Source organism: Magnolia sinica, chromosome 15 (genome assembly GCF_029962835.1).
Source record: "Magnolia sinica isolate HGM2019 chromosome 15, MsV1, whole genome shotgun sequence".
NCBI classification, from domain to species: Eukaryota; Viridiplantae; Streptophyta; class Magnoliopsida; order Magnoliales; family Magnoliaceae; genus Magnolia; species Magnolia sinica.
The window spans coordinates 29,443,493-29,515,581 of NC_080587.1; the positions used below are offsets into that span (position 1 = coordinate 29,443,493).

General features: G+C 41.8%; 1 long non-coding RNA gene and 1 pseudogene across 5 annotated transcripts in view; both read right to left on the reverse strand.

Annotated features, from left to right (window-relative positions):
- The window catches only part of LOC131227335 (uncharacterized), a 4,356-nt gene extending 2,171 nt beyond the window's left edge, over positions 1 to 2,185 (reverse strand). For 2 of the 5 annotated variants that reach the window (XR_009162210.1, XR_009162209.1), the window contains exon 1: positions 1,471 to 2,185. This is a non-coding gene — a long non-coding RNA (uncharacterized LOC131227335). Of the gene's footprint in view, positions 1 to 32 lie in introns of all 5 variants that reach the window. The other 3 variants (XR_009162208.1, XR_009162211.1, XR_009162207.1) reach the window with 3 other exon arrangements.
- A 4,066-nt stretch (positions 2,186 to 6,251) lies between these two features.
- LOC131227493 (pentatricopeptide repeat-containing protein At1g22960, mitochondrial-like) lies at positions 6,252 to 19,110 on the reverse strand (annotated as a pseudogene).
- Between the last annotated feature and the right edge of the window lie 52,979 nt (positions 19,111 to 72,089).

Sequence of the window (72,089 nt, forward strand, 5' to 3'; positions counted from 1 at the left end):
GTATGACCAAGATTTGGTTCCTTTTAGCTTACCGGTTGCCCACTGGTGAGAAGTGGAATCAGGTGTTGAGAACCGTGTCTTTAGGAAGATGACAGATCAATGTCTTCTCTCTGCCCTTGCATTTGCCACTGAAGCACCACCTTTCCATTGCCATGTGTATAATTGAACTCATTCACACCAAAGGCCTGTTCAGAACCTGAAACCCCAGTAAAAAATACCCACAATCCAACGTTATCCAAAGCAATTACATCCAGCACATAGAATCACTGAAAAGACTACTAGTATCCAGCGGAAAAAAAAAAATGCTAGGGTCTACCTTGACACATAAAATGAATAAGGTACAACTATGAAACACTCCAATCTATAACTATGAAACACCCAATAAGGTACAACCAAAAATACATTCTCAGCAGCTGCAAGCAGAATCTGGTGGAAGACTGAGAAACTATGAATTTCTAAGAACAGGACATCAAGATACCAGCTCTAACAACAAGGAAATGCAAGAATAACTGGTGTCCATAAAATACACAGGAACTGCAACCAGATCTGAGAAGAAGAATTCCGTTTAAGTCTGAATGCACACAAACAGCACCATCAAAACCATCCATTGTATCACACAGACACTCCTATAAAAACACATTAAAGAAATGAAAAACCACAAGTTGAACCAAACAAACCACTGCCCCAGATAGAAAAAATTCTCAAAACCATCTCCAACTCAACACATTTATACTCAAAGAGCACAAGCAGATCTAAGAAAATTAAGTCCCGAAAACCACAAATTTCACCAAACAGAAGCCCTGTAACCGAGATCTGATTCATCCATATTACAAACAAAGAGAACCCAGGAGAAAATTCCACTAAAGCCATTAAGCATGCATGCAGCCCATGCCACAACATTTCTCTGAGTCTTTAAGAGAACCTTTACAAACCTCTCCGCTTAAAGCCTTATCCTTTGCCTTACTTCTCAACATATCCAGTTATAATTTCCCCAAAAAAAAAAGGATTTGTAATTTCTGGTGTGCAAAGATCCAATGGAGCAAAAAATGCACAAAGCATACGCCGAATGAGACTGTGACAAGGCAAAAAAAGAAAGAAAGCAGGAACCAAATGAAATGATATTTAACATAGTAACAAAACCAAAAATAAGAACCATACGTATTAAATTCAAAAAGGGATGGGGCACTCTTACCATATTACATCTCCCCAGTTCATAAAGTACCATTATCTAAGAAATCAACCAACAGGACGTAAATCCCTTTATATAGATAGGAGTCACAAGTGACTTTTTTGAACTAGCCGATGCAGAACTAAACCCACACATGAATAGCATAACAGCAACTAACATCAACACAAAATTAAAACTTAAGAACATGTAGGGTCTCTATTCTTAACAGATATCTCATTAGAAAATCTGTAAACCTTACGAGCTTGCAATATTAAAAACAGTAATAGAGATGCGACACTCACAGCTTTATGAATCTGCATGTCCAATTCCTGAGCATCACTCCCTGTCGAATACCATCCGAGTATAGGTACAGTAGTTATCTCATAGTGCTCAACCAAAAAAAACATGCCGGGACATCTTTCTGCATCTGGGCCATTCGCCACATGGGCCAATCCCCAAAAACCTCCTCCATCAGATAGACCTAAACCATCTAATTGGTATTGCACAAATTGGCAATCGGCCAATGGCCTATTGTCTGATTGGGGAGAGTTTTGGAGGCATGAGACAGTTCCACAACTCGAATGCCCCGGATCACAGAAACAGCCTGAAATCTTGACCATCTACTAAAGTGGGTTCCACCTGATACATTGCTCAGGCGTCCTACATGTTCTATCCATAGTTCAAAAACCAGAAACTTGACGAATGCCGAGAATCACAGAAGAAGGTCGACCTGGCCCAATCGTGCATTCTTTGGCTGGGGGAAATTTTGGAGAAGAGCAGAAGCTAAAACCCTGGAAGAGGCAGAAATTAGATAAAAACAAAGAGATAGGAGAGAGTATAAGGATGTGTGCTTACAGCTTGCTTCTTCTCGAGGAAGGAGCAATTGAGGGAGTCGGTGGAGAGGTCGTATAGCAGCTCAAAGCTGTTAAAGATCTCGACCACCCGGCCCCTCTGGAAGCCGATGATGCAACTGAAAACCCTAGGGGGGAGAGGAGGAGGGTGTGCCATTGGTGCTAACTTGAGCCGCGAGTGAAGAGGGGTGGTGATGCAGGACAATTAGCCACTTGCTCTAAAAGCTTGAATTGACAGAGCATGACGAATTAATCCCTTTATCTGATAGCCCAGGCGCCACGCCCCATGGGTTAGCACCTCGGCCGAACCCCCTCGTGGGCCCCACATCACATGGGTACCGCCTCACACGAGCCACCCGCCTCAAACGGGTGGGGCCTGCCTCGCATAGGCCGCCCACCACGAGTGTGCCCCTACATCCCACAAGCAACCCCATTCGAGTCTAGTGTAAAAATGCCCTTGCATTAATCCCTCCCCCCCGGCGAAGAGTCTTGAATACGAGACCTCTCGCTCTGTTACCACTTTGATGCAAGACAATTAGCCACTTGCTCTAAAAGCTCGAACTGATAGAGCATGGCGAATTAATCCCTTTATCTTATAGCCGAGGCCCCACATCCCATGGGTTAGGACCTCGGCCGAGCCACCCCCCCCCTCGTGGGCCCCACATCACATGGGTACCGCCTCCCACGAGCCACCTACCTCACATAGGCCGACCACCACGAGTGTGCCCCTGCATCCCACAGGCAACCCCACTCGAGCCCGATGTGAAAATGCCCTTGCGTTAGGTGGAGGGACTGGGATTTGGCACGTGTGTAGTGGTCAGAGATATTGACGATCACTAGCAGGTGGAGCTTGAACGTTAGCCTATTGCTGCCACTGCTCATCACCGTCGACATCTCTCTGTTAGGCAGAGAGAGAGAGAGAGAGAGAGAGAGAGAGAGAGAGAGAGAGCATCGGTTTTGGGAGAGGAGGAAAAGGTTTGGTTTTATTAGGATCTTAATCACCAGCAGTTATTGCCTACCACAGGTAAAGACTTTTAGCGGTGGCCATTTCCTACATTAGGGGTAGCCACACGAAAGAGCCAGTAATTAACATTTAAACCAGTAGCCTATGCTGGCTGCCGGTAATTAACATTTAAACCAGCAGTCTATGTTGGCTGCCGGTAAAAATGTGCTGGTAATTTCCTTATTTCTTGGCCTCACAACATCACATGTTCACCTAGCTAGGTGAGCCACACAATATCACAAATTCACATGGTTTGGTGGCCCATGCAAATACTACAAATTCACATAGCTAATGGATCTCACAAATACCACAAGTTCACCTAGTTTAGTGGCCGCACAAATACCCCACCCTCAATTAGCTAATTGGCCTCATAAGTATCACAAGTTCACATGGCTAAATGGCCTCACCAATATCACAAGGTCACATGTTCTCATATGACTCACTAATCAAATAAAATAAGATCCAAGCTCAATAATTAAAGAGAATTAAAATCCAGGTACAACCCATTCGGAATTCATGGCTTCTGCATAAGCATTCACAATCTTAATCTAATGGTGTCAAATTCACATGGCTCAATGGCCTCACCAATATCACGAGGTCACAAGTTCTCATATGACTCATTAATCAAATAAAATAAGATCCGGGCACAAAAATTAAAGAGAATCAAAATCCAAGTACAACATATTCGAAATTCATGGCTTCTACATAAGCATTCACAATCTTAATCTAATAGCATCAAATTCACATTATCCACATCTAAAATTTACAACTAATCACATTCATATATATATATATATATATTTGATCACCCACAAAGTGCTACTATGCCACGCTAGACCACTTTAACAAAAGCGTCTATTGCTGATTTTCAACGGATCTTCACTAGAGTACTTAAGCAATTTCTCCAAGGCAGTGTCGCTGCACCAGCTCTCCACTCACCCCCTGGGGAGAAAGAAGACAGAGAGATGGAGAAAATTCATCCTCTGACGACGAGAGCTCCTCAGCTCCCCTCCTGTGAAAAGGAAGAATCAATATGATATCTATAAGGCGACCCATCTACCCCTTTCGACGAAACGGCCCCGGGCTACTTGTACACCATGCCAATGTGCATTGCATAAGTCAAATATGCTACCCAAGTACACCCAAACAACAGTCCATATGCGCACACTAATTGTGCACATTTCATATGCTTAATGTATCCTTAGGAGCGCGCTTGAACGTGGGATATGTCACACACCATCTAGTGCGTGCTGCATAAGTCAAATAGGTTTATTTCCCATGTGTGCAAGCATGCTCTCTAAGCGTCATCGACTAAGTTCAGGTAGGCCCATTTAGCCTTAGTTAGCTCGCTCTCGAATAAACTAGTAGGCTTAACGGTTAAAGGTTAAGCCACTACTCTACATGTCATTCTTGTGATTTAAACGTCAAATCCTAATAACTACTCTACACCATGTTCCGGGCTTGCGGGCCTCACGCAGTGAGCGCAAGGCCAAACAGAAAGACATCGTAGATACGACATATACCTCAAATAGGCTCCAGTGACTGAGCATCGTGCATAAACATATATGACAAGTGGGTCTCATTGCAGGACAATGTATATAGCACATACACTAAGGTACAGCCCTAGGTTGAACATTTGTGGGTACAATCACGAGTTTATGTAATTAAGTGACCACCAAACATCAAAATTTCACAAGGTTAAGTTGTCACACGTACATCATATAACCACACACTTAAAGGCCACACATGCATCACAAGTTCATAGCATTAAGTGGCCACACAAGGATCACAAGTCCACATGATTAAATAGCTATACAGCATAATTTCACTTAGTTGGGTATCCACTCACACATCAAAGATCACAAAGTTAAATGGCCGCACATACAACCTAATTTCATATAATTAAGCAGCCATAGATACATCACATATTCATAGGGTTAAGTGGCCGCATATTTGTCACTATTTCATATGGTTTTGGTGGCCAATTATTCGCCACACAATCACATGATTAGATGACCATGAAATCACCAATTCTCATATGTAGGGTCATACACAAGGTCACAGGTTCACATGGATACATGGCCATCAATACATCATATAGTTACAGGGTTAGATGGTTACACATCCATCATAATCTGACATGGATAAGTGGCATACATACATCACATGGTCGCATGGTCACATAGGCATGTGGGCCGCACCGCACCACAGTTTCCCACAGTTAGGCGGACCCACAATATCACAAATTCAAATGGTTTGGTAGGGCCTACTGTCCAAAGGACGGCATGGGTATACAATTACATACATCACGGTGGACTCGCTGCCCATGGGCAATACATATACCAAGGTGGGCCCGCCGTTCCGAGGACAGCATGTATATACAATGCATCGAGGTGGGCCAACGTGGATAATCAACACATTCATCAAGGTGAACCACACTGTCTCTGGGACAGCGTGGATATAGAAAACACACATCAAGGTGGACCACAGTGTCTTTGGGACAGCATGTCCGCACGTACAGTGGACCCCACGTCTAAGGGGCCATGGAAGCTTGGATCAAGCTAATATTTGTATTTACAGCTCACCCAATGGGAATGACCTTAAGAATGGTGCAGATGGCATATTCAGGTCACAGTACTGGGGTCCCCAGAGGGCCCCACGGAAGTTTGGGCAGTGAATAAACATTACAGTGGGTCCCGCATGTTGGTGTGCCCCAAAACAGTTTTAAACGGTAAATAGCCAGTGCACTGGACACTACAAAGGTTTTCACGGTTGGTGTCATAATCTCATGTTTCCACTGTAATGTTTCTTTGCCATCCAACCTTTTGATTAGGTCATACAAACCTATATGAAGGGAAAACACAAATATCAGGTTCATCTAAAACTTTTGCAGGCCCCAAAGTTTTTAATGGTTAATCACCATTATTTCCTATGGTGTGGTCCACCTAAGATTTGGATCTGCTTCATTTTTGGGGTCATGCAATAAAATAGGCTGGTGAAATGAATGGACAGCGTGGAATGGATATGATATAAATACATCATGGTGGGCCCCATAGTCAGGGATCCATTGACCTTGGTGGATCCAGTGATCCACCAAAGCTGCGTCCAACAAAATCCACAGCCACAAGGTATGCCTTAATTGCATATGTGGAATATGGAGATTGAAATGTAAAAAAACATATCTTTTAAGAAAGGTAAAAAAAAATATATAAATAAATATAATCAACTCTACCACAAACTCATGAATTTATTCATCGTACATCATCAAAATAGTTATGTGAACTGGAACTGACTATGATGGCAGTAATGATGATAATCTGATCTTATTACTTGGAAATCCAAGTTCTCAAATGGTACAAGCTTGATCTTATCTATCTGACATTGACCTTACCGGATAAGATGAACCAATCAACATCTTCTTTTTTTGGTTGAATGTTGTCATTGATTTCTGGAGGTGTGTCAAGGCTTCCATGTGGTCTTGTAAAACCCGCATATGCAGTTCATTCAGATGAGCAAATGATCCACAGAACATTGTATATTTCCTTGAGTACATAAATAATAAGAACCAGAAATATGCAGTGCACCTAGTCAGTACATTATCCAGAAAAGCAAAGCAGAAAAGTTGACTTTGAAGCTAAAGAGAATTCTTTTCTGTAACTGCAATTAGAGCTGAATCAGGCCCCGCCGAAGTGTAGGTGACACATCCATGGTGTCCCAGACTAGTGAACTCTGATTTCTAACTGCCATAGTCCACTGGCAATGAGCTCAAGACTAGTTCATATCGTTTAAATGGGAATGGTTGAGGGTAATCTGAACCTGATGTTGTCCTATCCAATCCAATATCAGAGGCAAATGGCAACAGTTTTGAGAAGGAACAGGAGAGTCAATCATCAGTCGTCGCCTTCTCCCAGCTATCATTTGTTGTCATCTTTAAATTTAGCCAAAAATTTCTATTAATACTCTTATCTTCTGCAGGCGAAACAGCCTGCATATCACTTCCTGTGACCTCCATCCGATAGAAGGAAATGAGAGCGGAACATCTGTAAAAAATATATATCAATAATTTTAGATGGGAACTGATATCCACACCAACCATTTAGTATACCCCTTTTCCTACAAGAACAAATTGTACTCTTCTTAGTTTTTACCAAAAGTAGAAAAAAGGGGCGTCTCTCCTCACTGTGCAAAGTGAACTGCTAGCTTAAAAATACATGAAAATTAAAAGGGTGTATCTTGATGTCTTAAAAAACCAAACCGGACATCAAACTGGTCAAGCTATCAGTTCAGTTCAAAGTGGACCAACCATTGGTCAAACCCATCTGAACCAGTTTTCAACAGTCAAATATCTGTTCATATTCAACCTTTTTAAATCTCGCTTGTGAGTTTGTCTTTAGCTCTCTGATAGTTTGGATTGAATTGAATTGGAGAAAGCTAAAGTCACACTTGAACCCAATCAGACTGGATAGCCTGGACCGGTTACAAAAACACTGGTGTATCCCTCATCATCCTTTAAGTATCACTAAAACTAATGAAAATGTATGAAAAGAACCTAAACTAGTACAAGGTATGTTAAACAATGTTGTCAAAGTAATTCCAAGGCTAGGTGTTTCTAGCCAGTTCCACCTCGCTTGGCCCAAGGCAATGTGGTGACACTAGTGGCGTATCCAGCGCATGGGTGCACCTATGCATTCCTGCATCATACTTGGGTTTTTTTTTTTTTTTTTTTTTTTTTTTTCAGTTGTGATACCCTTATGGGTACCTAAAAGAGTGTGTGCGTGTGTGTGTGGAATTTATTTTTTTAACCCACACTATAAGGGTGGAAATACATACGAAGAGCCTTCTAAGTCCTCTTTCAACAACAATCCTCCATTCTTTTCGGATCAAAGCTTGAATTCTTCTTCATACAAATTTCTTACATTTTTCATAAACTTGGGACATCTTTTTCTTCTGATTTTCTTTTTTCTAATAGTGTTAAGCTCAACACACTGGGATTCTTGAAAGCAATTGAGCTTCAATTGGTGCCATACAAGAGATTGAAGATGAAGTTGCTGGATTTGAGCTTTCATGGTGGGTCCAATTTGAATACAAGTGAACTAAATTCAGGCTAAGCTTTTCATCATCATTGGTCCATTTCTTCAGATCTAATTGATGATTTCAACATCCACAAGCATTCAACCAAAGGATCCCAAGGGGGAAAAAAAATCTCATCTAAAAGATCCTAATGATAAGAATGGGAAGACATAAATTTTGTGGTAAGGGAAGGATTTATCGACAAAAACAACATCTTATTGGGTTAGACAAAACATGACCACATGCCCAAAAGTCTCAGATGTGATAAAATATGAAATTAAGGCATACATGATGGGTTTAAAAAGAAGAAAGATTAAAAGAAAAATATGTTAAATAATAGAACATCTGTTTCGCAGGATGATGATGCAGAAGAAGTTCAATTTATTGGAAGTTGGCACTATCAGTGGAGTGTCACTATCTAGCAGTAAACAACCTCGTCAAAAGGGTCCCATTTGTTAAATGGACAGTTGTGATCACTAGGGTGGACTTGCTTGGTCTCATGTGTGGTCTCTTGTAATTATTGGGCTAAAATATGTTTGGAGATAGAGGTTAGGCCCATGGGCTTAATTTATTAATATCTAAGTAAAGAGGGACAGTTTTGTAATTTTCTTTTTAATAATGAGAACTCTAATACAGATAGGAGAGGGGCATGGGAGTATGAGCATATTGAGCATCCCTTCCTCCTCTTCTCCCTCCTTTCTCTTCTTTCTCTACTCATTTCTTCGCTTCTCTTCATGTTTAAGGTTTGATACGGTATCAAAGCACATAAGATCTTCTCCCAAAATCACAACCTATCAATCAAATTTTGGTCGAATTCTCAAAAACCCTAGAGTGTTGATCGAACCCTAGAAGAGAGGATCCTTCTTCACTTTCTGCAATCGTTTTTAAGGTGAGTGCAATCTCTTGCAAGGGAAGTGCAAAAGTCAGGCTTGGAAAATGAAAGTTTGCTGATTTTTCATATCAAGGTGATGTTGCAATCGTTATCCCTCGATTACTTTGCAGTAAAAGGCAGCTATTGAGTAGATTCTTGTTATCTGTGACCTAATCAGAATGAAGTTGAGTGTGGATCTGATTATAGACCAATATTTTTCAATACTAGTTTAATCAAATCGTTAAAAGTTAGTATCGAGCCTAAAGGTGTCGTAATTGGTTCTTCATTATTACTTTTCAAAATAAAAAATAAAAAATTGGTTCTTCATTATTGGGTGAGAATCTCAATTCCTCATTTAATGCACCAATTGTGTCTGTAAAACTTAATGGGTATAACTACTTACTCTGAGCTAAATTGGTTGAAGTGTTTCGCTTAACTCGAGAGAAGGATCACTTCCTAACAGAGAACAAACTTGAGGAATCCAATCCTAAATATAAACAGTAGATGTCCGATAATGCTCAGATTAGGTCGTAGTTGTGGAATAGTATTGATTGAAGTCAAATTAAAGTTGGTGTTTATGAATACTGCTAAAGATGCGTAGGATACAGTTAGAAGGATGTACTCATAACAGAATGTTTCTCGGGAGTATCAGTGGTATGAAGAGATTCTCTCTTTAAGAGGGATACAAAGCTCTTGGTGAGTATTGTGCTAACATTATTGGTATGTGGGAAGAACTTACAATCTAATCATCCCATTACTTCGGATGTGACACTGAAAAAACAGATGGAAGGCGTGAAAGTGGTGAAGCGCTTGTCTGGTTTGCCAGTGGAGTATCAATCCACAAAGGATCAGATTTTGGGTGGTGTTCCAATTCCCTCAAATGCGGAAGACGAAAGTTTATACTAGACTTAAGAGAGTCTCCATTGGAAATTATTCTGGTGTACTCAGGCTAATAGTACAAATAAATCGGCCTTGGTTGCCTCATCTGATTATACCGGTATGCATGGAGACCGTGGTGGATGGACTCACCCGGATTTGAATCGTAAACCATAGGATTCAAATCATAGAATCATAGGATTCATCTAACAAGGGATTCAAATCGTTTTGCCTAAGATTCGACTTAAATTGTAAATCGAAGGATTTTGACAACTATGCATGTATCCAATTTGACACTCGGGTACATAAGTCAGGGTGAAAGCTATGTCCAGAAAGAGCATTTCTCAAGAGGACCAAGCAAGTCAATTATTTATCTCAAGAGTTCATTGAACTAAAAGAATTTCAAGATCAACATGGTGAAACAATGAACAAATAGGACACGGTGTCAGACCAGTTGTTAAAGGTTGCTGAAAGAACTGAAAAGAGGCTTGGAATCAGAGATCAAAGAGGAATCTCAGAAGTTGTGGATCAAAGTCGACCAAGGTAGGAGAAGAAGCAACAAGGTCTTGAGCCTCGAACTCAACAAGGACGTGCTCCAAACCTAGCATGCAGAGGAATACAGAGACACGGAAATTTTACAGCTACCAAGAAGTAGAAATTAAAGTGGAGATCTGAAACTTCAATGATAAGCTTCAACCCGAAACTTTCCTCGATTGGATAACATGTGGGACAATATTTTTAGCTACAAACCTATGTCCAATGAGAAGAATGTCACTCTTATTTCATCAAAGTTTTGTAGTTTTGCTATGAGATGGTGGGTGGAACTACACAAAGAAAGAGAGCAATTTTAGAGCCAATTAACTCATTGGAGAGAATGTGAGAAGCAATGGTGATCAGGTTCTTCCAACAAGTTTGAAAGCAGAGGAGTTCTACATTCTTTCATCTCATTGTGAATTAAATGAGATTGATGAAGTTGTTTTCCAAAGGCATCTTCATGGATTACGACAAATAATCTGCTTCGAACTAACCTTTCAAGACTTGGAGACAGTAGCTGACACATGCCAACATGCTTTCAAAGTGGAGGAGAAGGTGACTTATCAGACAAGGTGGCTTGGATCCTTCAAAGCATCAACAGAAATGGCAGGACAGTAAGCTTCACCTTGTCAAACTCAGCTAAATCAATCTCCTACACCCCCAAAAGCAACTCAAACAAACTTACAAAAGACCAGATTCTAATGTAGGAAGAGGGATACTAAGTAGATGTGCTTTTCCTGGTAGAGGAGAAACAAAAAATCACAGAGTCTTGTGGATGCCATTGGCCAGGGCATATTGCTTCCCAATACCAATGAAAGCTCCCAGGAAACCAGTTGGGCTTACAGAAAAAGACCTGCTGGATGTTATAAAAGAGGATATGGAAGATTCTGCAACTGTTGCAGCCATATTGGATCCATGATTCAAGGATGAGGAAGATGAAGAACTTGAGGTGATCAGGGTAAGTTCATGGTTATCCAACAAGCGATGTTGACAACTTCAAACCAAGGAGATGATAGGTGGCTGTCATAACATTTCCACACTGCTTGTACATCCAATGGAAAGATTTGCACCGTCTTAATTGATAGGGGCAGCAGTGAGAATATTGTGTCAAAGGACACCATAGATAATTTGCAGTTAAAGACATCATCCATGACCATACCATAGTCTAAAAGAGGCGGAGTTCCTGTAAGCAATGTTGTCAAGATCGTGTAGTTTGAGATATGAATCGTAAGACTCGTATTGTATCACACACCACACGATAAAAATCATAGGTTCAAATTGCAAATCCCTTTTTTTTTTTCAAATCCAATTATTGTAACCCAATCGTATGTTTTTTGAGGTAAATTTCTTGAAAGACAAGATAAAAGAAAGACTGAATCCTTTAACATCATCACGATATGTATGCCGTCCGCAAGTTCTCAAATTGTGACATGTATTACTTCTCTTGGTGCATGTTGATGGGAAATGGATGATGATTATTTTTAAATTTTTTAGTCATTCATGATTTTCAAATTTTTTGATATTTTAAGAAAATCGCAAGAAATCTTACAAATTGAGATTTAATAGGATTCAATCCCTATTGCGATATGATAACGATTGACAACATCGCCTATAAGAACTACATGCTTTGTATCCTTTTCAGTATGTGAATGATGTAATGAAGTGTGTTTTTTTTTTTTTTTTTCCTGAAGGGTAATATATTTTATTGAAGAAGGAACAAATAAGACAAAAGATACAACAAACAAACACAGCTGCTACCAGAATAATCCGGCCCAATACATAACCAAACAAAAAGCCATTACATCTCTCTATAATCCCACACCTTCAGCCCTTGCTTGGAAGCACCTGCTTTTGCTAGGGAATTGGCAGTCTCATTAGCTTCCCTCCCAATTTGTCTAAATTGAATCAGCTGCCCCAACAGAGATCAAGAACTTTCTGCAATCAATTCCGCTGTTTTCCAAGGCCCAAGGCCAGCTATCTGATAACATTTCTGGAGTCACCTTCGTCGATGGCAAGAATCAAATTGTTTGACACAATCAGCTTGGCCACTTAAAGAATGGTTGCTACCTCAGCATAATTGGATTCCTGAACCCAAATGAGGCCCACGATCTCCATAAAGGTTTTTCCACCATGGTCTCGAAGGACGACTCCCACTCTAGCAAACACAGGATTTCCAAAGGAGAAGCCATAAAGATTGCTTTGAAATGTCCTTCAGGCAGCGGGGACCATTACTCAGTATACTCATCCGGAACTGGTCTCCATTGTAGAGCTTTTGTCTAGTTAATCGCGAATTCTGTGCAGGGAATTCCCTCAATGCCAGGACAGCCCTGCTCCACTCCACAATTAGTCTGCAGATCTTGGTAACTATCCCCTCCACTTGTCTGTTATCCCCAATATGTTTTATTGTTTCTTTCCAGCCAAATTCCCCAAAGAGTAGCATAAGCAGGCATCTTCCAAAGTTTCTTCCCAAGTACATACAAGCACATTCATCCAAAGCTGATGCCACATACCCAACGTCACCCACATTATCCCAAAATTGGCCACCGCCTGTGAACAGATATTCCAAGCAGTTGGGCAAGTGGTGATTGGCGGATTCTTCATTCCGATCAGACATGACTCATTTATTTGCCATTGTCATCCACTTTCTTTTTAAAATTATCAATGGTGAGGATTTTCCCAAACAAAAGTGCTTGCCTTCATAGAAATGCAAGCTTTCTGTAAAATCTACAGTACATTGACACAGGACAAGGATACAAGCCAAAGATTTCACCGAGAAATTTCCATCCACCTTCTTTATCCAGATTATTTTATATATGCCTTCTATCAAGATAATGCAGGGGCATTTTCACACCGCGCTCAAGTGAGGTGGTCTATGGGGTGCAGGGGTACACTAGGGGTGGGCGGCCCATGTGAGGTGGGTGGCTCGTGTAAGGTGGGCCCCACCTGCGTGAGGCAGGTGGCTCATGTGAAGCAGAACCCATATGAAGTGGGGCCCATGAGGGGGGTTCAGCCAAGGTCCTAACCCAAGTGATGTGGGCCCTCATGGGCTATGAGAAAAATGGATTAATTCGCTATGCTCTATCAATTCGAGCTTTTAGAGCAAGTGGTTAGTTGTCCCGCATTAAATTGGTATCAGAGCGAGAGGTTTCGTGTTCGAGACTCCTCACCAGGGGTGATTAATGCAAAGGCATTTTTACACTGGGTTTAAGTAGGGTGGCTGCATCACAAGATGTATACCTTTTCCACATTAGCATGTTGGACAAGGATGGGATCCTGCACCTTTAGATTGTGGTGGAAGGTAGGGCCCCAAAAGATTTTAACATTATGCCTTTGGTAATAATCAGAAAATTTTGCCTCCTTATCAACAGCAATAAGGAAAAGATCTTCAAAACTCTCACAAAATTTTGCCTCCTTATCAACAGCAACAGTGAAAAGATCATTAAACCTCTCACAAAGCAAGGAGTCTCCATGCATCTCACCCCCAACATTATCCTTCCTAGCTGGGCTAGATGGGTGAGGGGATGAGAATCCTACAGGTTTTTCTTTAGGCAATTTCATCTCTTCTTCTTCCTGCATAGTTTTTTGAATTGCATCTCTTCTTCTTCATTCATAGTTTTCTGAGAGATCTCCACATTATCCACCCCCAACTCTACAATTTTAGGCAAATACATCGAGCTTCTTCTTCCTGACCTACAGTCTGGCAGAACGCAGAACTATGCAATTTTCTGTAGCTGGATAAGTGGCAAGAATCTCACCACAATGAGACCCTATGGCTATGAACACGTTGACAACCCACAGCTCAAGAGGTAGATTCAAAACCTGGATCCAGATATCTTCAAAGCTGAGAACAATCCAGTCCCTCCATTTATATAGATGGATAAGATTGGACCATCCTCGAAGAGATCACTTGCTAAAATGATTCTGTCCAAGTCTGTGTTGGGGCAGAGGGAGATCCAAATAGCTTCTTCACTGAGGTATTTCAGGATACAATCCTCTTCCTGAACTCCAATTTGAGATATCCAATCCTTTACGTCACCGATCTGAACACCGGCTTGAACAGAGGCAACAAGGCTCCATTCCAATACTTTCCATGAGTTGGTCACCACATCAGGGTTAACTTGAACCTTCTTTCCGTGCTCCACTTCCGCCCATGCCCAACCTGATTTCTCTTGGCTTTTCTCCCATTATCTGTTTAGAGTGCCCTCCTCAGGCTGGGCCCATTTCCTCATCGGGCAGAGTATCTCAAAAGGATTTGTACTCCGTATTTTGCAGACTCTCATCTCCCTTCTTTGCCTCTTTCATCCCATAACTCCTAGCCTTGGACCTCTACTTTGCTCCGATATTCTGCTGCTCACCTCTCATATTTCTCATATGATTTGTCACCTCTGGCCCATATTTTGCTTTTTGGACCAGAAGTTTTTAATCCAAGGAGAATTTTGAGTTAAGTTGTAAGGCTGTAGCAGCAATTTCACCCTGCTTTCCCTTCCTAAAAAAAGGCAAAACCCCTACCCTCAGCAGAACTTCCTCAAGTAATGGAAACTTACAGCACCTTACCATATCTGCTGAACACTGGAGAGATGCTTCAGACCATTCTTCCTGGACGTTTTCGACAAAAAGTGTCAGCAGCTCCCTGAATCCTTCATTTCCTTTCTGTAAGGAAGCCCTCTGCTTCCTTCTCTAGTTCCTCACCATAATCCATTCTCCCACCATCACTGATCGGAAGCTACTGTATCTTTCTTAGTTGAACGTGCAAGAAGGCATGGAAGGTGTGGTATAGGGCCAATGGATGCATCCCATATACCGTTGGGGTGTCCAGTGGGAATCACTTTGAAAGGAGCAGCAGATAGCCAAATGATTGAAGATACGGTCCAACTAGGTAATCCAACTGAAAAAGCTTCCATCAGCTTCCAAATCCCAAATTTTTTTGTCCACAGCCAACTGTGGGTATAAACATTTTGTAATTGGTCAAGTATGTTGATCAACAATAGCGTCTCCTCGCCCAGAAGATTCCAAAGGAAAAACCGATCTCCAAATAACTTTCCCTTTTTGAATTGATATGAATACAAAGCTTCACAATTCCTGTACAGTGGCATATCCCCACACCACCAATCTTCCTATACCGAATCATGTCTCCAACTCCCACTCCAAACCGGACATGCTTATTATAACTTCTCTGAACTGAAGAATTTAATGCCTTGCTATGATTAGCGCTATTGATAACCCAACCATTGTTTTATATGCCATAACCATCATCCATCAATTATGATAATTGGTGAGGCTTAAAATTATTAACCTGAGTTGTGAGAATATTGGTTTAAAAATGTTTAAATTGGTGAAAAATGTCATTTCGGTGGGTGTTCTCTGGGTAAACCAGGTCCGGCTGGGATAGGTGGCCTGATAAGAGGTCGCAGGGGTGAGAGTGTCCTGTCATTCTCAGACCCAGTGCGGTTGCAAAGATCCAATTATACCAAAGCGGCGGAGGTAACATGTGGGCTGAAGCTGGCAGCATCCATGCCATTAATCACATCATCATCAAGGGTGAATCAAGTGAGTGTATGATAAGGTGGCTGGAAAGTGGGAGATTTCCTTTGGAAGTTGCTAATTTGATGGAAGAGGCTATTGATTTATGTGCAGCCATGCAGTTTTCCTTGGGGAACCTTCATCATTTGGGCAACTCACAAACACACATTCAAAGGTGTGTCCAGGACTGAGCTTTTCATCGTAGGAAGGGGTGAGCGGGCTGTGTCTAGCTGTTGGAGCTATGAATTTTTATCGGTTTGTTCTCTTGTAGTTTGTAGTTCTTTTGGATTTTCCTAAAATAGATACGATTCCATTTTTATTTTTATTTTTATTTTTACTTCAAAAATAATTTTTTTAAAAAATTTCTTGGTATCAGTTTCTCAACTTGCCTGTTTCAAATGAGTCCAACAGGTTCGACAATATGGCTCAGTCGCAGTCCCGCAGAAATCAAGAACAAAACTATAACTGTAAAAACAGTGAACCAATGCGGCAACAAATTCGGGTGCGGGAGAGGGAAGCGTCTATTTCAAAACATTATCAAGTATAAACAACTATGAGGAGGCAAGACGCGAGCACAAGTCCGAAGTGTGATTCAACGTGGGAGTGGCACCTAGTTAGAAGGATCCTGCACGAAAGGACGAAACAAATATTTGAAAACATGGTATAAACGTCATTTTAAACATCTACATGTAAAACAAAATCCAAAATTCAAAAAAAAATCTTTTCAATGATTCAAAAAATAACAGATAATGAAATGATATATGTACGATAATGATTAAAACTAAAAGTTACAAAGATGCAGCTAGAGAAAATTACAATCAACATAATGTTATTTTAGAAGAGTAATACCCAATGGTTGCCCTGAGAATATCTACAATATGCTCTGGTATTCAGTTTGTACAAGGGGAGATGATGGTTCCGTGATCCAAATTGTTGATATTAGAGGCCTCACCATGGATGCCACATGCACCAAAAAACTACCAGATAGGAAAATCTTAACCACCCATTAATTGGGCCATCCACTGTGGGATCCATCCTACCAACAGTTTGGGTCAATGAACCGTGATACCCGTACAGACTCTAAATCCAAGCATATTTGTAGATACTCTTGGCTCAAGGCTCAAGCATTTTATAGCATTTTTTTTCTTCCATCGTACAGCACATTCTCATTTAAAAAAAAAAAAAGCATTTTATAGCACCTAAATAAATATAAGATGAAAAATCTCAGCATGCAACAAGGGAACAATGCAGAATAGACAAATAAGTAGATGGAAAATATGAGCAAGGTAGGAAGCATCTTATCTTACCTCCAGAGAGAGAATTCATGGGTTGGTGGAAGATGAAACCATCCAACTGGATTCAAATGATGACTTCAGGCTTTTGCCAAAGCTACGCTGATGCAAATATTCTCAGATGCCAATCTGCCCAGATAAGTGCCTGTTCCAGCCACCCCAGGCCACCCCAGTCGGCCACTGTGGGCATTAATGAAATGCCCATTCTTCATGGCATTCCCCATAATCAAATCAACAACCTAAAACCTTGTTCTCAAGGTAGGAAAATGCATGGACTTTGTAATCCTCAGCAAGCTGCTTAAAAAACGCAGCATGATTACATGCATCTGGCAGGATATCTTTCTTGAGCATTTGACTATACAATCTCAAAGCCTCATTCCAATTTCCTATATTACAGTTTTCGTTTATCAGTAATAGAGTGTAGGTATATTTATTGGGGCATAACCCTTTCTCCCCCATCTCATAAAAGAGCTGATAAGCCTGTTCCAGCCTGCCGACTGTGCATAAACCATTTATCAAAGCATTGTAAGTGATCTCGTTCGGAGATATCCCTTTATCTATCATTTCTGAGAAAAAGATAAATGCTAGTTCCAATCTCCCTTTGCCCGCATAAGCATGAATCAGAATCGTGTATGTCACTATCGAGGGTGATAAGCCTCTCATAAGCATTTCATAAAAGACCTCCCGAGCTTCTCTAAGATGACCCTTTACTGCATGAGCATGGATTATGCACGTGTATGTCACACGATCCGGAACAAAGCCATCCTGAACCATCTGCTGCAACAAACCATAGGCTTCTTCCAAATCTACCAATTTGCAAAGTCCGTCGATTAAAACATTATAAGTAATTAAGTTCATATGCACCCCCTTGGCTACCATCTCTTCTCAGAGACGGAATGCCTCCGACAAGGTGCCTAGCTTCAACTCGCCAACAATTCGAGTCGTGTACACAAAGCAATCCCGGTGTAATCCCATCCTAAGCATCTCATCAAAAAAAAAAAAAACTCCTTTTCCAATGCCAAATCACCCATCCTACAAGACCCATTTACAAGAGTCGTATAAGTAAGCACGTCAGGAAGAAGCCCCTGACCAAACATCTCATCTTTGAGCTTCCAGGCAGCCTCCAAGGCCCCAATTCTACAAAGACCATAGATTAGCGTATTATAGGTCACGGCATTAGGCGCTAGCTGGTTCCTACCCAAATCATCAAACAAGTGAAACGCCTCCTTTATGTCTCCTAGTCTACAATACCCATCAATTAAACTATTGTACGAGACTACATCCGGTGCCAAATTCTCCTTCGACAACTGCGAAAACTGCTCTCGAGCTTCAGCCATCTCTCCCCTCTCGCAAAGCCCATTAATAAATGTATTATACGCCGAAACTGTCGCTGTAGCGCCTCTCCTTTCCATCTCATCCCCAAATCCCAATGCTCCAACAAAATCACCCTTCTTGCGATATTCATAAATCAAGGGATTGTACGTGCAAGCCGAAACTGTCAGCCCTGAGTTCAACATCTCCTCAATCAGCTCCTTGGCCCTATCCAATTCCCCTTTCTTCGACAACCCGTTGATCAAGACGTTATACGTCACATCATTCGGAACACACCCTTTCTCCTGCATTTCCAATAAGAGATTAAGAGCTTCCTGCACATTCCCTTCCTTGCAGAAAGAATCGAGCATCGTATTGAAAGTGACAACGGTGGGACGCACCCCAAACTTGCCAATTGCATCATAAACCTCCCTCGCCTTTATTAAAAGATTGCCATCTCGAAGAATCCGAAGGATCCTGTCACAGTTCTTGACATCTGGCAGAAACCCATTTCTTGCCATCTTATAGAAAGTCGATGTAGCAAGCTCCACCATCGATTTTTTTGGTGTAAATCCACATCAAGAGATCAAGAATCTTGGGAGTATCAACGGGGCCCACGTGCCCGCTGATTAAAAAATCAACAATCCCATCCAAAATTATTTGGATGCCTCCATTGTGACTAGCTCATGGGCGCCTTTTTTAGGCCCAATACATGTAGATGCGGCGGAAGTGTGAGACCCGATATGATGTATACGTGGCCCATATGATGAGGCCTAATGTAATGTACATGATACCCATGTGTGATGACCATTGTGATGCATATGAGGCTCTTGTTTGAGGCCCAATGTGATGTATATGAGGCCCAATGTGACGTATGTGAGCCCATGTGATGAGGCTCAATATGGTGCATATGAAGCCCATTGTGGTGCATATGAAGCCTATGAGATAAGGCCCAACTGTGATGTGTGATTCCACCATGATACATATGATAATGTTTATTATGCCCAACTATTTTCCTAGCTAGTATAAGACCATGAACCCCATTATAAGATAGGTTCTAAATGGGCCATGTCTTGGGAGCAATAATGGTTAAATGTCCACATTGTAAGCCTCCCGAAGGCCCGTTGCTAAGCCCATTACCCTGGGAGCAATGATAGTTAAAGGTCCACATTGTAACCTCCTTAGGCCCATCCTTAGGCCCATTCTCATCTTCCCCCAGTGGGCTAACCCAAACCTCTGGGCCCCCATTGATATTAGCATAATCCATCTCATCTTTTGGGCTAAACCCAAACTATTGGGCCTCCGTTGATGCTAGTATAAGTACCCAAACCTAGAAGCTCACTCTTTGATCTTAGGCCCATTCTCGATATGAGTAGGCCATCTAGGCTCATCCTTGATATAAGGAGGATGCATCATCACCTCTTGCCATAGATGGAAGTATCTCTAGTATCAGATTTGGTATATCCACTGTTGAGGACCGATCTTCATGTTATAGATCAGATCCGCTGTCCTTCTATGTATCTCACCTTATATACAAGCCGATTATCAATTTCGATTTTGACTATGAGTATGTGTTAGCATAACATCATGATACATGCTCATACGCATCATCTGCATGCTTGTTACGAGGAGTGATTAATCATAGCATATGCCATTGGGCAGATTGTTTATGGGACTCCCTGATAGGCGAAGTGGCCCTGCATGAGCGCATAGTATCAACAGGATTGATGCATGACTAGATGATGTGACTCATGCATCTTGCATTGTGTGTTATGATTACTATACGCCCTAGCGACATCAGGGTCGTAGCCTCTACATGCATATCGTGGATGATAGAATTGGACACCGAAAGTGTTTTGTTTCTATATGGGGCTCAATAGATGTCCCTGGGTGAAATTTTTTAAACCCTTATGGTACTAGGAGGTTGCTCTAACATCTGAACCAAGTGGATGCATGAGCGCTAAGTGCTGAATACCAGGAGATCGCGTTTTCCACTTTGTCGTGCTCCGTTGGAAGAAGGTGTGGCCTTACCTGCCTGAGAGGAGGGGATAAAGTTAGGCTGAGTTTGACCAGCTCAAGGAATAGGTCCGCTATCGACGTGCTAGGTAGATATTAGCAGACTACTGGCGATGTGGATAACGAGGTCTCTTCCACTTACCTTATTGCGCGCGATGGGGCGGCAATTTTGTTTGGAGTGTACTAGACCCCGGTGATATTCTAGAGATGAGAACTATACTGATATGTGGATTCCAACTGAGGACTAGTGTGTTCCCGTTGCATTTGACATTTGGCTACATAGGCCTTGCATCGCATGGCATTGGTATGCCCGATAGCGTTCATACCTTGCATCGCATGGCCTTGGTATGACCAATAGCATTAATGCCTTGTATCGCATAGCCTTGGTACGGCTAATAGTATTCATGGACTTATCAACATGTTTCTGCATTACTCTGATTTTGTATTCTTAGCATATACCTTGCGCATACACTTACACCACCTTCTAAGCTTTTTATAAGCTTATGCAGGATCGTTGCGTGCAGGTGACGCTATGACGCTGCAACAACATTGAGATTGGAGTGTGTAGCTGTCTTCTGGAGCTTTTGATATTGATATTGTATTTCTTTTATGCATTGTACTCAAAGTTTTTTATTATAGTGGATATGTGGTGATGTTGTTGGTTGTTGTTTGTGGGTTATGCTTCTTATGAAACAAATTTATGTTGAAAATCCTCCTTATAGGATCCAAGGATCAGAACTTGGTATATGGGTGTCATGAGCCGAGAATGGGGTACTACGGAGGCAGTCGGCACTGGATTCGACGATTGGAAATTTTGTGAGCTCGGTTTCCGAGTTTGGGGCGTGATAGTAACCGTTTCTCATTACTGCCTTCTGGATGCTTCCCACGATTTGATGATTGTTTCCTTTGCTTCTGCTTTTACCACCTGTCATGTAACCATTTGGGCACAATCACTTTCTCATCGACCGCTTAAGTGGTACACGACACTACCTGATACGTCTTGTCTACACTTATCGAGAAATCTCGTCTGTACATATCCGCAGATATCTGAACATACCATGTGTATCCGTACAGATCACACATAACACCCCCTGATTGGTCATGGCAAGGTACGACGATAGTTGGTATGAATATTTTCCCCCCACGTCATTGTACCTTCGTCAGAAAGGTGACAACAACGTATGACTCCTCATTAATTACGCATTTAATGCATACACGCGTCGTAGGACATTAACTGTCTTCGACCTACTTCTCGTAACACATCAGCAATGGTCATGTTTTATCGAGGCGACGGAGGAAGCACATGCTAACACGTGTCCTTCTATTGATTCTAACAAAATCATAATGATGGAGTAATAAATGCTTCATCCCTTCGGCCAATATAAGTGTTGTTTCGAATTTTCTTCTTTTCACGTTCTCATTTCATCTTCTTGTTCCAAACTTTCTTCTTTCGAAAACCTTGCTTTCTTACTCCAATTCCTAGCAATGGCTGCCTCTTCTTCATCCGCTCCTTCCTCCAATCATATGGATTTAATGATCATGGTGGACTTTTTTGGAGACAAATGCATTGAGAAGACAGTCTTCGAATCGACCCTTTGTGAATATACATCACAATGGTCCTCACACATGGGCCTCATGTACATCACAATGGTCTAGGCATTGGATCCATTTTTCCCCATCACAAGGGAAATCCATTTTTCCCTTGTGATGTACATGAGGCCCATGTGTCCGATGGAGATGGGAGAAATCTAGGCGTTGGATCCATTTTTCCCCATCTGCCCTAGAGAGAACTTATTGATTCACTCCGGATCCATCCCTGATGTTGCGAACGCCTTGAAGAGTCTCGAGACTTGGCCGAAGCCTCTTCTAGATTGGGAATCATGGTCCATTTATGTATCTTTACAACATGAGGAAACTTGGATAAGGGTTGGCATTTATGAATGCATCAAACCCTCTATCTAAAAGTATCTAGCGAACTCGACCCTTTTTCTTACTACTACGACATTTTGGCGCACATCGACGAACACTTTCTTCATTGGTCATGGTCCGATGAGTCCAACCGTGTTGGATGTCTTGGCTCTGACCCAACTGTTGCCCGTCAGAATGGCGGTCTACTCGAGTTTCATGTCTAGGCGACACAAGGATTTCCCCAGGAAGAATGCCCAGGCCTATACCAACTCTATGAAGGCCTACCGCAACCTCGACGACCCGGTCGATGAAGACAAACATGTGGCCTTCTTACTCCTTTGGATCTATCACCACTTATTGTGCGTGAGTACTCAGCTGATCACCACAGAGTATGTCACTTTGACTGAGCAGTTTTCTCAGGGCTACATGCTTGCCCTGGCGCCTTTTGTGCTCGGCCACCTGTACAAAGGAATTTACGAGGTTACCCATAAGGGTTTGTACTCCATAAGAGGACCATTGTGGCTCCTACATATGTGGTTTTACGCCTACTTCCGCCCCTCTCTTGTACAACATGTCATGTACGACGACTGTACCTATACTTCATATGATGAAAGGATTCTCCACTCCCTTCAGGAGAATCTGTCATGTGATGTATATCTATCTACCCTCCTTTCTTTGAATAAAACTAAGAAAAATAAAACCTTCATGCCTTTCTCCGAAGGAGATTACGACCCAAGCTAGCTCACCGACCAATTCACATCAGATTGTGAGGAATCTACGACTCAGTCACATTAGGCATGGGGAAGTTATCTTATCGGTTGAGACCTTCCATATGGAGGTGCAGTTGAGCAAGGCAAGAATGTCAAGGCCGGGGTCGAGCAGTACTTTCCTCAGTTATTTACTCAACAATTCGGCCTTATTCAGTGCATCCCCTGCCTCCTCACTCACAAGTCTTGCAACAACCGCCATACAGTCACCAAGTGGTGACCGATGCGAGCCTCTATTCATCACTCCATTCTTCCTACTTCGGCATGTCAGTCCTCTCAAGTGTCTAGCAATAATAGAGGATTGACCGCTACCATCATCCGCAAGGCCTCAATGACCATCAGGTACTTCTTCGGTTGAGGCCATAACCTCTTTTGAAACATACTTCAAAACCAAGTACTGCCCCGATCTCTCATTCACTAACTATTTGAAAGAGATCGAAGGCTTGAAATGTCATCAGGAGGCTCATTTCAACAAATGCTGGAATAAATGGTGGTGGGATAGAGAAAGATTGAATAATCTTGACCTACCCTTTGATGAGATGTATCCCACCCCTTATTATCCTAATTAGCCACTATCACACCCCAAACTCGGAAACCGGGCTCACTAAATTTCCGATCGCCGAATCCGGCGCCGACAGCCTCCATAGTACCCCATTCTTGGCTCCCGGCACCCATATACTAGGTTTCGATCCTGGGATCGTATAAGGAGGATCTTCAATATAAATTTATTTCATAATAAGCATAGTCATAAGCATAACCCACGAACAATAACAAGAACACCATTACAAAATCTACTATAATCAAAATCTTTAAAGTACAATGCATAAGGAAAATACAATGATAATATCGGAACTTCAAAAGCTCAGCTACATGCTCCTGCTCCTGCTCAGCTATGTCCTAGCGTCACCTGCATGCAACGGCCGTGCATAGCTTATATAAAGCTTAGAGGGTAGTGAAAGTGTATGCGCAAGGTAGAAATGCAAGTATGTAATATCAGAGTAATGTGAAAATGCTGGTAAGTCCATGAATGCTATCAGCCATGCTAAGGCTATGTGATACAAGGCATGAATGCTATCGGCCACACCAAGGCCATGCGATGCAAGACCTACATGGCCACTACCATATGCGAGATGTAGCTCAAGCATGCCAATCTTCATCTGAATCCACATATCAATACAGCTCATCTCTGGGATATCACCGTGGTTTAATATACTCTACATCAGATCGCCACCCCAACTGGATGCGCAACCATGCAAGTTGAAGAGACCTCACTACCCGCCTGACTAGTAGTCTGCCAATATCTACCCGACACGTTAGTAGCGGACCCATTTATGAGTTGGTCAGACTCAGCCTAGCATTGCCCTCTACCCTCAGACGAGTAAGCCACACCCCCTTCTAACCGACCACGACACAATGGGAGTCGTGGCCTAATAATATTCAGCACTCGTGCGCTCATACATCCCCTCAGTCTCGACATTGGAGCATATCCTCTTGGTACCATAAGGGTTTGGAGACTTTCACCCTGGGACATCTATGGCGCCCTCGTGCTTTAACAAGTATTTTCGGTATCCAATCCTGCCATCCACGCTATACCTGCAGAGGTTACAGCCCTGATGTCACTAGGGCATATAGTAATCATCACACACAATGCAAGATGCATGAGTCACCCCATCCAGTCATGCATCAATCTTGTGCGTACTGCGCACTCTTGTGGGGCAACTCCGTCTATCAGGGAGTCCCAAAATAATTTGCCCAATGACATATGTTATGATTAATCACTTCTCATAACAAGCATGCGAATGATGCGTATGGGCATGTATCATAATGCTATGCTAGCGCATACTCAGTGATAATCGGCTTATAGGGTCCATAAAAGGACAACAGATCCATGAAGGTCAGTCCTCAACTGTGGATATACCAAATCTGACATCATAGATCCTAGCATCTATGGTAATGATATACTCTCCTCTTGACAAGGATGGGCCTAAATGGCCTACTCCTACTAAGTATGGGCTTGAGAACAAGGGATGGGCTTCCTTGCCCGTTCCATTATATAGCAATCTAGGCTTTCTATGGGCCCAATAAGCTTTCTATGGGCCCAATAAGCACAAGGTGGGCTCTACAAGGCATGGTGGAAGCATAATCCATAATGGGGGGCCCAACAGTTTGGGTTAGCCCACTAAAGCTAAATGGTATCGTTATTAGGGCCCAAATCGATGAGAATGGGCCTAACAATAGGCCCTAGGGAGCATTACAATGTGGACATTTAACCACCATTACTCTTATAATGTGGACATTCAACCATCATTGCTCCCAAGGCATGACCCATAGAATCTATCTTATAATGGGATCCATGATCCTAATACTTGCTAGGAATGGATGATCGTCATAAATGTTATCACATACATCATGGTGGAATCACACATTACAATTGGGCCTCACCACATGGGCCTCATATACATCACATTGGGCCTCATCATATGGGTTTCTCATACATCACATTGGCCCTCACTCAAGGGCCTCATATACATTTCATTGGGCCTCTCATAAGGGCAATATATATATCATATTGGGCTTCACACAAGGGCCTCATATACATCACATTGGGCCTCACTCAAGGGCCACATATACATTATATTGGGCCTCACACAAGGACCACAAATACATCATAGTGGGCCTCACACAAGATCCACAAATACATCATATTGGGCCTCACACAAGAGCCCATGGGATAGGCATAAGGGATGGATAGTGAGTGCATCACATACATCATAGTGGGCTTGATGGGGCAGCCCATAAAGTCCAGAAAATAAATGGACAACATGCTCAATGTACATAACCAGGTGGGCCTCACAGCTCAGCCTAAAGGTCTAGAAAAATAGATGGACAATGTGCTTACAATACACACATTAAGGTGGGCCTTATGCATCATAGAAATGGGCCTCATGATGCAGCCCATGGTCCAACCAAAATAGGTGGGCAGCAATGTAAATACATTAAAGTGGCCTTGCATAATGGGCTTTAACTGGATGGCCTGGATACACTATACACTATATACATTTGGGTTTTTCCCTCAGCTAGGCTTGCATGGTCTGTCCAGCCATGCAGGCCCAATTTGGGCGACAAGATGGGCCCTATTTACTAGATGGTGGATGTCCCACTGCTTGGACAGCTAGGATAAGATACATACATTATCAGGTGGGCCATCATACAAGGAAAGAGAGAGAGAGAGAGAGAGAGAGAGAGAGAGAGAGAGAGAGAGAGAGAGAAGACGGTGGTGGTCGGAGGAGCTCCGCTACTATGAGCTCCCCTCATGCATGCACATGTACATTAAGTGAGCCTTACATAAATGGCCATACATCAGAAATTTTGGTGGGGAAATCCCATTTCCACTACATAAATAAAGGCCTAGGTGACCATACTAAGTTGTATAACATAGAAACTTCATGGTGGGATCCATGGAGAATGGTCCCACCATGGGTAGACACATGCATGATGTGATGGACCTTAGGCCACATTTAGGGACCAAGATGGGATCCCCACCATTGATTGGTGGGTCCCACTTGCCCCAAGCTAAAGAAAATAAAGATCCATGGAAAATATGAAAGAAATAAGTCCTAGGAAGCACCCACCCTCGATTTAGAACTTCTTCTTCTTCCCTAGTGCTCCAATCCTCCTAAGATGATCTTTTAATGGTGGAGATTGACTTTTGATGGTTGGATTGGTGGGGAATATAGGTGAAAGGGAATGAATTTTCTCCAAAGGGTGGGACGTCTAAGCCCTTGCAAGAATGGAGAAAATGAAGAAGAAAGAGGGAGGGAGAGAGATAAGAGAGAGAGAGAGAGAGAGAGAGAGAGAGAGAGAGAGAGAGAGAGAGAGCTAGCTTCTCTAGCTAGGCAATGATGGCATGAAAGAAGCATAGAAGAGAAAAGCATCATTACTTGTAAGGTAATAATGAATTTATAAGAGACATGGGATAGGTTAGCAATCATAACTTGCTAGAGTAGGGTGGCTATAGCTAGGGTGATGTCATCACTCTCATGATTACCTAGGGAATGGTGTCATATGGGATAGGTGGGTCCCACAACATGCGGTCCATGTTCATTATAATGCACGGTCCACATCTTATGATCTAAGCGTCAAATTGGCGCATGAGACACGGGGTCGGAACCATGACGACAGTGTGGTCGCAATGGCATAGGTCTCAGGTTGAGTTGGCTCGGGTTTACAGGATCCGACTTAAGGTCGCGTGCAAATGACACTTACAGGTCGTGGGTCACCAAAATTCGATTGGAAGGACTTCGGGATCCTATGGAAGGCGAGATGTAGGACACAGGCCTGACAGCCACCATTTCTTACTTTTACTTGATGGGGTTACTAGACAAGGTGATGTAGTTCCACTAAACAAAGTGACGGGATCGCAAAACAAAGTGATTGGGTTCCACTAGACAAAGTGACGAGGTTGTTAGATAAAGTGACTAAGTTCCAGTACACAAAGTGATGGGGTAACTATGCAAAGTGACCAGGATACACTACCCAAAGTGACGGGATTTATTATTGTGTGATCCACACCTGAGATATGCTATTTTTATGCCATGCCCTAAAATGAGTAGGAAAAATGGATAGATGAATATAAGAAATCAACTCTGACCATTAGATTGTACACAAAATTTTAGGCTTGCACTCCAAAAAATCATACCCATATGAGAATTATTGGGCCACAAAAATTGTTGTGCTGATGTACGCATAAATGATGTGTCCTAATAAAATTTTAGGGCACAGAGGAAGTTCTTATGCCCTTGAAATAGAGGATCTACACTCGGGACATATGTTTTGCAAAATCATGTTTAGACATGCACCCATAAATAGGATTGATCCAAAACTCAAATGAGCTGCACATCTGGGATCATGTTATGACATGCCCTTAAAAATAGGGCTGATCCAAAACTCAAGTGGGCCGCAATGCCTACTATTGAAACTTCCAGGGCATTAACTATGATGTTTAAATATTGTCCATACCTTTCATAAGGTCATTTCTATTGTTGAAGCACAATAATATTAGTATAAGTTTGTTACTTTAACCAGCAACACCATCAATTTCTATAAGTGTAACCTTTGCACTTTTTATAGTCACTTTTATTGGAATCCCCAACACATTCTCTAGTGTAACCGTGTCACTTCTGCGCGAGGTGGGCCCCATGGTGTACATAGATTGCTTGGCTAAAAAAATTAGGCCAATTATCTCATTAACTAGGCGATGCATGTGCTAAAGCACTGGACAGTATAAGAACTTGCCAAGGTCCACATTCAACGTACACTTGTCACCTATTTGATAAGTGAAAGCCACATCATCTACACAAAAGGAACCACCTATGCGAGGCTGGGGTGTCCCACGAATGTGACATGTTGGCATGTATGACCGCGTCTGGAAGTGAATATGGGCATTCGCATAATTGATCACTTATGTTTCGGTCAGATGATTTTCGGAATGATCCTCAAGTAGTGGATATGAAAATTGAAGACCACATCTCAATTATCCAAATCCTTAATATGATGGGATCCAATGTGGATGGATCACTTTAAAAAATTTGGCATTGAATGCTCATGCCTGATCGGATTGTTAGTTTTGCCAGTTGACATTGCCGTGGTATCTTCTTAACCATCTGATTACTGGTGGTTTTTTAGGGAATCCCCTATCAGATTAAGAGTTTGGATTGCCAGATCATGTGCCTCACTTTCCATCCAACATCCAACGCCAAGACAACCGCAAGTTTTAGACAGTTCATCTGGTGGGTCACCATCATGGATGGGACTATTTCTTCATTTTGAATGGTTGGAATTGCAATTTGAAGACTATTTCTTCATTTTGAATTCTTGGAAATGGCATTACAATCTAGTCATTTTTCTCTTGATTGAACATAATATTTGTGATTCATTTCACATATGCATCAAAATGCTGCTTGAATGCTTATAAATGGCATTATAATCTAGTCATTTTCTTCTTGATTGAACGGAAGACTAAAATGTGATAATAACTAAAAATAAAGACAATGAAGAGAAGATCTAATGGACCCAATGACGAAGTAAATAGTAACAGAGAGGCAACATTACTATCATGAACAATGATGGACAGAGACAACACACAATTGAGACTTTTAGATCACATCATAGTTTGAAAACCCAAATACTCGACTTGGATTGATGTTCAATTGGGTCAGGTTAACACAAATCGCATTAGCATATAGCATTTCCATCCAACATATAGCCTCTGCATCTTTTCTTATGCAAATTGCATTAGCATTTCTCTGCACCAGTCACTTGCGACTGAAAACAATGACTATGGAAGTGTAGTTATCCTTGCAATGCCACTCGCTAACAACTTCCCTCATGAGGTATTGGCTCATAGCAATAGTAGATGATACATCCTGCAAGAACCCATTACCACAATTAGCAATTGACAATTCTTTTTTTTTTTTTTTTTTTTGCATAAATTCCTTATGAAGCAATTGACAATTCATGGTCCCCAATATTCGAAGTACTAAATATTCGAAGTACTACAATGCATTGCAATTTGAGGACCATAGATGGGATTTTTTAATTGAACTGAACTAATTTAACAATTAGGGTTATTGTATCATGGTATTTATTGGACGTGGTCCATCCAGTATATGGCTATCAAATCAACGACTTCAATAAACATCATAAATAAAAACTTTTTATACACTCGGCATATCCATATTGTTATCATCATCATCACTGTCATCCATATTAGTATATTAGAATATATATAATGTATAATAATTAAAATAATAAAATTTCTAATAATAATAATAATGGGAAATATAAAAAATGCCTAACATACTTAGGAAACTGTAAGGTGTAGACTCAGGTCAATTCGCACAAGTACACAATTTCTAAATATATGTAGCTTTTCAATTCCGACAAGTGTGGGACACACTTTGGTAATCAATACCATTTTTCCATTGTGCCCCATTGGTAAAAACTGAAAATGCACATATACAAGCATCGGGTCATCACGTAATGTCAAAGCATAAAGTTAAAAAAAAAAACTTTTGTAGATATACCTATACATTTCACATTACTGTGGAGTAATCATTTTGCCTATCATTAGTTATGCAACCAACTTTTTTAGTTCAAAATTCATCAACCCGTGATGATGAAAGTAGATAATAAGTATATTTCTTAAATTATGTCTAAAAAGAAAAAGAAAAAATAAAATTTATTGGTTTGAAATCAAATATATGTCCATGGAAAGGCATTCCATAAATTTCATTAAGTAGATACCACAATCAACCCTACTTATACCAAATAAAGATAAGTAAATATTATTAAATAAAAGTAAATTCATATTATAAATGGAAAAGGACTTACGAATTTGATTGTTGAGGGCATTTTTGGTCTATAGAGACATTAAATCTGGCACGATCTATTTTCTATTTTTTTAATAAATGAATCTTCAAACATGAAACCTGCATTTATAATGAAGAAGTATGAAATACTTTCACAATCACATTCTTTTAGTCAATTTTTTTCATTGAAAAAATTAATTTACATACAATCATATTATGTGAGAAAATGTTTTGTGACCTTTGAGAGAGTTCTAAATTAAAAATAATTATCTTTAAGTCAATGACAAGCAAGTACCAGTGGGACATGATGAATTTGGTTGCTGGGGGCATTCTTGGTCTACAGAGACATTAAATCTTGCACAATCTATTTTACTATTTTTTAATAAATGAATCTTCAAACATGAAACTTGCATTTACAATGAAGAAGTATTAAATACTTTCATAATCACATACACACACTTGACCTATACGACCCCATGCCTTGCATGTAGTTCAAGTCCAGTGTGGAAGTCACGCTAGGTAGGACGCACCTAGTGACGGGTGAGATGATGATATATGTATGGTAACATGATAATGATGATTGTGAGTTGTTGGTTGAAATGATAGATATGATTTAATGGATGGTGAAGTATAGTATATACATTGATGATAGATGGGTAATTATTTATAGTACTTCTAATATTGTTTATGTTAATCATGAAGTGAAAATGATCCTCATGGTAATGATGATGATATTATATATATATATATATATATGCATGATGACAAAACATGCTAGTTGACCATCATGCTTGATATCCAAGTGATAATAATGCACGTATTGATTGTCGTGATGAAAATTTGGATAAGAAAACTATATTTTACTTGATGCATGGATAATGATAAATATATGATGTTGGTGGACGTAAAGATAACCTTATGCATGATAGACAACTAATGTCTAGGGCATGTATAATGACAATATTGGACAATGGCCATGATATATGTACCTATGCACATGATTGTATGATACATGTTATGAGGGTAAATTTGATGTTGAATGATGTCTATGATAATAATGATACATGTTAGAACTTGTGTACCACCATAACCTATGTACCTTATGTATGTGCGTGTTATAGGAGCCCTGGTGGCCATTTGTTAAGTATTCACAAGAGGTATAGGGCCTCAGTGTGCTATTGAAGACACTTAAATATATGGACCCTCACGTCACATTAGCTATTCTTGTGTTTAGGCCGATTATTGTTTATATTTGGTAGTTAGGCTAGTGTACCTAGTCTAATAGGACACACTGAGAATATGCTTAGTATAGCATCATGATACATGCCCATACGCATCATTTGCATGCTTGTTATGAAGAGTGATTGATCATAACATGTGTCATTGGGCTAGTTGTTTATGAGACTCCCTGAGAGACGGAGTTGCCCCATATGAGCGCACGATATGCACAAGTTTAATACATGACTAGATAGTATGACTCATGCATCTCATATTTTATGTGACATGATCACTATACGCCCTATCAACATCAAGGTCGTAGCCTCCACAGGCATATTGTGGATGGCAGGATTGGACACTGTAAATGTTTTGGTTCGAGACATGGGGTGCCACAGATATCCCTGTGTGAAAGTCCCTAAACCCTTATGGTACCAAGATGATGCTCCAACGTCGAGACCGAGTGGATGCATGAGTGCATGAGGGTCGTATACCAGTAGGCCGCGTCTCTCACTGTGTCATGGTCGATTGGAAGGGGGTGTGTCCTTATCCGCTTAAGTGAGGGGGCTTTAAGCTAGACTGAGTTTGACCAGCTCATAAATAGGTCCACTACCGACGTATCGGGTAGATATTGGCAGACTATTGGTTAGGCAGGTAGTGAGGTCTCTTCCACTTACATGGTTGTGCGTCCAGATAGGGCGGCGATCTGGTGTATAGTGTACTAAACCCCGGTGATATTCCAGAGATGAACTATACTGATATGTGGATCTTGATGAGGACTGACATACTTGTGATTACATCTTGCATATGACATTGGCCACGTAGGCCTTGCGCCGCATAGCCTTAGTATGGCTGATAACGTTGTATTAGACCCCGGTGATATCCCAGAGATGTACGGTATTGATATTGTGACGTCCCGTCACTGTTGCACAGGTGGGCGGACGCTGATGTGGGCGAGGCCTAAGGGCCTGGGCGAGCTACCAGTGGTTGGCAGGGTACTGTGCTGGCTAGTTACTATGCATATAGTGGGCCGGAACCTTGTCCCACATTGAAAGTGTTGTGGTGGTTATATGTGGACTTACTGAGTAGGAGTTGTGTACTCAGCATCTGACTCATTCATTCATTCATTCACTATCTACTCGGGCGGTAGTGCACAACTAAATCATTATGTGAACCTTCGTTATAGCCATGATTTCGGTTAGGTACACGACCAACCTGATATCAGGAGTTTACCACATTGAGTCTTGCTATCCAAATTTAGGTATGGGCCTAGTTTGGATAGAAGTCCCTTGTGATGGACACCACAACTTGCTATACCACATACTATCATCTTGACTACACACGCCAGCTCTGCCATTGCCTTCCAATGTATGTCATATAGTAGAAAATGAAATTTGATAATCTTGCTCATTATGATTGGCTATTTTAATGATTCATGGTTGCTTGTTGAGTGATATGCCTATTATTGATGTCGTGTTCATGATAACCTGTATAGTTATACGACATGCTTGATTGATAACCTACTCAACTATGATAAAATGATTGGTTGATAACATGCCTATGGTTGTTTTGGATGTCTTTACGAGAGCGCCTTGATAAGACGTGTTTTACTCCCGGCACATAGTAGACTCATAGTTGTGGTTTGCTCATACGTATGACTTACACTTTTTGAGCTATTGGAGTTTGCTATTATTTCCTTCATTATGGTTGAGTTGGTGCACCATATTAGGTGTGACATGTCGAACAAGGTCGTCTCTTCGATATGCGTTGATACCATGTACAAAATATGTAACCAGCTAAACAGATTAACCGTTCAAAAAAAAATTTACACTAAAAATCCTCCTTGTATGACCTCATAATTGGAATCTTGCATATGGGTATTGGGAGCCAAGAATGGAATACTACGGAGGCTATCAGTGCCGGATTCGGCGATCGAGAATTTTGTGAGCACGGTTTCCGAGTTTAGGGCATGACAGGAGTTGGTATCAGAGCAATAATCCTAGTGCAACCTGTGTGTACTCTGATGTTTGAAAACTTCTAAACACTTAGTTATTCCAGTACGTAAAACACATGAGTATAAATGAAAACTTTTGTTTGATGTTCAATTGACGTATTCTTAGTTGTTGTGCCTTGTCTAGATGTTATGAATTAATTGTGATTATACAACGATCTTTGGGATTCGGTTGTGCATTTGTTTAACATGATTGAATGTGACCTTAGTTAGAAATTTTGAGGATGAAATTTTTTGTAAGGTGGGTAGAATGTGGGATCCCGGTCTTTTGCAACATCGCTTGTGTGCACAAGTGTCCCAACTCGCACCGTTGATAGACCATACACTGCACCCTAGTGCACCTGAAAACTCACCCAAGTGATTTATTTCGGATGATCTTGAGACCTCTATCATGTGGACTGTGTCGTCGTTGCAATTGCAATGGTGAAAACCGCACATTAATCCAACGCTTCATTAGTGAGATATGACCCATCGAATGTAAGACCCAAATTATGTATCCAGTAACACAAGCAACCTTTATTATGCTAGGCCAATTGGACTTGAGTCCATGTGGGCCTAAAGCCCACTTTTAGAACATGGAAATTACCAGCAAATAGGACAATTGCTACATGACAAAATAAGTGGCTAGCAAATATAAGACAAGCATTATAAGACAAAATTGGATTCTACCCCAAAACTCATCATTAGCTCTCTCCCCATGCCTTAGAAACTAATCATGGCTCATGTCCACCTCATCCTATACATGCATCCAATGCATGTCTTAATTTGTACCACATCACTTCAAACAACCAATTGCAACACTTCACTTCATCATCCACCATGCATTACCTACAACCCATAATACTTATCCATCCATTAGCCAATGCATGTCTAGATTTCTTCCACATTGGCCAATACATGCTTAGCACCATCCATGTAACACCCTGGTTCTCGGAACCCGAGTACACTACTCATTTTTCAAAAACCCAAATGTTAACCTTTAACGGTGACTCAAATATCATGTACATTTTTTTTCTTTTATCAGAGTTAACAATTTTAGCGAAATAAAAATAAATCAAGTATAAGAGGGAGTCCAAATATACATAACCAAATATTCTTGTGGTTACCCAAGAACTTATACAAACCAATGTCTTAACTTATTATAAAATATGTTAGTACAAATTAAAATGGACTGAAATCAGGAAAGAGAGTCATAAGGTCATTTGACTCCTCCTATTCCACATGAACACCAGTATGTGCATCATCTGTGTCTCCTGCACACTGAATATGGTTCGCTAGTGTCAATGGCTATCTAGTGAGGTATAACCCCCAAGATTTATCGTATCATTAAGATAATTAAGCATAGTTATTAGAGACAGTGTATAACAAATATTACACAATGGTTATCATGAAAATTAGATAAGGTTCATCAAATATGCATTCATCAAATAAAACACACTAGATAATCTTGTTTAAATGTATGGATGCATGCACATGCTCACAGACCTGGGGATGCACATCCAGCTGGTAAAAATTCGCCCAAGGAGAATTAATCACCCGAAAAAGTACTCAAAGGTACGCCCAAGGAGAACTAGCCTCCCGGAAAAGACTATGTAATGAAGTCGCCCAAGGAGAACTAGGCACCCGGAAAAGTACTTAAAGGTACGCCCAAGGAGAACTAGCCACCGAGAAAAGACTATGCAACGAAGTCGCCCAAGGAGAAATAGCCACTCGGAAAAGTACTCAAAGGTATGCCCAAGGAGGACTAGCTAGCCAGCTGAAAAAGACTATGCAACGAAGATGCCTAAGGTGGACTAGTCTCACAGAAAATTACTTAAAGGTACGCCCAAGGAGGATTAGGCACCCGAAAAAGTCCGCATGCTATGAAAATGCATGATTAGCCCAACTATTATTATTGTAATTTCAAACAATCATTTTAAGAAAGCTTAAAGGTCACTATGGGGGGTTTGCCACCCAGCATAGGCCGACAGCTCAGGCATAGTGTCCCATTCCACCATCCCTGGCTTATGAGACTATCAAATATAATATTTTAAGGGTAACATCTTCAACTAGTGGCTAGTCGTAGTCTAACAAGTGGAACTTACCACCGCAAAGTTGTATAAAGTAATCCATTAAAGCCACATGGGGCAATTATTCCATAAAAGCTGCAAGGGCCAAGTATTCCACTTAACGGTGTGGTAAAAAGGGATTATTCTCCAAAAGCCACATAGGCACAAATGGTCCACAAGGTAGTAAGTCCACGGCGTAAATTTATTTAACCCATTTCACAGGTGGCCACTAGTTCAAGAATCTCTTAAAACACCATCAAGTAGTCATAAATGGCAAATTAAATCATGTATAATTATCAATATAGCACACGCATATCTAAAGCATTCATTTTAATCTAAATATGGATATTTAAATCCATAACATGTTCAAATATTTAACTTCAAATTCAATTCATCAATCATTAATAAAAATCAAACTCAATAAGAGCAATTAACCATATTAACTAATCAATAGGATAAATGAAGGAAGGGCCTGACCAATTGGAGTAGGCCGTGTTTATATCTGTATTTGCAGGGACCACACCCTTAACCTATAACCTAAACCTATTCTCAAATCCCAAAACCTATAACTACAACCTAAACCTATAAAATATAACCTAAACCTATAACCTAAACTCAATTCCCTAAACTTTAACCTACAACCTAACCTAAACCTATACTTATAACCTAAACCTATTCTCAAATCCCAAAACCTATAACCTAAACCTTAACCTAAACCTGTAGCCTATAACCTATAACCTAAACTTATAACCTATTCTCAAATCCCAAAACCTATAACTATAACCTAAACCTTAACCAAAAACCTATAACCTAACCTAAACCTAAACCTATAACCTTAACCTAAACCTAAACCTATAACCTTAACCTTAACATATAACCTTAACCTTAACTTAAACCTAAACCTATAACCTATAACCTAAACCTAAACCTAAAACCTAAATGTATTCTCAAATCCTTAAACCTAAACCTACACCTAATCCTAATCTCAACTCCCTAACCTAAACCTAAACTTAAACTTGAAAACCCAAACCTAAACCCGATCTCGAACCCGAACCCGATTTCCTAAACCTAAACCTTAACCTATTCTCAATTCCCTAAACCTATAGCTTATAACCTAAACCTAAACCTTAACCTAAACCTAAACCTAAACCTAAACCTATAACCTATAACCTAAACCTAAACCTAAAACCTAAATGTATTCTCAAGTCCCTAAACCTAAACCTAAACCTAAACTTATAACCTATAACCTAAACCTAAACCTAAACGTAAAACCTAAATGTATTCTCAAATCCCTAAACCTAAACCTACACCTAATCCTAATCTCAACTCCCGAACCTAAACCTAAACTTAAACTTGAAAACCCAAACCTAAACCTGAACCCAAACTCGAACCCGATTTTCTAAACCTAAACCTTAACCTATTCTCAATTCCCTAAACCTATAGCTTATAACCTAAACCTAACCCTAAACCTAAACCTAAACCTAAACCTATAACCTATAACCTATAACCTAAACCTAAAACCTAAATGTATTCTTAAATCCCTAAACCTAAACCTACACCTAATCCTAATCTCAACTCCTTAACCTAAACCTGAAAACCCAAACCTAAACCCGATCCCGAACTCGAACCTGATTTCCTAAACCTAAACCTTAACCTATTCTTAATTCCCTAAACCTATAGCTTATAACCTAAACCTAAACCTAAACCTAAACCTTAACCTAAACCTAAACCTAAACCTAAACCTATAATCTATAACCTAAACCTAAACCTAAAACCTAATGTATTCTCAAATCCCTAAACCTAAACCTACACTTAATCATAATCTCAACTCCCTAACCTAAACCTAAACCTAAACTTGAAAACCCAAACCTAAACCCGATCCCGAACCCGAACCCAATTTCCTAAACCTAAACCTTAACCTATTCTCAATTCCCTAAACCTATAGCTTATAACCTAAACCTAAGCCTAAACCTATAACCTATAACCTAAACCTAAACCTAAAACCTAATGTATTCTCAAATCCCTAAACCTAAACCTACACCTAATCCTAATCTCAACTCCCTAACCTAAACCTTAACCTAAACTTGAAAACCCAAACCTAAACCCGATCCCGAACCCGGACCCAATTTCCTAAACCCAAACCTTAACCTATTCTCAATTCCCTAAACCTAAACCTAAACCTTAACCTAAACCTATAACCTATAACCTAAACCTAAACCTAAAACCTAAATGTATTCTCAAATCCCTAAACCTAAACCTACACCTAATCCTAATCTCAACTCCCTAACCTAAACTTAAACTTGAAAACCCAAACCTAAACCCGATCTCGAACCCGAACCTGATTTCCTAAACCTAAACCTTAACCTATTCTCAATTCCCTAAACCTATAGCTTATAACCTAAACCTAAACCTAAACATAAACCTAAAACTAAGCCTATAACATATAACCTAAACCTAAACCTAAAACCTAATGTATTCTCAAATCCCTAAACCTAAACCTATATTTAATCCTAATCTCAACTCCCTAACTTAAACCTAAACCTAAACTTGAAAACCCAAACCTAAACCCAATCCCGAACCCGAACCCAATTTCCTAAACCTAAACCTTAACCTATTCTTAATTCCTTAAACCTATAGTGTAAGACCCGTGTCCTAATCCGTACTGTTCCGTTAGCTTCCGCGATCCTTCCGGTCAAACTCCGGCAACCTTCGCATCGTATTCGGTGTTTGCGCACGATCCTAAGCCAGGTCCCGCGCACCGACGTCGGCTTGGTCCGAAAGTTATATCATAGCGACCGCGTCGTCGCCGCGGTTCCAATGCCGTGACTTGCGCACCGAACCGATACCCAGGCTAGAAGATGCCGATCAACGTTTATTCCGAAGAAACACCGCGCGTTGCGGATTTCGAGGGAATCTCTACAATTAGTCCCATCAATTAACCATTAAAGCATCCCATACCTTAAGTACAACAACCCATCTCCACCTTTTACAAAAGTCTACCCTCTTTCCACCTCACCACTCCTCTTTTTCCCATTTTCAACATTAACCATACCTCCTTTTACAATTTTCAACCTAAACCATCCCCCATCACTCCATCACCCATCTCACTCCCTCTCTCTCTCTCCCTTACAAGTCTCTCTTATTTTCAAACCCTCCCTTAAGCAAAAATCCATACGTATGAGACCCTCTCCCATTTCTCTCAAGCTTCATGTGTGGCCCACCTCCCCATCCTTAGATCTCTCATCTCAACCATCCATTTTTCATCTTCCTCCATCAAAGAGAAGCACAAGGAGCTAAGGAAGCCAAGGGAGCTAGAAGATCAAGTGGTGGGTGTTTTTATAGGGTAGATTTTGATATTTTTAAGTTGGGCCAAGTGAGGCCAACCGATCAATGGTTGGGATCTCACTTTGGACCTTAAGATGTGGCTGATGGCCCACTTGGATCATCATGATCATTCCATGATGGGGCCATTCTCCATGGACCCCATCATGATGTTTATTTCCTTGTATGCTTAAGGTCATCTAGACCATTTATTTTAGTGGAGAAAGGATCTCCACCGTTGGATTTCAATTCCATGGACCCCACATGTAATGGGATCCACTTGATGTATGATTTAGTGCAAGGGAGGGCCCATAGTGCCGGGGTCCCTCCATCACACGGTCTCACTCTCCATCTCTCTCCCTTTTATCTTATTTATTTTATTTATTTTATTTTTGTAATAATGAGATTATGTGGCCCACTTGAATGGACCCCACCATGAGGTAGGCATTTTATCCAAATCATTTAAAAGTGGGGCCCACTTTCTATGTGTAAGTACCCTGCCATCCATTCCCTGGTGGCCCACCTAAGCAGGGCCCACCTCCTAAGTACATGAAAAGTCCAGCGTCCCTGGACGCTGGACGTTGCTGGAAGGGAACATAAATATCATTTTTTTTTTTTAACCTTGGAGTGGTCCACTCATGTAGGCCCCACCTTGATGTATGTATTAAATCCATGCCGTTCATTCCTTTCCCAAGATGATTTTAGGCGTTGAGCCAGAAGGTGGGATCCATCAGACCTTCAGGCGGGCCATACCATAGCAAATGGTGGTTTTCACCATTGAAAACTTCCTTGATTGGTTGTACATTGAAATATGTCCAATATTGGACTTGTTTTGCTCGTGGTGAGCCATGGAAGAACATTGGACGGCGTAGATTCACTGGATGCGGACCCCACCTGCAAAATCCATGGGAAATAAAAAAATCAAAAAAAAAAATAAACAGCAGCTGCTGCTGCTGCTGCTGCGTCAGCGTCCAGCTGACGGACGGTCGGGCAGCCTCTCACGGCTGTAGCCGTGGGCCCCACCTTGATGTTTATATACTATCTAAACCGTTCATAGGATGGGCCACCCTCTGACGTGGTCCCACGCCAAAAACCAGCTTGATCCAAGACTCAGGTGGCCCACACCGTAGGAAACAGTGGGATTAAACCTCCATCTTTGAAACTCTTTTTGGGCCCACAGAAGTTCTGGATCAGGGTGGAAATTTGTGTCCACCCTTCATCTAGGCCTACGTGGCCCTATCAACGGGTGGGATGGAATATAAACTTTAGGGTGGGCCCCACATGGAGCCCACAAGGATGCATGTGTTTCATTACCACCGTCCGCCTAGACGGTGGGGCCAGTGGTGATGTAAGTGTTTTATCCCCACCGTCCAGGGACGGTGGGCCTCGTGTGCGTGCGTGTGGTGCATGCGTGTGTGTGTTTATATATATATATATACATATATATAATATTATATTATATATAATGTTATATGTAATGTATACATATTATATAGTATATCATATATAATATAAAGGTGGGGGAAGGCCCATTTCAGTTCACTTATGGGCTAAGATTGAGGCCCACTTTAATGTATATTCAAGGCCCATGGGTCCGGGCCCATTTAATGCATTAGGGGCCAATGGGTCGAGGCCCATTAAGATGTAATGGGGCCAATGGGTTGAGGCCCACTTGATGTACATATAGGGCCCAATTGGTGTGATCCATTTTATACTCATAAGGCCCATAAGATTAGGCCCGTTTAATGCATTCTAAGGCCCATGGGTTATGGCCCATTAAAAATGTTTTGAGGCCTATGGGTTAGGCCCATTTGATGTACATATGGGGGCCCGATTGGCGAGGCCCATTTGATATATAAGGCCCATGTGAGTAGGCCCATTTGATGCATTCTAAGGCCCACGGGTTAAGGCCCATTGCAATGCACATAGGGCCCATTGGTGTGGCCCAATGATGTGGCCCACTTAATGAATATAAGGCCCATGTGATTTGGCCCATTTGATGTATTTAAAGCCAATGGGATGTACCTAAGGTTCATTGCAATGTGCAGTCCCCCAACATGATTTATGTAATGATGTTACGTCAGGGCTATGCCTTGGGAGCAATGGTGGTTTGACGTCCACATTGCAAGTATAGTGTGGTTAAATGTCCGCATTATGACTTTCCCTAGGGGCCATTGTTAGGCTCGTACGTCTGATGTGTAGGCCGTCTAGGCCCATCCTTGTTATGATTATCATCCATCGCCATATAACATGTTTAGTATAGTTCCATGATTCATGATCATACGCATCATATGTATGCTTGACAAGAGGAGTGACTGATCATAGCATATGTCTTCGGGCAGATTGTTTATGGGCTCCCGATTAAGCGATGTTACCCTACATGAGTGCATGATACGTGCAGCATTGCTACATGATTGGATAGTGTGATTCATGCATTTCGCATTGTGTGACATGGATACTATACGCCCTAGCGACATCAAGGTCATAGCCTCCACAGGCGTATCGTGGTTGACAGGATTAGATATCGAAAATCTTGTTCTACATGGGGTGCTATAGATATCCCTGGGTGAAAGTCCTTAAACCCTTATGGTACCAGGAGGTTACTCCAACGTCTAGACCAAGTGGGTGCATAAGCGCTGAGTGTCGATTACCAGACGGTTGCGCTTTCCACTGTGTCGTGGTCGGTTGGAAGGGGGTGCGGCCTTACCCGCCCGAGAGTAGGGGGCAATGCTAGGCTGAGTCTGACCAGCTCGAGGAATGGGTCCGCTATTGACGAGCCGAGCCCGATATTGGCAGGCGGATAGTGAGGTCTTTTCCACTCACCTTATTGCGCGCGATGGGGCGGCAATTTGGCTTGGAGTGTACTAGACCCCGGTGATATTCCAGATTTGAGCCGTATTGACATGTGGACTTAGATGAGGATTTGTATGCTTGACTTGCATTTCGCATTGCATGGCCTTGGTATGGCCGACATCATTCTTTGCACAGCATGGCCTTGGAACGGCTAGTGGGATTCTTAGCATTCATCAGCATGTTCCGCATTACTCTGATACTGCATAGCTGCATTACTACCATGAGCATACACTTTCACCACCCTCTAAGCTTTCTATAAGCTTATGCACGACCGTTGCGTGCAGGTGACGTAGGATCGCAGCAGCGCTGAGGCTTGGGAGCGTAGCTGATCTTTTGGAGCTTTTGGTCTATCATCATTGTATTTCCCTTATGCTCATTGTACTTGTAAAGTTTTTGATTATAGTGGAAATGTGATGGAGTTTTTGGTTGTTGTTTGTGGGTTATCCCTTTGGTTATGCTTATTACGAAACAAACTGATGTTGAAAATCCTCCTTGTAGCATCCCAGGATCGGAACCTGGCGAATGGGCGCTGGGAGCCGAGAATGGGGTTCTACGGAGGCTGTCGGCGCCAGATTCGGCGATCGGGAATTTTGTGAGCCCGGTTTCCGAGTTTGGGGCGTGACATATAGCTTATAACCTAAACCTAAACCTAAACCTAAACGTAAACCCATAACCTATAACCTAAACCTAAACCTAAAACCTAAATGTATTCTCAAATCCCTAAACCTAAACCTACACCTAATCCTAATCTCAACTCCCTAACCTAAACTTAAACCTAAACTTAAAAAGCCAAACCTAAACTCGATCCCGAACCCGAACCCGATTTCCTAAACATAAACATTAACCTATTCTCAATTCCCTAAACCTATATCTTATAACCTAAACCTAAACCTAAACCTAAACCTTAACCTAAACCTATAACCTATAACCTAAACCTAAACCTAAAACCTAAATGTATTCTCAAATTCCTAAACCTAAACCTACACCTAATCCTAATCTCAACTCCCTAACCTAAACCTAAACCTAAACTTGAAAACCCAAACCTAAACCCGATCCCGAACCCGAACCCGATTTCCTAAACCTAAACCTAAACCTATAACCTGCACTTATAACCTAAACCTATAACCTAAACCTAAGCCTAAAACCTAAACCTAAACCTAAAACCGAAATGTATTCTCAAATCCTTAAACCTAAACCTACACCTACACCTAATCCTAATCTCAACTCCCTAACCTAAACTTAAAAACCCAAACCTAAACCCGATCCCGAACCCGGACCCGATTTCCTAAACCTAAACCTTAACCTTAACCTTAACTTATTCTCAATTCCCCAAAGCTATAACCTATATATTATAACCTATAACTAAAACCTAAACATTAACCTAAACCTAAACCAAAACCTATAACCTAAACCTTAACCTATAACCTATAACCTAAACTTATAACCTATAACCTAAAACTAAACCTAAACCTAAACCTAAACCTATAACCTATAACCTAAAACCTAAACTTAAACCTAAAACCTAAATGTATTCTCAAATCCCTAAACCTAGACCTACACCTAATCTTAATCTCAACTCCCTAACCTAAACCTAAACCTAAACTTGAAAACCCAAACCTAAACTTGATCCCAAACCTGAACCCGATTACTGTAATAATGTAGCCCAATCACATGGCAAGAAACAAGAATGTATCCCTTTTAACACATGCTCCTTTTTACAAAGCTTTAATTTTTGTTGTTGTTTATATTAACTTGAATTGTAGCCAAATCATATGGCAACAAACAAGAATGTATCCCTTTTAACACATGCCCCTTTTTACAAAGCTTTAATTTTTGTTGTTATTTCTATTAACTTGAATTGAAACACTTTTTTGCATTATTTGCTTGCATTAGTTTTATTTTAATGATCAGTTTTATTTTAAAAAAGTGCCCACTTTTTTGGAAGAAGTTTATGCAATTTTTCATGATTTTGAATTATAATGTTTTATTGGTTTAATATTTTTTTTTTAGATGAAAGACACAAAAAGAAAATTGTTGCTGATTTTTTTCCTTTTTTTAAAAATCTATGATGTTAAACTTATATGTATTTATGCATGGATGAATGTAATGTGGATAAGATTGTTTGTGTTTGGATGGATGTAGTTTATGTTTGGATGAATTTAGTTTATGTTGGATTTACGTAGTTTTGGTTTAGATGGATGTGAATGTGAATATGATGAAATATATTATATAACAGGTGTATATCAGGAAGAATACGATGAAATATATTGTAACAGGTGTATATTGACCCTCTCAAATTTGAAAATGTGCTTTGAAGGCTCATAAGGGACGGTCCATGGCCGTCCTTTGAAGGCTCATAAGAGAGTCCATGACAGTCCTTTTTAAGGATGGTCCATGACCATCCTTTTAAAGGACGGTCTATGGCCATCCTTTGAAGGCTTATAAGAGACGGTCCATGACAGTCCTTTTTAAGTACGGTCCATGACCATCCTTTTAAAGGATAGTCTATGTCCGTCCTTTGAAGCCTCATCAGAGACGGTCCATGATAGTCGGACCGTCCTTTTAAAGGACGGTCCATGGCCGTCCTTTAAAGGCTCATCAGAGACGGTCTATGACAGTCCTTTGTAAGGACGGTCGATGGCCGTCCTTTGAAGGCTCATAAGAGACAGTCCATGACCATCCTTTTTTCATCAATAAGAATGACAAATTTTAACCGTCCTTTAAGTAATACGACACGTCAAAATTTAACGGCCCATGCGACGGTCCATGACCGTCCTTTTTGGTCATTTGAGATGGTTTTGGACTATCCTTTTTTCACTGTTTTGGCGTAGTGAGGCCGCGTCTCCCACTGTGTCGTGGTCGGTTGGGAGGGGGTGTAGCCTTACCCGCCTGAGGGAGTAGGCATAGTTAGGCTGAGTTTGACCAGCTCGTGAATGGGTCCGCTATCGACATGTTAGGTAGATATTGGCCGACTACTGGTTAGGCAGATAGTGAGGTCTTTTCCACTTACCCAGTTATGCGCTTGATGGGGCGGCAAGCTGGTGTAGAGTGTACTAGACTTCGGTGATGGTCCTAGAGATGAACAGTACTGATATGTGGACTTATTGGGTAGGAGTTGCATACTCATTCATTCACTATCCACTCGGGCTGGTGGTGCGCAACTATTTGTTACGTGTGCCTTTGCAATGGCCAGGATTTTGGTTAGGGCGCGCGACTAACCTAAGATCAGGAGTTTACCACATTGTGTCTGACTATCCAAATTTAGGTATGGGACTGGTTTGGATAGAAGTCCCTTGTGGTGGACCCCGTAGCCCGTGATACTACGTACTATCATCCTGACTTCACACACCAGCTTGGTCATTTCATTCGCATCACATATTGCATTACATCCGCAGGCATATAGCATTTTGGGTTGTTATATTTTTGCACTTATATGACCTAAAAGGACTCAACATGATTTATATATTGCATTGTACCCTCGGCATCTGATATTTGGCTCTCTTGAACTCCCCATTTGTATAGCTGATTTGGATTACGTACTTTAATATTGTTTGATTCTTGGACTTGTCAGTATTTTCGCTTACTCTGATATAGTATGATTCATGATCTTACTAGTATTTTCGATATTGTATGATTATGGCATTGTATTGAATACTTGACACTTACCTTGTGCACACACTTACACCACCCTCTAAGCTTTCTATAAGCTTATGCATGATAGATGCGTGTAGGTGATGTTAGGTTGCAGCAGCGTGGAGCTTGGAGCATGTAGCTGACTTCTGGAGCTTTGATTTTGACATATGTACTTCCCTTTCAACATTGTATTCAAATGATTATATTAGTGGATATGTGATGATGATGTTTGCTTGGTGATTTGGGTAAACTTGTGGTTATGATAAATGTATGTTGGAAAACCCTCCTTGTAGGATCCCAAGATCGGAACCTGGCATATAGGTACTGGGAGCCGAGAATGGGGTACTATGGAGGCTGTCGGCGCCGGATTCGGCGATTGGAATTCCTGTGAATCCGATTTCTGGTTTGGGGCGAGACACGAACGACTCATTTTCCTTGTAGGGCAAGCATTCCTGACGGAAAGAGTGCTTTTAGCTGCGCCTCTTTTCTCTTCTAGGGAACCCTAAAACGTGGCAAGAATGGAGGGCTAGGATTTAGAGAGAGAAGTTCGCATGGATAAACAACCTGGAAATAACAGAAGGGATGGAAATTTCTGTTTTTGGGAGATGCCGCACGCTCGCATCTATTTGGGTTGGGTCTCGTGTGCATGTGGCTATACTAATCCTTTAAAATTTCTAGGGTTTGATCGTACCTTCATGCCCTATATGATGGGCGGTTTGGATTGGTTTGATCGACCAGGATGGTGGGCCACAACGGCTGCAAATGGACGACGTCCATTTAAACAGCAGTTGGGCGGAAGATTTGAAAAGCCAGAGAGGCTTTTGCCTATTTGGGTTGGGTCAAGCCCAGATTGACCGATCTGTGCATTTCAGTGCACCGCGGGTGTGCACATTCTGTGCACCCGCACAGATCTGAAAGTGAGGTCCACCTGATGTTCAGTGCAATCCACTCCGTCCATTCCCCTTCGAGGCCCTAATCATGGCCTTAGACGAAAGTTTAGACATATCCAGAACTCATGTGAGCCATACTAGATAAAATTTGAATTTAATTTATGATCTCCATTGATCCAACGATCAGATTATTAACTAGACCCATTATCAATTTTCTAAAGGTATCTTCCTAGTCTTGATGAGAACTAGTGGTCAGATGCTTGATTGCACTGGTCAAGTGATTGGTTTCTGAATTGAGTAGTGTGAATAGGGTGAACGGTGGATCTAATGGGTTAGATCTCAAAACTGGTATTGTACATCTCCGTTGGTCTACTCAAGAATTGTTCATTGTTTTATTGCGATCGTGACCCCAGAAACATCCCAGAAACATAGGTTTTGTGATGATGCAATGGTCGATCTTAAAAATCAATGGTCATATAGCTCAATCTATAGATGAAGATTACTCCTAATGGTTAGATTTTGACTAAAATGTAGGTGGACAGTTCTGTGACTATGAATTCATGGCAACACTCGAGTACTAAAAAGTACGGGGTGTTACAATCCACCTCATCCATCCAATACCCATACCATACATCACCTTCTACTTCACTTTTAGCACCAATAAGATCCCCATAAACTTGCCACATCATCTTGCCACCTCAACCCCCAATTCCCTGTATAAGAGTAGGAGCTTTCTTGCACTTATTCTTTTCCTATACTTAGAAAAATTCTAAGATTTTAAGAGAGAGTGAGAGAGCGTGGGGCTAAGGTGTGGCCCACCATTAATCAAAGAGGGAGTGGACCACACATCATCATCCAACCATCCATCCATTGAGGTGAGTTTACACCCCTCCTTCCATCCTCCTCATCCTCCTCTTTCTTCCTCTTTTTATTTTCTTAATATGTGTGGGCCCCACTGGTGTGGAGTTCCTGTGTGCATGTATTTATGGCTATGGTGGTTAGCAAAGTGGCCCATGTCAGTATGGTCCACCATGATGAACATCATATACACACCCTTCACATGTAATCCTTTTTTTTTTTTTGTATCTGGACATCAAGTTCTAAAAATCATATAAAATCGCTCATGCTAAGATCAGAGTTGAAAATTGGAAATAATATGAACCATAATATGAACTAACTCTGGACCAAATTTTGTAGCCATCCAACGGTCCAATAATTCGTAACATCAAGTTTAATTGGCTACTGTCTAGCAGCACATGTAGGATTCTGATTTGCCTAAAACAGACCCATTTTTAATTTCTTTAATGAATGTATTAAAAATATATGTTCCGTCAGATTCACAGAAAATCGAACTAGCTTTCCAGCGGTATATAAAAAGCCTCAATCGGAGTTCGGATGGCTGAGATCTTATTCTTATACGAAAGATGTATTTGGAAACTTGTTATGACCATTCATGTGTGGGTCATATCCGTAATTCCAATGGTCAAATGTATTTAATGTTTTTTCTTAACTTACTTAAGATAGTTATTGATCATATGTACGGTTCCTATGGTCAAATTCTTTCATGATAGAAATTAGAAAATTCTGGACCGTCAAAAACTTTTGTAAGGACAAATCTTGAATTTCTATATGTGGTCCAGATGGATACAATGCTCTGTATGGTTGGAAACCTATAAACAGCCTAAATGATGTATTACTAAGCCATCCATTGGATCGGATTTTCCAATAGAGAATCTGATCATAGAGATTTGATCAATATATTTCATGTGCTACTAAATGTATATGTTGGATATATGTTGTACATAACATTCATCCTCTTATTGACCCACTTAGGTGTGGGATCACTTATGATTTATGCATTTTATTATTTCATCTAATCTAGAAACCCATGTATATTTTTGTGTGTCTCTTATCTATGGTTTGTTAGCATGTGGGCCCCACTTGCCATTGGATTTATTTCATTTCCTTTGCACTTTCTGTTTGCTGAAATTTTTCAAGCACTTGACTGTATTGCATGTAGGCCTTTTTGACACCTTGTAGTAGGCCCCACACTCTATAGTTAAGGCTCCTACTTTGGGGAATGTTTAGTCCTTATATAAGTGAGCTGGGATGTCCCACTTTTTTGTTAGGAATGATCCCTAAGTGTTTGAAAATTGGGCCCTAAGTTGTGACAGACCCTATTGCTGAAAATTGTCTGATTATTTGTGTTTTATACCAACTTTGGGCCTCCGTAGTGGACCACACGCTAGAGATATGAGTAGGCCACCACTTGGAACCTTTAACCTATACCAATAAATAGATAAATAGTATTTTACTTGGGCAAAATCAGACCCCACATGATCAGGGAGTGGATCCCAAAATGTGGTCAGGCATGGTTGTGCAGAAAATTGTGTAGAAAATCAAAGTACTTATGTTTGAACCTGTACTAAATATTACGTGTGCACAACCAGTTGGTCCTAGCTTATAGTTTTTGAAGTACATATATAATACAACTGAGGGCACCTGATGGGACACTGAAAGGTGGTCCCCTGTGATCATGGGAGGTACTCAAGATCGGGCCAAAACTAATTTGGCATTAGTTTCCTGCACATTTCCTCCATGTACCCATATTTAGGACATCATCGTAAATTGTATACACCCAACCAATGAGGCTTGCCTTATACCTTTTAAAGTCCCTACATAGAGCTACCAGATGGATCCCTCCTTTCACCATATGTGGGTCCCACATGGTCATAAATCTGAATTGAAGATGGCCAGAAACCAACATTTGCGCAAAAATCTGTTTGATGTAAAATTTATGTGGCGCCATGTTAGTGGGGTCCACCACCTTCCCAAAGCATTTAATACAGCACCTAAACACTAAAAAATAACTCAGATATTATTGGGCTTAAAAACTTTAAGTGGGCCATCTAGTATGGGCTATCTTGTATAAGCCTTACCCTTCATGTAATGAGGTCCACTTGGCATGTTTTGTAAATGGGTATTGTATAACTTGTAAAATATTTAGTGGACAGATCTTGCATTCCAAATATTCTCTTAAGACATAGGTTGTCACACCCCAAACTCAGAAACCAGGGTCACAAAATTTTCGATCGCCGAATCCGATGCCGACAGCCTCCGTAGTACCCCATTCTCGGCTCTTAGTGTCCATACGCTAGATTTCGATCCTGAGATCCTATAAAGAGGATATTCCAATGTACATTTAACTCGTAATAAGCATAACCACAAGTATACTCAAATCATAAAGGCAAGATCATCATCACATATCCACTAATATAAACATTTAAATATAATGCTGAAAGGGAAATACATATATCGAAATCAAAGCTCCAGAAGTCAGCTACATTCTCCAAGCTCCATGTTGCTACAACCTAATGCCACCTGCACGCATCTATCATGCATAAGCTTATAAAAAGCTTAGAGGGTGGTGAAAGTATGTGCATAAAGTAAGTGTCAAGTATTCATTACAATGTCATAATCATACAATGTTGGAAATACTGTTAAGATCATGAATCATACGATATCAAAGTAAGAGGAAACATACTGGTAAGTCCACGGGTCATACAATATTAGAGTACGCAATGCAGATCATAATGAGCCAAATATCATATACTGAACCTCATCCAGCATATGCGATGAAAAGACATAGCAAGCCAATATACCATATGCTGCAGATGTATTGCAATATGCGGTACGAATGAAATGACCAAGCTACGATGTGAAGTCAGGATGATAGTATGTGGTATCGTAGGCTATGGGGCCTATCACAAAGGACTTCTATCCAAACTAGTCCCATACCTAAATTTGGATAGATAGACTTAATGTGGTAAGCTCTTGATCTCAGGTTAGTCGTGCGCTCCAACCGAAATCCTGACCATTGCGAAGGTACACGTAACAAATAGTTACGCACCACCGGCCCGAGTGGATAGTGAATGGATGAGTAAATGAATATAATGTTGAGTATACAACTCTTACTCCATAAATCAATACTATACATCTCTGGGATCATCACTGGGGTGTAGTACACTCTACATGCAATCGCCACCCACTGGATGCGCAACCATGCAAGTATAAGAGACCTCACTATCCGCCTGGCCAGTAGTCAGCCAATATTTACCCGGCACGTCGATAGCGGACCGAATCATGAGCTGGTCAAACTCAGCCTAGCTATGCCCCTTACCCTTGGGCGGGTAAGGCTGCACCCCTTCCTAACCGACCATGACACTGTGGGAGACTACGGCCCTGATGTCACTAGGGCGTACAATAATCACAACACGTAATGCAAGATACATGAGTCATACAATCCAGTCATGCATCAATCCTATGCATACCGTGCGCTCATGAGAGACAATCTCCGCCTATCAGGGAGTCTCATAACAACCTGCCCAATGACATATGCAATGGTCAACCACATCTCATAACAAACATGCAGATGATGCATATGTGCATGTATCATGATGTTATACTCATAATTGGTATCAACAACCGGCACTGATAATCGGCATCGATAATCAGCCTATACAATCGACCTCGATAATTGAAATCGGCCTTGACAATCGGAATCGGCCTCAACAATTGGAATCAACCTCGATAATCAGAATCGACCTCGACAATCGGAATCGGCCTCGACAATCAGAATCAGCCTCAATAATCAGAATCGGCCTCGATAATCGGAATCGGCCTTGACAATCAGAATCGGCCTCGATAATCGGAATCGACCTCAACAATCGAAATTAGCCTCGACAATCAAAATTGGCCTCAATAATCAGCCTTGACAATCGAAATCGGCTTAGGTGATTGGCCTCGACAATCAGAATTGGCCTCGACAATCAGAATCGACCTCGCCAGTCGGCCTCAACAATCGAAATCGGCCTTAACAGTCAGCCTCAAAAATTGGAATCAACCTAGGTGATCGGTCTCGACAATCGGAATCGGCCTCGATAATTGGCCTTGGCAATTAGAATCGGCCTCGATAATTAGAATCGACCTCGATAATCGGAATCGACAATCTGAATCAGCCTTGACAATTGGAATCGGTGAGAACAGACCTAGTAAGGCCTAAGGGAAGGTCACAATGTGGACATCCAACCATCATTGCCCATCAATGTGGACATTTAACCAACATCGCTCCCAATGAGTGGCCCTATAGACATATAGTGGGCCTATGACCACACACTATCACAATGGGCCGTATCACATGGGCCTAATATACATTACAATGGGCCTCACTCAAGGCCATATATACATCACATTGGGCCACGACATAGGGGCCGGAAATACATCATAATGGGCCTTGGCACATGGGCCATAAATACATCACATCGGGCCTTGTCCATGGGCCTCGAATACAACTCAATGGGCCTCGACACATGGGTCATATCGGGCCTCATCAACTGGCCACACCAATGGGCCGTATATATATCAAGTGGGCGGCATCAATGGGTCACATAGATATACAATACCTATATCACGGCGGGTTACACTAATTGACGTCATAGATATATGATACATGCATCACGACGGGCCGCACAAATGGATGACATAGATATACATTAAAGTGAGATCCATGATCTGCCCAGGATGGTGGATATAACACAACCTCATAATCCGGCCCATCGTCCTGGACAGATGGACGGTGCGGATAGAATAATTACTTCAAGGTGGGTGAACGGTTTCGATATACACACATCTCAAAGTGGGCCCCACCCATCTGACATATGGAGGGAGAGGATGAAACCCATACAACGTGGCTGGGGTCCACACGTCCCACATGTGGATAGTGGACATACAACACATCATCAAGGGGGTCCCACCGTCAGGACAGATGGATAGTGTGGATGCTGCACATCAATACAAGGTGGGCCCCACATGCTGCCATGGTGGGGTCCACGTCTAATGGATGGACAGTATTATGAAACACATATATCACAGTGGACCACTCGTGTTGGATCCAAAACATACATCACATTGGGTACCACAGTAGCTTCGTTTGAATGGACGGTGTAGAAGTAAATACATCAAGGTGGGTCCCACCCCACACATGCTACATGTGTGGTGTGGGCCCCATAGCTGCCAAATGACATGGTTAACAGGTACATCACGGAGTGCCTGGCACCGTCCAAATAATGTCCAGCACCATCCAGATGGCTTGGACGGTGTGGATGAAACAAATACATCACGTTGTGGCCCACAGAACCTGCTGACATAAAAAAGGTGGGACCCACAGAACTGACGTCAGTACAGCAGCTATGCTGCTGGGACCCACCATCCCTCCAACGGACATCATGGTTATAGAATGCGTACATCAATGTGGGCCCCACCTCCACACGTGCAGCACGTGTGGAGTGGGTCCCACGTTTGCCAAATTTGGACGGACGGTTTGAATTGTAACACATATCTCATGATGGGACCCCCTGAGCATGCTGCATGGGACCCACAGCGGGTGGACGGTCTAGATTTCATGCACGTGGTATGTGGGCCCCACTGCCGTTAACCAGCATGGGTAAGGCACATAGATCAAACGACCCCTCCACCATCCAATGTCTGGACGGTGGAGATGTAAGGAACGTACATCAGAAGGGTCCTATTATGGGCAGTAAGGTGATTGCCACAATGGACGGTGTGGATCTAATTCATCAATCAAGGTGGGCCGCAAAAGGAAAAATAGAGAGAGAGAGAGAGAGAGAGAGAGAGAGAGAGAGAGAGAGAGAGAGAGAGAGAGAGACGGTATGATGGAGGGACCCCGCCACTATGGGCCCCTCTTTACAATGCATACATCAAGATGGGTCTCACCATATGTGGGCCCTCTTATCATCAAAATCATACAAAAATCACCCACCTCATTCCATCAACGTGTTCTATAACTCCAAAGAATGTGATCCAACGGTTGAGATGAGGCTTGGAGGGTGGACATGTGAGGTAGGAAGGTGGGCCACATTAGGTTCTCATCTCCTTGGAAGCCATGGACGTCCACTCTCCCTTGGTTGCTTGGGAGGAGTTTGAAATGAGAGAGAGAGGATGGGATGTAAGAGAGAGAGGGATGGGTGAGTAGTGATGGTGATGGGGAGAGTTGACTTTAAAGTACTTGTGTAAGAGAGAGGTAAGGGTTGCTTGTCCTTGATGATGGGATGTGGTACTTGACATTTGATGGGATTGATTTGAAAGATTCTCTTGGGTTTTACAAAGCGTGGCGCGGGCCCACCTCTCCTGGCCCAAGTATTGCCTCAGCGCATAATACACGGCGTCGAAACCGCGGCGATGGTTCGGTCGTAAGAGTACAAATCTTAGGTCGAGCTGACTCTGATATATGGGACATGACTCAGGATCGCACGCAAACACTGATAACAGATTGCGGTCGTCGAAATTTGACCGGGAGGACCACGGAAGCTTATGGAATAGTACGGGCTAGGATAAGGGCCTCACATAGGTGGCCTTGGGCCCATCTAAATGATGTAACCCTAAGGCCCCAGTAGGTTTAACACTAAGAGAAATTGTTGGGGAATGAGAAACCCACAACGGTAACCTTCCTTGCGCCTATTGGGCAGACCCATTGCCTACTGGGGCAGCGTGCCTTTCATACTACCTTTAGTCAAGTGTGCCACACTTTGAGAGACCTATTTTACAATGCATAAACTAGATAATTAGGCTTTTCTTGGTTTGTTGTGCATTAGGCTAGTGGCCCATTATGATATATGTCATGAAAGATGTTAACATGTTATCCTTTATGTTTGAGATTGTGCATTGTTTCTAGTTGGTAGAATGTGTGGGGCCCACTTAGTTGTGGAACTAGATCCACACCATTGAAAGCATTGTGGCTGGACATTTATGCCCTTAGATTGGCCTATTGGTTCACCAAATGGGACTCACACTTAACCTATATGACCCCATGCCTTGCATGTAGTTCAAGTCCAGTGTGGAAGTTACACTAGGTAGGACGCACCTAGTGATGGGTGAGATGATGATACATGTATGGTAACGTGACAATGATGATTGTGAGTTGTTGGTTGAAATGATAGATATGATTTAATGGATGGTGAATTATATCATATGCATTGATGATGGATGTGTAATTATTTATAGTACTTATGACATTGTTTATGTTAATCAGGAAGTGAAAATGATCCTCATGGTAATGATGATGATATTATATATATGTGTGTGTGTGTGTGTATGATGACAAAACATGCTAGTTGACCACCATGCTTGATATCCAAGTGATAATAATGCACATATTGATTGTCGTGATGATAATGTTGATAAGAAAACCATATTTAACTTGATGCGTGGATAATGATAAACAAATGATGTTGGTGAACGTAAGGATAACCTTATGCATGATAGACAACTAATGCCTAGGGTATGTATAATGATAGTATTAGACAATGGCCATGATATTGATGATGCATGTGAATCCCTATACTATGTACTCTATGCACATGATTGCATGGTACATGTTATGAGGTTAAATTTGATGTTGAATGATGTCTATGATAATGATGATACATGTTAGAACTTGTGTACCACCATAACCTATGCACCTTATGTATGTGCGTGTTATAGGAGCCCTGGTGGCCATTTGTTAAGTATTCATAAGAGGTATAGGGCCTCAGTGTGCTATTAAAGACACTTAAATATATGGACCCTCACGTCACATTGGCTATTATTGTGTTTAAGCCGATTATTGTTTATATCTGGTAGTCATGCTAGTATACCTAGTCTAGTAAGACACATTGAGAATATGTTTAGTATAACATCATGATATATGCCCATACGCATCATTTGCATGCTTTTTATGAGTGATTGATCATAACATGTACCATTGGGCTAGTTGTTTATGAGACTCCCTGAGAGACGGAGTTGCCCCACATGAGCGTGCGGTATGCGCAGGTTTAATGCATGACTGGATAGTATGACTCATGCATCTTGCATTTTGTGTGACATGATCACTGTATGCCCTAGCGACATCAGGGTCGTAACCTCCACAGGCATATCATGGATGGCAAGATTGGACACCGAAAATGTTTTGGTTCGAGACATGGAGCGCCATAGATGTCCCTGGGTGAAAGTTCCTAAACCCTTATAGTACTAAGAGGATGCTCCAACGTCGAGATCGAGTGGATGCATGAGCGCATGAGGGACGTATACCAGTAGGTCGCGTCTCCCACTGTGTCGTAGTCAGTTAGAAGGGGGTGTGGCCTTATCCGCCTGAGTGAGGGGGCTTTAAGCTAGGCTGAGTTTGACCAGCTCGTAAATGGGTCCGTTACCGATGTGCTTGGTAGATATTAGCAGACTACTAGCCAAGCAGGTAGTGAGGTCTCTTTCACTTGCATGGTTATGCGTCCAGATGGGGCGATGATCTGGTGTATAGTGTACTAGACCCTGATGATATTTCAGAGATGAACTGTACTGATATGTGGATCTTGATGAGGACTGACATACTTGTGATTGCATCTTGCATATGACATTGGCCACGTAGGCCTTTCACCACATAGCCTTGGTATGGTTGACACCATTGTACTAGACCCCGTTGATATTTCAGAGATGTATGGTACTGATATTGTGACGCCTTGTTATTGTTGCACAAGTAGGTGAGCACACGTGGGCGGATGCTGATGTGGGCGGGACTTAAGGGCCTGGGCGAGCTATCAGTGGTTGGCAGGCTACTGTACTGGTAGGCTACTGTGCATATAGTGGGGTGGAACCATGTCCCACATCGAAAGACATGTGGTGGTTATATGTGGACTTATTGAGTAGGAGTTGTGTACTCAACATCTGACTCATTCATTCATTCATTCACTATCCACTCGGGCGGTGGTGCGCAACTAAATCATTATGTGAGCCTTTGCTTTGACTATGATTTTGGTTGGGTACATGACCAACCTAAGATTAGGAGTTTACTACATTGAGTCTTACTATCTAAATTTAGGTATGGGTCTGGTTTAGATAAAAGTCCCTTATGATGGACACCACAGCTTATGATACTACATACTATCATCTTGATGACACACGCCAGCTCTGCCATTGCCCTTCCATCGTATGTCATATAATAGAAAATGAAATTTGATTATCTTGTTCATGATGATTAGTTATTTTAATGATTCATGGTTACTTGTTGAGTGACATGCCTATTATTGATGTAATGTTCATGATAACCTGTATAGTTATACGACATGCTTGATTGATAACCTACTCACTTATGATAACATGATTGGTTGATAACATGCCTATAGTTGTTTTGGATGTCCTTACGGGAGTGCCTTGATAAGACGTGTTTTACTCCCGGTATGTAGTAGACTCACAGCTGTGGTTTGCTCTTACGTATGACTTACACTTTTTCAGGATGCATACAAGAGTTGTTGGAGTTTGTTATTGTTTCCTTCATTACAGTTGAGCTGGTGCACCATACTAGGTGTGACATGTCAAACAGGTTCGTCTCTTCGATATGCGTTGATACCGTGTACAAAATCTATAACCGCTTAAACGGATTAACTGTTCAAAAAAAATTCACACTGAAAATCCTCCTTATAGGACCCCAGGATCATAATTTGACATATGGGTGCTGGGAGCCTAGAATGGGATACTACGGAGGTTGTCAGCGCTGGATTGGGCGATCGAGAATTTTGTAAGTCCGGTTTCTGAGTTTGGGGTAAAACATATTTGGTGATGAAGACTGTTAATGTTAGTTTGAAAAGTAATACAAAATTAAAAACCCCATGTGGTTGGTTAAAATTCATTGAGATGGGTTGTTTAATGTTTGGAACAACCTGTTTTGGGAACCAATACACCTAGATCTTCATCTAGTGGAGCATAACTTGTCCTAAACAAACCTTGTTGCATTCAACCCTTGTTCATCTCCATCATTTGCCATGCTTCAGGGGCCCATGAAATTTTACACATCAAGTAAGCTTTATGGAATTTAATGGCAAACTTTTCATCTTAATTTTATATATCAGTATCTGGGCTCAGACTTACAACCTTAATAAAGCATTAAACATGCATAGCCAAGGACACATTACAATCATGCTTTCTTTTTCTTTGCAATTATATGGGGTTGCAACTTTTTGAAGAATTATTTTAATTCCATAAATATCATTAGAACTATTTAAATTAATGAATTTTGTATGGAAAAGAAAATAATTTTTCTCAATCTGATATTTTTTTACTATTTAGTTTACAAACTAAAGTGAATTCCAGAGAATCTTTGTTGAGATTTTCTGGGTATCCATTTCTCTAGCATAAGAAATAAGAGAAATAGTCTACAATGATTATAGGATCCATGATTTCAAATAGGCCCTTGATAGTTAAGACCATTCCAATCTTTTCAGCGAACTCATCTTAGCAATACATTATGTTAACTCTAAAGCTTTTGAAGTATGAACTATGACACATAACGAACTTCAAAAGACATGAAGTAGTCCACATGAATCCTCCCTATATATATATATATTGGTATTAGTATGAAGAATTAACACAATGAAAATAAGTGAATCAATGACAAACTAAGTAGTTGTGTGTCATACTTGTAGTCAATTATGTCAACAAAACTCCTAATTGCAACATCCTCTTCTCGAGACAATATAGGCCTAGTCGCCCCATCTTCCATAATTGAATCATTATCAAGTGATAACTTTGATTTTAGTTTTACATCTTTGGTATGTTATCATGCATAGGAATTGTGCAGCTTTCGAAGTATTCTTAATCCTAGCATCTTCTTTCACACACCTCACTGATGAGCTCGGATTTGCAATTATAAAATTATTCTTGGTGGGAATCACATTCATAGGAGGAAAAATTCGTGAACTATTTACAACTAACAGCATATCCGGAATCGCATTTACAAGAGGGGAAAGTTATGGACTATTTACAGCTAACGACATATCCGACATTGCATTTATAGGAGAGGAAAGATGTGGACTATTTGCTACTAACAATGTATCCTTTATTATCTCATGTGATGGACTAACATAATTGAGATTTTTCTCAAACTTTGTTAGTTTATCAAATAACTCTTTGATGATTTCTATCTGGGCATCTAACTTATCTTACACTTATTTGATCACCTCTAATAATACTTGCGCTCCATCAATATTTTTATGTAATGTACACTCTCTTCATTATTTCTATTATAAGTCATAGACTGGTCTTATTTCAATAGCAAAAAATCCAATAAAAGTTTAAATAAATCTCAACAAAAACTAAGTGTTTCGAAATATTTTTCTGATTACAAATATGTGCATGTATACAAATGAAATAATTATTATTTGAAGAATACTTATGATTTTCTCTTTAATCTTTGCAAGTTTGGGTTCCAACCATTGACGCATTTCTTTGGTCGTGTTTGAGGTCGCATGTATCCCAATTATAATTATTACTTATATAAAATAATGTGGAATCGGTTATATAATCTAGTCACATATAATGAAATTGAATTTATATGGAAAATATTTACAATTTTACTTATAATTTTCTCATTAATCTTCAGAAGTCTAGGTTCCAACCAATAACACATTTCTCTATTTGAGTTTAATGCTTCCTATATAAATATCACAACCATTACTTATATGATCAAGCGTGGTATCATTTATATTACCAAGGGTCCACAACATAAATAAAATACTCATTATGTGGGAAATACTTACTATTTTCTCTTTAATCTTCACAAGGCACGACTCTAACCATTGACGTATCTCTTTGATTGTATTTAATGTCTCCTATATGTCAATCATAATAATGACTTATATATTCAATTGTGAAACTAGTGACTGATTATATAACAGCTAAAGAAATGAATATAAAGTACTTATAATGAGAGGTAGAAGACGACTTTCCTCATTTATAGGGCTATATTTTCAATAATTTGATGGAGATAAATATATCAATATAACTGTATATTTGGACACAATATTTGTCACACCCCAAACTCGGATACTGGGCTCATAAAATTTATGATCGCCAAATCCGGTGTCGACAGCCTCTGCAGTACCCTATTCTTAGCGCCCAACGCCCATACATAAGATTCTAATCCTGGGATCCTACAAAGAGGATTTTTCAGTGTAAATTTATTTCATAAGAAGCATAATGTAGACACCCCACCTAGGCTAATATCTTAAGAAGGCTAAGACAGTCCGAGAACCATGATCCTATCCGAACCTCGAAACCCTAATCCGCACCCCAAAACCCTAACCCGAAACCTTGATCCAAACCTCGAAACCCTAATCCACACCTCAAAACCCAAATCCGCACCCTGAAACCTAATCCGAACCCTGAAATCCTAATTCGAACCTCTAAATCCTAGCTTAACCTCAGCCTAGACCCTAAACCTAGCTTAACCTGGATTCCAACTCGAACCTAAACCCTGTCAAAATCAGAATATACACGCAAATCAGCATGAGAACACACCTATTTGAACCCAAAAGCCCGGAAGAAGAATATCAGATGAGCCAACGCACCAAACGAGGCCCAACGGACAAAGCCCAGCCTGAGCCCGGCTCGGGCGGTAGTCTGACTACCGCCGGCAGTACTCAGATTGCCACCACTCACGGGGCACATGTATCCTTCAAGTAACAGCTATGTCTGCGCCCAAAAGTCAACTTTCTTTTGAAATTACCCCTCCAGCCAGCACTATTTACCATTTTACCAACCCCAAGAGCCAATGAGAGTGCACCACGTGGCGTTTCTCTCTCCTCAACCACTCACAAGCTGCCATGTCAGCTTTCACCCTTCACATCCCCAAAAATTACCATAATATATTAGAGATGGTATAAATAGCCTTCTCCTCTTCTCATTTTCACAATAAGACAACATAACAACAACCAAGAGAGGGAGAGAGAGAGAGAGAGAGAGAGAGAGAGAGAGAGAGGAAGAGAATGAAGGAGGGAAGGAGCTCGCAAGCCTTCAAGTTCTGATTTTTTTAGCTACCCCCTAGCCCTTCCTCTTAACCTTTCCTACCCCTAAGCTTAGTCCAATCTGGTCATGGTTCGGTCTATTTTTTACCTTATTGAAGTTTAAGATAAAGATCCATTCATCTCATACACAAACATTCATCATGACATTTATTCCCTTCTCAACCCCCCTGCTCCTCTAGATTTCGAGTGAACGTATGCTCTGTGACTTGCCGTACATCGAATCCAATCACATCAGAAATTTTCAGTATTCTAGTCCACTTTTCTTACCTCGTTTGCATAAACATCATTTCATCTGCCTTCTAGACACGTCGTTGGACGTATGCTCTGTGGCTTGCTGGAATCTGGGATCTTACTACATCAGAAATCCATGTGTGTGCCTAGTCCCATCTCGACCACAACATCCATCATCTCTTGAGATTGTTTTACCACACCAAGTAGAGACCGTACCTTTGTATGGGCAGAGAAGGTGCTTAACACCTTCCCTCTTTGTAACTGAGGTCCCTTACCCAGAATCCCGGATCACAGATCAGGAGTCAATCTAAGGTAGGAGAGTCTCCGGACTTCTCCAACCTTATGTATTCTGTGGATTCTAACCGACTACGAGATTCTGAGATTTATTGGTTAGTGGCGACTCCCACATCTATAAATCAGCCTAGTCATCCCACCATCAAAACCAAACATACAAATCAGCATGGGCGCCAATTTTCATCGTCCACAGAATGACCACTCCACTGGGGACTTGCTAGAACACACTAGCCGCGACCTAACTCGAAAACATGTGGAATTCCAATCTCAAGGGACATTCATCACTGCATTCATATATAAGAAAAAAAATCAATCTTTGGCTTACACTTGCCTAGGTATCAATTTGAACTATGACCACTTGATCACGTGCAACCATAACTTCTCAGGCTACCCATGAAGAAGAGCCGGTGGCTTAGTCAGCTCCTGAAACATTAGCACCAGCACCGACGCCGACACCTCCAGCAGCTCCAACAGACCCACCAGTTAATGTAACCATGCATGAGATGGCCCAAAGTTTTCGTGCACTGCAAGAGATATTGTTTCGCTTAGTGCCAAGTGCCACACCAAACATGTAGGTGACACAGCCTAGTGTGCAAAATAGCTCAATCCCTCAAACTCCTTTTGCCTTCTCCCTCATCCCTCCAACAAATCCTGTTCTCCCTCTCCTAGAAGAGTCAGCATAAGATGAACAACAACCAACAAACGGGAGCAACCCTCCCACACATCATTACTCAACACATCACAACAATCAACTCACAACACAAGTTCCCCCTAACAGGAATCACAGATAAGAACTGGCGGATGCCCATGAAGGGGGTCAATTTTGAGTCCAACTCACTCCCCCTAACGGGAGCAACATTCCAGAATTGGCAAATACCTCACGTGGGATCCATTTCCAAACATCATACCCTCCTCCGAAAGGGAGCGGCGTTCAATTCTAGTTACCTCCCACCACTAGGAGTCCATCTTCTTTCCAACAACCTCCATTCTCGGAAACCAAAGGGTTGAGGAAGTCGATCCTTATGAGGAGAAGGCAGCTTAAGCCTTACAATAAGGGGCAAGATATCCGCAACACGATAAGTCAGAAATCGAGGAGCTGTGGGAACAGCTGCAACTGGTACAAAATCAGCTACAAAGGCAGCAAGGAGTGGATCATTCATCCACTAAATTCAGGGATCTGTGCCCCTTTCCAGATGCTCGGGTACCTCCAAACTTCGAGGTACCCAAATTCAAAAGATATGACGGTAGTGGGTGCCCCACAACACATCTGAAAGCATTTTGTGGGGAACTCAATTGATAGCAGGGAACGATGGAGCTTTGATATGGCTCTTTCAGAAATTTCTTAAGGGCGATGCTTTAGATTGGTACACATCGCTGGGTAGCCATCAGATCAGGACTTAAGAGAGACTCTCCCAGGCATTCATCGACAGATTTTCATACAATCTGAACATGGCTCCGAGAAGGGCAGATCTGGCTGCCTTGAGGCAAAAAAGTGACGAATCATTGTCAACATACGTGGGACGATGGCGGGCCATGGCGGCCCGAATGAGAAACCCCCTCGACGATGAAGAATAGATATCCATGATTGTCCATTCGGCAAACCCAAACATTTCAGGATATTTGATGTCGTACCCATATGTGAATTTCTCCCTGCTCATTTGAGCTGGAGAATAGGTGGAAGCCAGGATCAGAGCTGGAACCATTTCTCCATGGCCGCATCAGGCCCCCTCAATCAAAAGAAGCAAAGTCGAGTGGAAACCTGTCGGATATGGGAATGGAAACAACATTGCTCCTGTGCAACGCACTACGGAGGTCAACAATATCGTCGCCAACACTCAAGGCAACCAGTACGCTATGCAACCGGAGCCACAACAAGATAGACAATACCAGATGCAACAAGATAGGCAGTACCAGCCACAACCAAATAGACAGTACCGACCACAACAAGCTCAACGGGGATATCAGGCACAATCGCCTCAACAATAACAGCAACAACAATAGTTTAGGGGAAATGTGCAAAACCCATACAAATAGGCAATGCTCGGTAGGAAGTTCACCCATTTAGCACAAACATACAGTCAGGTCTTGACAATGTTGATGCAAAGGCAACTCCTGACACTACTCTAACCTCGACATTTGTCAAATCCCCTACTAGCAGGTTACAATGAAAATCAATATTACGCATATCACCGAGCTCCTGGTCATCTAATAGACCGTTGTTTCGCCTTGAAACACGCGGTCCAAGATTTGATCGAAAGCCAGAAAATCATGATCACCCCACAGGCTGGCAGTACCACTCAAGCCAGCATTCTCCATAATCCCCTGCCATCGCATCCATCAGGACCCAGTACATCCGACACCTTTACCACCATCAACATCGAGAAAGAGCATCCCACATACTCCTCCCCACATCATTTCATACAAGCAATCATGCCCGATACAGTAAATTAGACATGGGGATACCGACAGGCGCCTCCGCCTAGGCGACAGGTATTCTTTGAAGCAGCACCAACAACACCACCTCTCATCCTCGAGGCAGCACCAACAACACAACCTCTCATCCTCTAAAGGGCATCAACAACACCTACCAGGTCACATTCTCAGCCCATCACTCTCCAAGGGGCACATCCAGCTCCATCGCCGGCATATCCAAACAGGTTAGGTCCTAAACCTCTCATCCTTTCACTAGGCCTCCTCGATCTAGCCTCACTAACCCTGCAAGGGGCACCCACGGTCCAGCCTCTAAATTTTCTCTTACCTCACCAACTGGCACATGTCCAAAGGATCCCTCCTTCACAAAGTACACATCAAGAGGAGGAGAAAAATCCCACTGTCAAATCCTGCCAAGATTCAGCCGTACTCTAGGGGAAACCATCAAGTCCACCACAAACAGTTCCGGTAACGAATTCGCAGCCTCAAGATTCGGTGATATACTTGGAAGGGAGGATGGTTCTCCTATAACACGAAAGCAGTCCCATGACACTATCCAGAGTGTGCTGAAGTGGGTAACAACGGTAGGCATTTCAGGAGAGATAATCAGAATCCAAAAGAAACTAGGGGAACTTTGTTGGGAACAACCCACAAGGCTGATGCTACTTACAACATAACAGATCAGCTCAAATCCATTCCCGCACAAATTTCCATTTGGGAACTCTTGTGCACATCAAGATCGCATTGAGAAATCTTTGCGAAAACTTTAAATAATACACACATCTCTCCTGATGTACCTCATGAAATGGTGGCGAGCATGATCAGACAACTCCTCGCACCGCGAGCTATCACTTTCTCTGATGATGAGTTGCCACCTAAAGGTTGCAACATGGGCGCTCACTAAATATAGTTGTCCGTTACAAGAATTTCAAAGTCCCACTCCTACTTATAGACAACAGATTGAGCTTGAACGTTTGCCCTTTAAGGACTGCTGAATGTTTGGGGATAGAACCGTCTTCCTTCCGACCCAGTACCATGAGCGTCAGAGCCTTCGATAACTCCCGAAGGTAAATAGAGGTGGAAATAGACATTGAGTTACAAATCGAGCTAGACATGACTCTTATCACATTTTATATCATTAACATTCCTATCTCATTTAACCTTCTGTTGGGACGACCATGGCTCCATGCTGTTGGAGCCATCCCATCCACTCTCCATCAAAGGGTTAAATTTCCTTCAGAAAATTGAATCATCTCAGTGCTAGCTGAGCCGAAAATCATTCTACCACTAGCGGTAAATACCCCAGAAACTAAAATTTCAGTGATTGACGTCCAACACACGAAGGGTGACATATCATATCATAATTTCAAGTTCGAAATTGTGAACTCCATCACTAATCCCTACCCACTTGCGGTCGAATATGTCACCCCTCCTGCCAAATGACTAATCTTGAACTACCGTACTGAGTTCCATAAGAAAGGTATGGTAGTAAAGTTAGCTCGTGCCAACGTGCAAAGACAAGGACTGGGGTATCAACCGATACCGGAAGATTAGCCCACAAGGTTGAAAAAGAGGCAACCGTTCAAGTGCACACCCATCGAGTTTGTTAAGGACGGAACAGTCCATGGTGAAATGATGATCTTTCTTGAAGATCACCTCCAACAGCTCAAACTTATAGAACATTCCAACTAGGCATCCATTTGGCCCCCAATACGGTGGGATAAGATCCTCAGGGCATAAAAAACACACCCAATGCCAGGGGCAGAACCCCCGGACCTATCACATGAGGCTAGGGGCACGGAAACAGGGCCATTCGAAGAGGACCCAAGACCAGGAATGCCCATTACAAGTCACCCAGGCAAGAATGGGGAGACACCCATCCCCGCCAACAGTTAAGGGGAAGCACCCCCACCTACAACTCAGCAGCATAAGGGGCAGAAGCAGCCCATCTATTGGATCGATAAAGGGAAGTGGCATTCCCTTGAATGGACGGACATCAAGATCCCACCACAGTGTGGACCCGAGGAGCCTGAGGAGCTCTGACTTCTGAGTGAAGAGCTCGGATCAGACTCTGACTCTGAACCCAACCCAATAGACATCATGGTCATCGGGATAGATGACCCATAGGTACAAACAGATCAGAACAGCAGGATCAAAAGGGGGAAAGAACTAGGCTGTCCAGCCATCCCTCTGACGATCGAATCAGTCGGTAAGCTATCCATGGATGCCGGCCTTTAAAAAAATGCCAATGTAAATAACAGTTGGTACCCCGAATCAGGACAGGATCAATCATGGTTTGCAACATCGTCCTGTTCGGGATCCCTTGCCGACACAAAAATATATGAAAATCTTTAAAACACAAAAATAGTAGATATTTCAAAAACCACAAAAACATCAAATATTTCTCAAAATCACAAAACATCAGCATATCTTCAAAAATCCAAAACAACAGAAAAGCTTGCAAAAATCACTATGCCAAACACTCCACACACAGTGCCAGAGTTCGAGGTCGACTCATATGATTTTGATTTAGAGTTAGATTTCAAACTCATGGGTTTGAATGAAGCCCAAGAGGAGGGAAATGATGATACAACTCTCGAACTTGAGGACTCCCTCGAAAGGTTCGTAACAAAGGCTAATGTTGTGGAAAAAATTTTGAAGTTGTGAACTTAGGATCACCAAAACTCCCTAGAGAAGTGTGTATCTATAGATCACTGCCTCCGAAGTACAAGCAGAGGATGATGGAATCCTTGAACCCAAGGTTGTCCAACTTTGCTTTCTCTTATGAAGATATGCCAGAGCTCGATGAAGAATTGGTGGAACACCACTTGCCAACAAAACCAGACATGAAGCCTGTCAAGCAAAAGCTCCGAAGAATGAAGCCAGAATGGGCCCTAAAGGTCCGTGATGGAGTTATCAAACAATACAACATGGGGTTCCTAGTAGTCTCCAACTACCTGGAATGGCTCGCAAAAATCGTACCAGTTCCAAAGAAGGACGATAAAGTTAGGATGTGCATCGACTTTAGGGACCTCAACGAAGTAAGCCCTAAACATGATTTCCCTTTGCCTCACATCGACACCCTAGTAGATAATACTGCTGGACACAAGATCTTCTCCTTCATGGTCGAATTTTCTTGCTACAATCAGATCAAAATGGTTGTCGAAGATCGTGAGAAGACTTCTTCATCACACTATGGGGAACTTTCTGTTATCGGGTTATGCCCTTCGGGTTGAAGAATGCTGGAGCTACATATCAATGAGCCATGACTACCTTGTTTCATGACATGATAAATAAGAAAATGGAGGTCTATGTGGATGACATGATCATCAAATCTCGCATGATCGAAGGACATTTTAATGACTTTAAGAAGCTCCTCGACAGGCTAGAAAAGTTCAAGCTCTGCTTCAACCTACAAAAGTGTTTCTTCGGCGCAACCGGAGGTAAGTTGTTAGGCTTCATCATCAGTGAAGATGGCATCCGAGTGGATGAGACCAAGACTAAGGCAATTATCGAGATGCCACTGCCCAATATCGAAAAAGAGATTTGGGGTTTCCTCGAAAGGATCCAGTACATCAGCCGATTTCTCGACCACTCACACCTATCTGTGAGCCCATATTTAAGCTCTTAAGGAAAAACTTGCCAAAGGCATGGAATGACGACTGTCAAGTGGCTTTTGACATGATCAAGAAGTACCTACTAAATCCTCTAGTGCTCATGCCACCTACTCCAGGTAGGCCACTACTGCTGTACATCTTCGTCACAGCAGAAGCAATCGAATGCTTCCTTGGCTAACATGACAACACAGGAAGAAAGGAGCAGGCGATCTACTATCTAAGCCAACAATTCACAAGCTATTAAGCCAAATACTGCAGCTTAGAGAAAACATGCCTTGCCCTAGCCTGGGCAACACAATGGTTACGATAATACATGATCGCTCACCTAATCCTTCTGCTCGCTCATATGGACTCGTTAAAGTACTTGTTCAAGAAACCGGCATTAATGGGTAGGATCGCAAAATGGCAACTGTTGCTTTTCGAGTTTGACATCACCTATGTCACTTAGAAGGCAATCAAGAGGCAACAACTAGTTAATCACCTAGCAACACACTCTCTGCCAGATTACCAACCAATGAAAACTTTCTTTCCTGACGAGGACATCCTCCTAATCGAGGAAAAAGAAGAAAGAAAGGTAGGAGAGTGGACAGTCTTCTTCGACGGAGTCATAAATTCAAAAGGGAGTGGGGTAGGAGCAATACTCTATTCCCCTAATAACGTCCCAATTCCCATCTCTAGGCGATTAGCATTCCACTACACTAGCAACATGGTTGAATATGAAGCATGTATCACTGGTCTAAGAGAAGCCATAATTCTCAACGTGAAGAAGTTAAGAGTCTTCGGAGACTCACAACTCATCATCAATTAGACGAATGACGACTGGAAGACCAAGGATGAAAAGTTGATCTCGTATCATGTCTATCTAAATAATATGACCGGGGAATTTAAAGAAATCATGTTCTCTTACATGCCCCGAGCCAAGAACTAATTCATGGACGCTCTGGCTACCCTTGCCTCGATGCTGGAAATCCCAAAAGGAGTTGTTGAATAAGAACTCACCGTTGAACTCCGAGAAGATACTGCATTTTGCCTGCAGATTGATGAAGCCGAAATCTCTCCGAACGATCAGTCGTGGTACATTGACATCAAAGAATATCTTGAGCATCAGAAGTACCCAGAAGGAGCAACATCAACCGATCATCACACTATCCAACAGCTAGCGGCCCAGTTCACAATCACTGGGGGCATCGTCTATAAGCGATCCTTCAATCAAGTCCTTCTCCACTGCGTGGATAAAATAGAAGCATCTCAAATCATGTCAAAAATTCACGGAGGACTGTGCGGCCCACACATGAACGGACATATGATGGCAAAGAAAATCCTACGGCTTGGTTACTATTGGCTAACGATGGAGACAGATTGGTGCAAACACGTTAGGAAGTGCTTTAAGTGCCAAGAGCACGCGAACCAGATCCATGCGCCTACTTCCGAATTATACAACCTGATGACACCATGGCCCTTTTCTATATAAGGACTTAACATCATCGGCAAAGTCAACCCCAAAGCTTCAAACGGGTATGAGTACATCCTGGTGGTGGTAGATTACTTCACCAAATGGATAGAGGCAGCATCCTACAAAACCATCGTAGCATCTCACATAATTAAGTTTATGAAAAACAATATCATCAGCCGGTACGGAGTTCCTCATGCCATTATTACAGACAACGGGACTCCGTTCGTCAATAAAAGGATGGACGATTTCCTCAACAAATTCAAAATTCAACGTCATCGGTCAAGCCCCTACCGTCCTCAAATGAATGGTGGGGTCAAAGCCGCGAACAAGATTATCATTCGCATACTAGAAAAAATGGTCAAAACATATCGCAATTGGTCAGAAATGGTTCCTCACGCACTCTAGGCTTACCGGACATCTATATGATCTGCGACAAGCGTAACTCCATACGAACTCGCATATCGAATGGAAGCGAAAGTGCCAATAGAAATCCCATCACTCCGGATATTGTTGAAAAGTGAAGTCGAGGAAGGCGAGTGGCAACAAGCAAGGTACGATCAACTGCATCTGGCAGACAAAAAGTGCATGCATGTGCTAGGTCACTCGCACTGCTACCAAAGAAGGATCGCACGAGCCTATAACAAGAGGGTCCGAAAGAGAAGCTTCAAAATCAGTGACATGGTCATGAAACGTATCTTACTGCCGCATCTACCAGATCCTAAAGGAAAGTTCAAACCCTCGTGGGATGGACTGCTGATCATTCGAGAGGTACTCCCGGGAGGCGCTCTTCGGCTCACCAGTCTGAGAGGAGAAGATCTTCCTGAGCCCATTAACGCCGACAACGTGAAAATCTATCACGGGTAACCATATCTAACCTTGTTAATGATTATAATCACAAAGCTATATCCATCACTTCCCCCAAATGAAAAATACCCATCTCTTCTCCAAACAAAAAAAGGGAAAAAGAGCACTCATCACTTCTCCCACCAAACACAAAAAAAGACAAAAAGGAAAAGAGTACCCATTATTTCTCCCATTGAAAAGGAAAAGGGTATCCATCATTTCTCTCACAAAAAAAAAGAGAAAAAAAGACAAAACCTTAGAAGGAAAACCTTAAAAGGGAGAAAAAAATCATCCCACATCCCCAAACATTCCCACCAACATAAAACAACTTACGATTGTGATCAAAGATAAGGGCAGGAAGGTAACCAGTCGGCTGGCTATGAAGGAAATATCTTCATCTCTTTCGGCACTCCAAAAAAAAAGAAGAGAAAACATGCCTAAGCACAAAGGGCGAGTTGAAAACCCGAAAGGGCGGCTCGAGTAAAAATAGCAGGCATGCAGCAGACTTGGTGAAAGCCCGAAAGGGTGTCAAGGGTAAAAACAGCTACTAAGGGGCAGGCAAGATCAAAAACCCAGGACGTAGTGAAAATTCGAAAGGATGCTACGTGCAAAAATAACGGTAAAGCCAGTCGTGGTGAAAACCTGAAAAAGCACTATGGGCAAAAATGGCTAGCAAAAAAAGAAGAAGATAAAAGTGTAGGTACAGAAGAAGCCGAGGCAACAAACACAACAATGATATACAAGGACCAACTTTGGATCAGTATTTTATCAGACTCTGCTCAAATCCAAAGGACACGATCCTGGACACACTCTCAGGGAACCAAGATCTCTAGTACGTAACCCAGACTATTGAACACAACGTGTGCTGAGCCCAATATTCTGATCCCAATCGTCTAAAGCAAAAATCCAAACATGAGCTAGCATTAACAAGTTTGGCACACACAAAAAAATTCTTTTCTTTTCAAAAGTCTTTTACATCATTTGTCTTTCCATTTACAAAAAAAAACAAAAAGCTTCCATGCATACAGGACAAGTAGCTGATCAAGTCAGGGATCCCAGGTAAGCCTCTATCCTTCGTACATCGACAATCTCTGCCTAAGTCGCTCTACCTTCATGCGTAGGTAGAAAACCTTATCCCTCTCCAAGTGATGCGTAACAAGCATGCTCTCATCATATCGCCTCCCCATTGCCAACCGACAAGCCATATCCTGGCAGGAATGATGAAGAACAGAAAGCTCAGATATAAGATGGCCATGCATCACAAACAAAAATGATGGGTCAATAAAAGGATGCTCCTTGAATGCCTCAAATGAATCATCAACGCCTGAGAATGATGAAGCAGTATCACCAGCCATATCTTAATCATCGGCCTCATCTGCCAAGTGCTAACCAGGGACTTGATGATAAAGTGACTGCTCTACACCCATCGCTGGTATGGCATTGTCGTTAAAGGAGGAGTTCAAGACTCGAATTCCAAGGCCGCCGCATCCAAGTAGCCCTGTAGGAAATCTAAACTTGTCAGTATAGAGAAATCAGGCTAGAAGGAAGAGGAGCATGTCCAAATCCAGAAAAGGCGAAGTCAGGAACATCCTACCAGAAGTCAAATTACCGGAGAAAACATATGGGATGATAAGAGCAGTATCCTCAGAGGCTTAGCAACAACAAAGGAGTGCGAGGTATGCTACAGATCAAAGGCGTACGGTAGAGCCATGGAGCTTCCTAGCTAATTTCCTATCCTCGGAGCTAAGAGAGCAGATGATGGTATAGTGACTTAATGGCCTCCGCACCAAGAGGAAAGCCATCAAGTAATAGAGATAGCACATCGCCATGGCGAGAGTCAGGCCACACAAGTGGAGGAGTCATATAAAGGTGCTCCCACAACCATACTTAGAGACATGTACGAGTTGAGCTCAAGTTACAAGCAAATAACAGGAGAGCACTCAATCAAGCCTAAAAAGAGTTCCTCCAACACCACAGAGACAACATTCCAGCAGCCCAGAATGTGGCGGAACACATCAAGTAAAACTGCCAGAGATGATTGTCGGCAACCTGAAAAGAGCAACTTTGCCAAGAAACAGAAGATCAATGCATTCAAACACTGAAGCTGGCGATTGGATCCTGGACCCCCTCGAGCAGTCGAACAACGATCATACAAAAGCTCGAGTGAAAACTCATCAGCTCCGCTCTCTATAGTGGGGAATGCGACTGAAAATCCGAACCATGGACCTAGATCAGCAGGACGAACCGGCTCGGATGAAGGAACATAAGGCTCCCGAGCGAGAGGAAGACCAGACAAGCAAGTGAACTCCTCTAAAGATGGGCCCAGCTCCAAATCATTGAAGGAAAAGAGGTTCAACGCTAGAACCTAATCATGTGATGCCGCACTCAACAGTCGCCAATCTAGGAAAACTTTATGGAGATGAAGAACCTCCCGGAAGCCCAAGGAGTCCAGCTGGAAGATCTCGGACTCAGTCAAGCTCTCAATCCAGATGTGCAACCTCTCAGAACATGTGCTACGTGGCTGCAACCGACAAGTCCGAACAAGCACACCCTTTACAATCTAGAATCCAGGATCAATAGGCGAGTCATCAAAAATGGGCATGCCCTCATCCAACAAATCAATCTCATGGTGTCAAAAAAAGCCAAACTCGCCCATCGCATCCCAAAGAGTACCCTGAAAAGCTGCAGTAGGTAGGGTCGAACCTCCACTAATCGCCACATCAAGAGCAGTCTAAAAAGTACATGCCCCAGGAGCCGCAACATCTTAAGTACCCTAGTAGCTGACTGGA